The sequence below is a fragment of the Carcharhinus amblyrhynchos genome, chromosome 2 (assembly GCF_965287045.1).
Source record: "Carcharhinus amblyrhynchos chromosome 2, sCarAmb.v2.hapA, whole genome shotgun sequence".
NCBI lineage: Eukaryota > Metazoa > Chordata > Chondrichthyes > Carcharhiniformes > Carcharhinidae > Carcharhinus > Carcharhinus amblyrhynchos.
The window spans coordinates 116,314,444-116,375,391 of record NC_137325.1 but is presented as its reverse complement, the minus strand read 5'-3'; the positions used below and the strand labels follow the sequence as shown (position 1 = coordinate 116,375,391).

At 42.1% G+C, this 60,948-nt stretch overlaps 1 protein-coding gene across 1 annotated transcript; it reads right to left on the bottom strand.

Annotated features, from left to right (window-relative positions):
- Window positions 1-446: 446 nt before the first annotated feature.
- On the bottom strand, window positions 447-37,050 carry rab18a (RAB18A, member RAS oncogene family). The gene is made up of 7 exons (XM_080211652.1): window positions 36,893-37,050; window positions 31,150-31,205; window positions 27,351-27,412; window positions 6,936-7,008; window positions 6,603-6,721; window positions 4,260-4,326; window positions 447-3,568 (listed from the first exon to the last, which is right to left on the bottom strand). Exons 1-7 carry the CDS (start codon window positions 36,958-36,960, stop codon window positions 3,393-3,395), a joined length of 621 nt encoding a protein of 206 aa, XP_080067778.1. The 5' UTR covers window positions 36,961-37,050; the 3' UTR covers window positions 447-3,392.
- Between the last annotated feature and the right edge of the window lie 23,898 nt (window positions 37,051-60,948).

Below are 60,948 nucleotides of genomic sequence, written 5' to 3'. Positions count from 1 at the left end.
AATACCACAAGTTCTTATTTTGTGCAGTAAACATTTGTGGTAACTCAAAGCCTTCTAGAAATCTGTCCACAATACCTACTGTTTTCTCTTGATGCATCCAGCTTGTTACATCTGCAAATTAGTCAAATACTATTTCCCTTTCACAAAACCATGTTTGACTTTGCGTGATTGTATTACAAATGTTCTACAACCTCTAACCTTTAGTCCTATTAGTACTTTTTTTTCCTTTAGTGATTTAGTTTCCCCCTGCTCTTCCAATATTGTTCGGCTTTTTTGTCTTCTAATGTGAAGAGATACATAATATTTCAACCAGCATAATTTCAGAGTAATGCCTGTGTTTTAAAATAAATCAACACAATCCTTGAGAAAACAGTTTGATGCAATTGTTGGTTATTCTATTATGTTCAAACAGAAACAATACTTACAATTAATAAATTTCTTAAAAGTTGAATCAAACATGAAATTTTTATTTTATATACAGTATATATATTCCAATGCAATACCTTGTGCTATAGATGTAAAATAGTTAAAGATAATCCCAAACCATCAGATTCTTAAGCAACACAATACCAAATAAATTTATTTACAGTTAGACATTTCTCCTTCTCAAGCCCCAACCTTTACCTTAGTATCAGGACACGAACAAATAAATTCATTAAACAAATAATGCAACTTCTTCCTCTTAACTAATTGGTAGGTGTCCTACATTGTTGCAGGATATTGCATCATTGCGTCACTTATTCAGCAGTTTCTGCCTCTCTCCTCCTTTCCCTTTCAAGTTAAGGTACCATGTTGGTTAGCCCCAGTATCTCAATCAGGTGAACTACTGTTCATTCATATTGGTATGTAAACAGTGAATGTCAGACAGATGTTCAAACACAGGAGCATCAGTCAAGTCTCACTGTGCATTGAATCAACACACATCTAGTTGAAGTGCCAGATTTGGATCAAGGAAGTGATTTTCCTTTCCTTGAAAATGGGGTGCTGAGATTATGGCACCCATATTGTCACCCTCATCAGCTCTCAACATTAAAGGTTGCATTTGGGACCTTCCAGGACCTTGTAGCTCAAACAACCGTAAGTGATGAGCTATGTGAGCCTGATCATTAAACAGAGGTTTGGCACTTTTTATTTTAAGTAATGTGACAGACCTCTCAAAAAGATAAATAAGTAGAGTAAACGCATATCAGAATAAGAAACATTCAGTAGAACATTCAGCTGCTACATTTGATTCTGTATTTACCGAAATCATATTTATGCTGCAACTTGAAACAAACTTAACAGGTTATATCACAATTACAGTAGGTGTCAAAGTATTCAATCTAATAAAAACAAATTAATTGCAAAACGGTTCATGGCTTGAAACCATTTAGCAGTTATTTAAAAACGCAATGAAACACAAGATTAAGTATACACTATGATCATGTATACTGCATGCTGTAATAAACAATTCTTTTGTTGGACATGCTAGGTATATTAATTCATTAAAATCAAACATCTTTTACAAGTAATGGATTAACTACAAAATTGTCAAGTTGAAGCAACATCGAAATTTGTGAATACTCATACAAAAGTCACATTTTTAAGGTCCAAATCTGTTCCATTCTTGTAGTAAAACTGTTGTTTTGCCCCTTTGCAACCAAAGTCAAGAAATTCAAATATGCACATTTACTGCAGTATGCCATGTTTATTGTTTTGCAATTAAATTAACTCAATTTTATTTCATACTTGATTGCATTTGACAAAACAGGTCACAATAAACCTATTGAAAAAAAAATCAAGAAATATCACTGACACCAGTGCTCAAAATAACATTGAAGTATTTAACATGGTGTATTTTTAAACACAACTTAAAAAGGCACAATTTCAATATTATCTTTTCTTCAGTTGTATTTTGAAATCTAGCTTGATGAAAAACATAAAAATCATAAAATCTCAGTAATGGTGGCTTAAAGAAGATAACTGTTAGTAGTGCTACCTAGTACCTGAAATATCTAAAACTTATTTCCAGATATGGTTTTTCAACCTGCTTAACTCAAAGACTTCAGTCTTTCTTTTACCAATAAATGTTTGGATTATTCCAAGAACCTACAAACAGTTTATATATCATATAGTGAAACCAGACAACACAGGAATTATTTATATTTTATGATAATCCATTTCAAATTTAATTTTTTCATTTCAGCAAATGTATAGTGCAATAAACAAACACTCGAGTTGTATGACACAGGCTTCAATGTATACTTCAGGTTTTTTTTGATTCACCTTTCAATAACTAACAAACACTCTACAGTTACTGACCACCCTTCAATCTGCATTTCTTAATGATTTTGGAATCACCATTTCAAAGAAAGAAAACTATAATTTTTCTGTACAATACTTACAAAGTATCTTCAATAATATACCTTTATAATAATGTGGTCTTAAATGTATAAAACTGAACTGATAGTCATATACATTGAAGTTTAGGGTTAAAAACACAAGTACAGTTCAGCATTTAGTTAACTGACAAAGTTAGACTTGTAAACATTTCCAAGTAGTCTTTCCAAATTTTCCACCCTTTGGTTAACGCAGAAGGGGCTTTATAAGAGTTCTGATCTTCTTCATTATAGCGTGGAGGCTGTAAAAATCATGTAGTTCTATCTTAAGAGTTACAATTTGTGTCTGTGTATTGGAATACATCTGCTTAGCACAACAGGGAAGTGACAACTTTAAAAATTCAGTTGCAGTTAAAAAAACTCAGCAAAATTATACTTGAACATTTTTAGACACTAGTTTATGAATGAAAGCATGTTATTTTAACATCTGATACAAGCTTACTGTTCTCTTGCATTTATAAGATGTTTATTCAGCTAGACTAACAGTAGTGAAAATTCAGTTATATTGAAGCATTTTAACACCAAAGTGTTCCCAACACATACCACATAAACTCCAAAATTCGCAAACCATTTGAAACATTTTTGAGGCTGGGGTTGGGGAAAAACAGTAATAAGAGGTTCGGCATTGAATTGTGAAAAAAATATGAACAAAGCAAAGGAAGAAAATATTTCAGGTCCACAATGGGCAGATTGTTCCTAAACGAATCTCAACCATATGAACATGCACACATGAACCCTGACCCTCACTGATGAAACCTGTTGCAGAGTTTTGATATGTAACTGCTTCAAATTACAAGGAGATTTGACATTACAAGCATAATGTTTTATGAACACTGACCCTGGATTGCAAAGGTTCTGCATGTTTACAACTAATCTGCCCTTGGGAGAGTTATTGGGAATTGTTTTACATGATATGAACAAATTGTGCAAACTGCAATGTCAACTCTTAGAATTTATACAAATAGTTCACCAATTGTTTAAAATTGGCAAGAAATGACTCCAAAGTCTTACAGTTTACGGAACGGAGCAATATCCACCACAAGAGCCTCCACTGTTGGCATCAGATGAGTCAGACAACCTAAGTCTACTATTCTGACTCTCACTTTCCCATAAGCCAGGTGTCTGAATGATCTTTTCAACGAGTTCTTCAAATGCACACTGCACACCATCACGTGTTTTGGCACTTGATTCTGTGAAATAAATGTTTTAATTAAGATTTAGAGCACATTTGCTGCACTTTTGAAGTGTTCAGTAACAAACTTATTTTTAAGTGTGAAGAGAACTACCGGTATAGATGCACACTAATGATAAGTAGCAGGTGAAAATAACTAACCATATTCAACAACTGTTATGTGTCTTGACCAAAATAAATACAGCATCAGAACATAGGAATTAGGAGCAGAAGTAGGCAAATTCAGTCCTTCAAGCATGCTCTGCCGTTCAAACAGTTCATGGCTGATCTCTCCCGGGTCTCAAATCCACCTCCCCACCTGTTCCACATATCCCCTTATCCCTTTTTTTTTTAAATATTAGAAATATATCCGTCTCCTTCTTGAAACCATTCAACTTTTCACACTCCACAGCACAATTAGGCAGCATGTTCTAGTATATACAAAACAATATTGGTGGAAATATATAGCAAAGAAGTCGTCAACTGAATCTTCCTCATCATATATTAACTGGACTGATGTACGTTTAGTGTTTTTGCATTTTTGTTTATTTGCTGCATTATTTTTTCTGATGGAAACAGAACGTTATATAAAGACAATACGTGTATTTTGACAGATTATTGCAATCTTGACTATGGTCAAATTATTATTTTTTTTAAACTTCTTTTTATCATTTAAAAAATAAATTCACAAGTTACTTCCATCAACCTACCTATAAATAACATAGAATGTTTTCTTGCAAACTTCAGTCCTTCATTCCGATCTACTTCACGGTTTTCCTTCAATAAAACAGCTTGGCATTAATAACCAAAATCATCAGCTTCAGAAATATGGGCTTAGGAATTGGGGGGGGGGGGGGGGTGGTTTTATATCTAAATAATGTTGCACTTAAATTTCTATCAGGGTGACATAGCTGCTTGTAAGTTTGTAATTAAAAAAAGACTCAACAAGAATACCAAGCCTAAAGGAGAGTCTAAAACAGAGGGAGGCCTAATATAATTATGCATGTCGTCACAGGTTGGGCCCCCACTTTGAGGACAGCAATTTTTTAAAATGCCGATCTAGGCCATGGCTGAACTATATCTGAGAAAAGCAATCAAAAATACTGACCATCTTTTACACTGATAGCATAGCCCCGAGTGAGACCTTTCAAAGATGCACTGTATAAGGAAAAGATCATCTGATTTTTTAAAAGTTCATTTTTATGGGATTTGCGGATTGCTGGCTGGACCAGCATTTATTGCCCACCCCTAGCTGCCCAAGAAAATGGTGGTGAGCTGTCTTCTTGAACCACTGCAGTCCCTGAGGTGTAGGTACAGCGGCAGTGCTATTACTGAGTGAATTCCAGTATTTTGCCCAGCAACAGTGAAGGAAGGCCTATATATTTCCAAGTCAGGATGGTGAGTGACTTGGAGGGGAACCTTCAGGTGATGGCATTCCTAGGCATTTGCTGCTCTTGTCCTTCTAGATAGTAGCAGCCATGGGTTTGGAAGGTGCTGCCGAGGGAACCTTGGTGAGTTCCTGCAGTGCATCTTGTAGATGGGTACACAGGGCTGCTATTCTTCATTGGTGGTGGAAGGATTAAATGTTTGTGGAAGGAGTAGCAATAAAGCGAGATGCTTTGTCCTGGATGGGGTCAAGCTTCTTGTGTTGGAGAAATACTCAGCTCGCCAAGTTGAGAGCATTCCATCATACTCCTGACTTCTGCCTTGTAGATAGTGGATAGGCTTTGGGGAATCAGGAGGTGAGTTTCTCACGGCAGGATTCCTAGCCTTTGAACAAACAGTAGCACACTTCTATCAATAAGCATTTTTTAAAAAATACTGAAGAAATCTTAGCAGTCAAGTTTTAAATCAATTTGATGTGGGAGCAAAAATTAGAATTGTTTTAGAATACTTAAATCAAAGTGTTTTTTTTTTAAAAATGATGATTCAATTGCACTAACTTTTAACAAAGATGGACACCATTATGTGACATTTAAAAAATGAGCTTCAAAGCAATTCAGGTCTGAACGGAAAACAACGCAAAGTGTAACCAATGACCTTATAAAAATACATGAATGTATCACAAAGGGCTGGTAAGATAGAAAACTCGTAAAATCATGCTAAGAGTCATTACAGCTGGTGCCCTAGCACGTAACGACGTTATCAAGATTGGCAAGAAGTGAATTGCTGACTGTTCCTGTTTATTTCCCTTTTAAAGTATAATGTCTAGTCCTTTAATAGCATTTCCATTTGGATGATTATGTTGGGATATGATTGAAGCTTAGTTAGCTTCATAGTTTTTACATTGTGCCCTGAATGTCAAAGATTTCTATGATGAAGGTTACATTTTAACACACACACTGTACTATGCAGCCATTGAAAACTTGTCATTGGGAAAATTGAGGTTGCCAATAAAGCTCTGCCTGTTTTAATGAGTTTGAATTTTAATCCATTTCACTATTACTGTATACTTGCACTAAGTAAATAATAGCAAGATAATGCCATTCCGGTCTTCAAGAGATCAATTTACTGACAAACTGACCAGTTGTATAAGAAGCTATTATGTAAAATCCAATATAACATCACTGTAAAGCTTTAAAATGCTGTATAAACAGAAACATTAAAAACTCTCAACTGCATCGTCTGGGCGTCGGAAAAATCCCTGTTACGTTCCGACAGCAAATTCCAAGATGCTGAAGTAAAATGTCTTACTTTCTCCTTTTTCTTCTCTACATTGAGTACACTTTATACTGTACATTGCTCCATCTACTGGCTTAGCCTTCAAACATACTGATAAAAGCATGATTTGGATAGACATGCTGAAATAACTAAGAATTAAACTAAAACTCCATTTCAGACCGATTTAAATATAAATACAGCTGTTGCGACTAAAGCGTCTCAAGATATTGAGGGCTGAGAAAAGGCAGTAATGAGAAACAAATCCCAATTCTACCAGTAAAAAGGGCATTTCAACAACATTAACTTACAAGTAATATTTTGGGGAGGCTCAACATTATATGGCATAGATTAAAAACAAAAGATAATTCAGACATCTAAATTGTATCACTTACTTTATCAATTTTGTTTCCAACTAACATTTTCACAATATCATTTCTTGTGCAATATGTCTCCAACTCATTCAGCCAATTTTCTAATTTTACAAAGGTCTCTCTTCTGGTCACATCATATACTGAAAAAGAAGCATTTTCAAATGTATAAATGCAGATAGATTAACTTTGGAAACTATGTAGTATTAAGGTAGATATTAATAGGACTGCAATGTTTATGGTGCCTGATGACTAAAATTACTTTATGGGTAGAAAGATTATATTGCTGAGAAATTGAAAAGCAATACTGCATTGTCGGCATGCAATCAAACTTTAGAAGTTTTACAATCATTTTACCTAGTATAACACCTTGTGCTCCTCGATAGTAACTGGGTGTCAATGTCCTGAACCGTTCCTGGCCCGCAGTATCCTGAAATCAAAGAACAATGACATTTGAGAGGCAGTGAAATGGTAGAGGGAAGAGGGAAGAGGAAAGAGGGAAGTGAGTCACCTTGTCACCTTTCATAGTTAGTTTACTGTATTAGTGTTTGCTGTTCAACATCCTATTTTCTGTTAGGGGAAATGCCTAATCTTCGTCTTTCACCCACAAAACTGAATTTGTATGACAATTGTTGTCACCAATAAATCCGAAAAGAAATCATCAATAAATTTTTGTTTGAGATCACGTATTCTTAAAATCACAGATCCAAATTGAGACAGCAGGCAGATCATAGTTTGTTGAATAAAACACTTCCAATAGATAGAATTTTTAATTACTGGACAATTTATCAAAGACAGAAAATCAAAATAGGTTTTATAATCAGATTGTTACTTGAATGCGTTGACAAGCTTGAACAGCTGCACCCTTGTCATCACCTTCAATATTCAATCTTTCCAACAGACGCATAGTGTGTGACATCTACATGCTGCACTGCAGCAACTCACGATGGCTCTTTTGACAACACCTTCCCAAACCCATAACCTCTACCACTGAGGAGGGTAAAGGCAGCAGATGCATGGGAATAGCACCACCTGCAAGTTCCCCTCCAAGCCACACACCATCCTGACTTGGAACTATAATCACCATTCCTTCACTGTTGCCGGGTCAAAATCCTGGATCTCCTTTCCTGGCAGCACTGTAGCACCTATATCCCACTGCAGCAGTTCAAAAAGGGAGGCTGACCATCACCTTCTCAAGGAAGGTTAGGAATAGGTAATAAATACTAGCTGAACAGTGATACCCACATTGCATGATAAAAAACTATCAAGCCTGTTTCACCCTAGTAAATTTTAAAATCTTCTAGAAAGGGATGCTAATTTTGAATATCACTGCGCCAAACAGATGCATTTAAGAAAAAACAGGAAAGTAGTGATAACGGCACCTTGAAAAACATGTAAAGTTACTACATTAATTTAGCAATATTTAAAGATGGTGTTGAAATGGGAAATTATTCTGCATTCATTCAGTGGCATGGTCTAAAATGGAGAAAAATGACTACCAATATATGTGGAAAATTCTGGCAAATAAGATTAGATTAAGTACTGAAGTGTGCCTGTGCCTCACCAACTGTGAAGAGCACCCCATTTTTCATAGATAAAATGCCGTGTTGTAAAACCCAGTAGATTCCACTTGCTATGACTATGACAGCATGAGGATTTTAGCTTGCCAAATGCCAGAGGAGAAACGAATCCTATTATTTGGCTGTAAGCGCCCCCCTATGGCTAAATATAGCAGTAGCCAAAGTCTTTGGATTTTTTGGATAACCACCAACAGAATTCTTAAAAACTATTCCTGAAGATTAAACGCACCCAAGTAGCCAGTAGCATAATTCTAAACATGCCAGACTGTAGTGCCAGAATGATCTTATAAAATGAGCTGCATTGGTAAGAAGACAGATTTTTTTAAAATGATCTCATGGAATGCTAAGGAGATTAATTGCACAGTGAACGATCCAAAAGTTTGTCTATATCATCTAGAATGAAATGTGAAGTTACACGAGTCCAAGAATTTTGCTTGAAGGACACAGAAGCAATTAAACTAAGAATGGGGGGGACTGGTTTTTCTGAACTTCTTCAATTTGGAGTGCAGAAGAATCCTGATAATGATCCATATGTAACATAACTGGTTCCAGAGCATGAAAAGATTTATAAACAATATGACATTCTTAGTAGCAGGGAAATCATTACAGCTAAGCTAATACATATGCACTTAATTCTAAACAGTCCTCAACTTTCGAGTTGAAATCGGCAACTCCATCCAGATTTTGCAACATTCATAGAAGGAATGAATATTTGTGCAAACATAAAAGGGTGAACCCAATATGGTAACCCCACGGCTGTGAAAGATTACCATTTCTTTATAATATATTTTCAGTTTCCTTGATGGCTTTCATATCAAATCTATCCAAGCACATGATATTATTAATAACAGTTCAAAAGTCAACAGAATCCTGCTATTCAAAAATTTAACGAGTGTTGACTTTGACACAAGTTAACTATTTAAATTGCCTCCCTGGACTACCGAATGTTGTCTCAGATAAACTTGATTTGTTTGAACCAAGAAGTTAATTTGTTTGATTCAAACAGTAGGGAAATTTCTCAATATACAAGAACAGCCCAATTTTAGGTAATGCAAAATTTACTGTCAAGCATGGTTCTGTACTATAGATTAGTTTCAAGGTCTTGAAGAGACGTTTCATGTTTGGTTTCACATACAGCTGAAAGCCCTGCTCGTGTTACTGAGCAGCTCCACGGAAACATCAGCAGACCTTCATCCAGGTCTGTGCTGGATCTTAATCAGGAAGTACCCTCACACTGGGAGTTTACTGCTGGATTTGCACTAAAAGTTTCCATGCTTAGGTAACATTCATTTGGCACAATGAACAGGTATAGATGTTAATCAGTTAGTATTCATTAGATTAAATTACTAATGTCAGCAGGATTCATAGCTTAGTACATTTTTTAAATCATAAAGGGCAAAGAAAAAATTAATTGTGATTCATATTCTCAAACCTCCATCTGAGGTGATTGCAGTAGACAAGCCAAAATAAAAACCTAGCTACTCAATATTGGAAGATTATCTTCTACTCCCATACTTACACTCACCTCCAGTTCACCAAGGCACCTTTTAATGAACTAAATGCTGCTTGCACATTAAACACATTAAAAAAGCATTGCTACGCAAAAGTATTATACTGCACAATTAGACATGGTCTGCTAAGGTGCAAAATATTCCATATTCTGTTTGACAGTTAGCCCTTTCCTGCTGTTAATAAACGGACAGGCAATAAAAAATACTATCGACATGCTAATGGTAAAGAGCTAGTCAAGTTGGACAAGATATCAACAAACCAGCTACAGTGCAGACCGATAGAATGGATGTGAAATAAATACTCTGCCTCAGTTTTGCAGGTGTAATGCATATTACAATTTTAGTTTTAGGGCCAGTGGAATCATTCATAGAAAATGCAATTCCGGCCTTCAGCGTATGTAAGTGCAGTTTGCACATTCTTCCTGCGTCTGCATGGTTTCCGCTGAGTGCTCCAGTTTCCTCCCACAGTAGAAAGACATGCCGGTTGGGTGGATTAGCAATGCTAAATTAGCGAAGCATCTTGAGAAGAATTGTTTGATAGAGCAGACGCAGCACGGTTTCGTTAAGGGGAAGTCGTGTCTGACGAATTTATTGGAGTTCTAGGAGGATGTGTCTAGGGCGGTGGATAGAGGAGAGCAGGTGGATGTGGTGTTTCTTGATTTTCAGAAGGTGTTTGATAAGGTGCCGCACAAGAGGTTATTACAGAAGGTTAGAAGGCATGGAGTTGGGTGTAGGGTGTTAGCGTGGATAGGGGATTGGCTGTCAAATAGGAGGCAGAGAGTGGGGGTCAATGGGTGCTATTTGGATTGGCGGTTGGTGACTAGTGGAGTGCCCCGGGGTCGGTGCTGGGGCCTCAGCTATTTACCATTTATATAGATGATCTGGAGGGGGGAATTGAGTGTATGGTGTCAAAATTTGCTGATGACACCAAGATTGGTGGAGCGGCAAATTGTGCGGAGGGCGTGGAAAGTCTGCAGAAGGATCTGGATAGGCTGGGCGAATGGGCCAGGAACTGGCAAATGGAATTTAATGTTGGCAAGTGTGAAGATGTCCACTTTGGTAGGAATAATGGTAGGAAGGACTATTACTTACATGGCGAAAAACTGCAGCATGCGACGGTGCAGAGGGACCTCGGGGTCCTTGTGCATGAGTCGCAGAAACCCAGCCTGCAGGTGGTCAGGAAGGCGAATGGGATGCTGGCCTTCATAGCGAGGGGGATTGAATATAAAAGTAGGGAGGTCTTGCTGCAACTGTACAGGGCACTGGTGAGGCCGCAGCTGGAGTACTGTGTGCAGTTTTGGTCGCCGCACTTACGCAAGGATATTTTGGCTTTGAAGGGAGTGCAGAGGAGGTTTACTAGGCTGATAATGGAGTTGAGGGGGGTTGAACTATGAGGAGAGGCTGAATAAACTAGGCTTGTACTCGTTAGAGTTTAGAAGGATGAGGGGAGATCTCATTGAGACATATAAGATGATGAATGGGATGGATAGGATAGAGGTGGAGAGGCTCTTCCCACTCAAAGGACAGTAGGACCAGAGGGCACAGCCTCAAGATAAGGGGGGGCGGTTTAGAACGGAGTTGAGGAGGAACTTCTTCACTCAAAGGGTGGTGAATCTCTGGAATTCTCTGCCCGTTGAAGTGGTGGAGGCTGCCTCGCTCAATATTTTTAAGACGCGGGTTGATAGGTTTTTGATAGGCAAGGGGATTAAGGGTTATGGGGAGAGGACGGGAAAGTGGAACTGAGCCACGACAGATCAGCCATGATCTTATTGTTGAATGGCGGGGCTGGCTCAAAGGGCTAGATGGCCTACTCCTGCTCCTATTTCTTATGTTCTTAAATTGCCCTTTAGTGGCCCAAGATATGTAGGTTAGATTGATTAGCCAAGGTTAAGGGGACAGGACAGGGGAGAGGGACCTGGGTAAACCACACCGTCAAATAGTCAGTGCAGATTTGATGGGTCAAATGGCCTCCTTCTGCACTGTAGGGATTCTAAGATTCTATGAAAATTGATTAAAAATTAAACCACCCGAACATGAGGTAGACAAACCATCAGAACCTAATAGTTGAAATCCAAATTGACTGGAACAATCACAAACCTTAATGAATTGATAAATATGAGCTACCAGTTGGCATGGTGTAACTAATCACACACACACACACACACACCCCCCCCCCCCCCCCCGCCAGTTTTATTTGGAGTACTCCAAAGTGAATACCATTTAGGGCTGTAGCCCAACCTGCTTCAAGGAAGCATGCATTCCCAAAAGACATTTAAAGGATCAAAGCAATTTATTTGGCGTTTAGTTATGCTACTGCACAATAGGAATTTGTTCTACTAAGTCTGTGCCAGTAGGTTTTGCTACCTGAACCACTTTGTCTAAACCTATTCTTGTGCTTGCTTCTCATATCATTTACTATTTCCACTTTAGAAAAAAGTGGAAGATGTTGGCATCATCAGCAAGACCAGTATTTATTCCCTCTCCACTCCCCCCTCCCCAAATGCCCATGGGGTGGTGTGAAGTGAGCTTTTTGAGAACCTCCAGTCAATGTGATCATGATACTTCCACAATACCAGTAGATAAGAATTTCCAGCAACAAGAAAGAATGACAATACGTGCTCAAGGTAAACAGTGTGCAACTTGGAATGATGGTGTTACCATGCACCTCTTGCTCTTGGAGGTGATGCTGGCGCTGGATTCAGGAGATGCCACTGATGATGCCTTGGCTACAATGTATCCTGTAGATATATATACTATTCAATTTCTAACCCAATTTTGTAGCTACCGCATTTGGCTGATCCAGCTGAATTTCTGGTTAATTGTGACTCCCCAGAATGTTGAAGGAGAGGGACTTAGCAATTGGTATTGCCACTGCAAATCAAGGCGTGTTTAACATCTCTCTTGGTGGACATGGTCTTTACTTGGCAGCATAAATGTTACATTCCGCTTTTCAATCCTCTTACAATGTATGGGTATGGACTGCTCAGTTACGATGTGGAAATGCCAGCGTTGGACTGGGGTAAAACAGGTGACGAAGGGACAGGCTGTCCCAAAAGCTTGTGGCTTTTACTACAAATAAACCTGTCTGGACTTTAAACTGGTGTTGTGGTATTTCTTTCCGCTCAATTATCTCATGAATTACAAATTAAGCTGAACGGCATTCAAACAACTCCATTTCTGACCCTATGATGAGACGGAAGGTCACTGATGAAGCAGCTGAAGATGGTTAGGCCTAAGACATTGCCTTGAAGAACTCTTACAGCGAGATCTAGGGACTGAAATGATAGGCCTCCAACATCCACCTTCCTGTATGCCAGGTATGATTACAGTGACTTCAGAGTCTTCCCTAGATCCTCACTGACTTCTTTTACGAGGGCTCTTTGACACCATTCTTAGTTAAATGCCTTGATGCCAAAAAACAGATGCACTTGCTTCAGTTCGAATTCAGTTTGCGAACGAAATAAACTTTAGCAAACTATTGATTTTAGAAGCATTTCTACATTCTGATTCAACTTTGGTGTCAGAAAATTTCAACTTCTAATTAGAACCATTTGTGATGTTGTAACTTCTAAGATTTGATTTATTGTTGTCACATGTAGTAGTATACAATGAAAAGTATTGCTTCCTGCATGCTATACAAAGCTACCGTTCATAGAGTATATAGGGGAGAAGGAGAGGGTGCAAAACATAGTGTTACAGTCATTGCTAGAAAGTAGAAAAAGATCAACTTAATATGATAGGTCCAAAGTCTGATGGTAACAGGGAAGAAGCTGTTCTTGTGTCAGTTGGTGCGCGATCTCAGACTTATAGAAACAAAGAAACTAGCAGTAGGCCATTCTACCCTTCAAGCCTGCTCTACCATTCATCGCAATCATGGCTGATCATGAAATTCAATATCCTGAACCCCCCTTCCTTCCACATCCCTTGATCCAGCTATATACAATATAGATATTTTGTACCTTTTTCAGACAGAAGGTGGTGGAAGAGAGTATGTCCAGGGTGCATGGGATCCTTGATTATACTGGCTGCTTTTCCGATGCAGTGGGAAATGTAGATGGAGTCAACGGATGGGAGGTTGGTTTGTGTGATGGACTAGGCTACGTTCACAACCCTTTGTAGTTTCTTGCTGTCTTGGTCAGAGCAGGTGCCATACAAGTCTGAGAAACATCCAGAAAGAATGTTTTATATGGTACATCTGTAAAAATTGGAAAGAGCTGTAGACGACATGCTAAATTTCCTTAGCCTCCTGAGAAAGTAGAGGCATCGGTGCCCTTCTTAAATATAGCATCAGCATTGCGGGACCAGGACAGATTGTTGGTGATCTGGACACCTAGAAAGTTGAAGCTCTTGTCCATTTCATCCTCATTAATGTAGACAGGGGCATGTCCTCTGCAATGTTTCCTGAAGTCCATGACTATTTCCTTCGTTTTACAGGCATTAAGGGAGATTGTCATTGCACCACCCCATCAGTTTCTCTTTCCTGTACTCCGTCTCATCATTCAGATCTGACCCACTACGGTGGTGTCATCGGCAAATTTGAAAATCGAGTTGGAACAGAATTTGGCCACACAGTCATAAGTGTATAAAGAGTATATTGAGGGGCTGAGGATAAAGCCTTGCAAATGTGGTGTGGAGGTTAATCTTGGAGGTGGTGTTGTTGCCTATCCTTACTGATTGCAGTCTGTGGGTTAGGAAATCCTGGATCCAGTTGCAGAGGAAGGAGCCAAACTCTAAGCTACTGAGTTTGGAGATGAGATTTGAGGAAAAGTATTGCTTCCTGCATGCTATACATGGATAAGATTCATGTCAGAGCCATCGGGCGATAGTCATTAGAGTACGCTGCCTGGGGTTTCTTTGGTACAGGGATGATGGTCAAATACCAACAGACTCAAGGAACAGCTTCTCCCCCGATACCATCAGACTTTTGAATGGATCTATCTTGCTTTAAGTTGATCTTTCCCTACACCCTAGCTATGACTGTAACGCCACATTTTGCACTCTCTCATTGCCTTCTCTATGAATAGTATGCTTTGTCTGTAGAGTGCGCAAGAAACAATACTTTTCACTGTATGCTAATACATGTGACAATAATAAATCAAATCAAAAATCAAAATTTCTTTGAAGCAGAACGAGACTTCAAATTGGTGTAAGGAGAGGTTAAAGATGTCTGCGAATATCCCCGCAGGAGAAGTTACCCCTTAACCTCATCAGCTGTATGAAAAACTAAAGAAACTCCCTTCATAGATACAATTCTCCTTCTGCACTTAGTGAATTTACACTGGAAATTACCCACTTTGTGGTGTCCTGCTGACAATTGGACATCGAATACTATATACTATCATGGTCTAACAAGGTCTTATGTAAATTTAATATTTACTTCCTTGATTTTATACTCTTGCGCCATTAAAACAAAACACATGCTTTTTGTTTGAACTTACTTGCATCAGCTACTGTCTGACATCCGAGTGCAGTATTGAGTATGCTGAATTATTTGAATGAGATGTTAAACAGAAGCCCAGTCTGCCCTCTCAGGATATAAAAGATTCCACTGTGCTATCTGAAGGAGGGCAGAGAAGTTCTCCCAGTGTCCTGCTTAATATTTATCCCTTAATTACTATCACTTGAAATAATTCTGATTATTTTGTCACTGTCACACTGCCATTTGGCAGACTTTGTGTACAAGTCAGCTGCTACATTTTCCTAAGTTGCAACAGTGACCAGCTTCAAAAGAAATACTACATGCACTGCTTACTTCCTTGCAAGTATTATTTTTAGAGAAAAGCCAGGAATCACTGCAGCGAACTCTGTTCTTTCACAAAGAGTAGCCAATTCCAAAAGATTTTTTGTACATCCTGTTTTGTATTACTTCCTTACCAACGGTTGCTGAGAGGTTCCAAGCAGATGTGAAAGGTCAAAAACAGGTTAAAAAAGTACCGTAAGTGCATCAATATCTCCCAAAATACTAAGATAGAGCACAAGATCAATTAAACTCTCATTCAATAAACAGACTTAAGCCAGAATGAAGTATTATCCTCAGATACTGAAGCAGTCCATGTCCAAATGCAGCATCAGCAAGATAATATTCAGGCTTAGGCTGACATTTGGTAATTAACATTGGTGCCACACAAATGGCAGGCAATGACCATCACCAACAAGGGAGAATTTAACCATCGCCCCATGACATTCAATGGCGTTACCATCACTGAATCTCCCACTTTTAACATCCTGGAGGTACCACTGACTAGACACTGAACTGGATTAGCCATATAAATACTGTGAACAAGTCAGAAGCTAGGTATCCTGCAACAACTAAGTCATCTTCCAACTCCCCAAACCCTGTACACCATCTACAAGGCACAAGTCAGGAGTGTGATGAAATACTCTACACTTGCCTGGGTAAGTGCAGCTCTAACACAAGCTCAAAACCATCCAGAACAAAGTGCCCATTTGATTGGCACCTCTTTCACAAACATTAACTTCCTGCACCATCAATGCACAGTGGCAACAGTGTGTACCATCCACAAGAGGTACTGCAGGAACTCACCAAGGATCCTTAGGTAGCAGCTTCCAAATCCACGGCCGCTACCATCTAGAAGGGCAAGGGCAGCAGACACATGGGAACACCACCTGGAAAACCCCTTCAAGTCACTCACCATCCTTACTTGGAAACATATCACTATCATTGGATCAAAATCCCCCTCAAAGAACATCCTCCTTAGCAGCACTGCGTGTACCTACACCATGTGGACTGCAACAAGAGATGGGAAATAAATGTTGACCTCGTCAGTGACACCAGTCAGCAGGATTGCCCAGTCCTGATGATGGCATCCCCCACCATGGGTTCCCTGACTGCAAAAAATTGGGAAATCTGTCGACAGCGGTAGGACCAGAAAATTCCACCACTAGTCAAAGAACAAAGAGAACAAAGAACAAAGAACAACACAGCACGGGAAACAGGCCCTTCGGCCCAACGAGCCCGCGCCGCCGTCCCACTGTCTCAGTGACCTATTCATGATTTTAGTCTTCGCCTAATGTGCGAGGATCAGGGAGGTCCAATATAGGGACAATTTAGTACCCAATCAATCAGCCTAAAAGCACATCTTTGGGATGTGGGAGGAAACCGGAGTACCCGGAGGAAACCCACGCAACCACGGGGAGAACGTGCAAACTCCCACAGACACAGGCCCAAATCCATGTGTCCGCACAGCAACAGAGATAGTCTCTGAGCTGTCATGTTGCCCTCGAGATGGTCCAGTTTAAGCACACTAACGACATGAAGCTATAGGCAACTCCCGAAGCAACGTCCAAGAGCAGCCCACTACAACCTGCCGCATGCATGCCCCTTGCTGGACTTAAATGCCTGTGGAGACAAAAAAATTCATTATTAAACAGGCAAAGACTGTAACATCCCTGAGGCAAAAACGGAATCCCAAGCCTACAATGTTTAGTAAGGCCTACTATATCCCCCTATATGTAGCCCGCTCATGTGGCTGTCTAAGTGACTCTTAAACAACCCTAGCGTGCCTGCTTCCACCACCTTACTCGGTAGTGCATTCCACACCCCCACTACCCTTTGCGTGAAAAACTGCCCTCTAATATTTGTCTTATACCTAGCCCCCCTCACCCTAAGCCCGTGACCCCTCGTTCTATCCATTTCTAATAGCGGAAAAAGCTTACCACCATTTACTCTATCTATCCCCTTCATAATCTTATAAACCTCTATTAGATCCCCCCTCAGCCGACGTCTCTCAAGGGAAAACAGCCCAAGTTCGTTCAATCTTTCCTCGTAAGACAGCCCTTCCATACCAGGCAGCATCCTGGTAAATCTCCTCTGCACTCTCTCCAGGATCTCTACATCCTTCCGGTAGTACGGCGACCAGAACTGGACGCAGTACTCCAAGTGAGGCCTAACCAACGTTCTATACAACTGCAACATCAGACTCCTACTCTTATATTCTATACCTCTTCCTATGAAGGCTAACATACCATACGCTTTCCTCATCACATTCTGCACCTGCACCGACACCTTCAGGGACTTGTGCACTTGCACCCCCAGGTCTCTCTGCGTATCTATACTCCGGATAGTTCTACCTTTTATCGTATAACTCCCCTCCACATTATTCCGGCCAAAGTGCATCACCTCGCATTTCTCCGGATTAAATTCCATTTGCCATTTATCTGCCCAATCTACCAGCCTGTCTATGTCCTGTTGCATTGCCAGGCACTGCTCCTCAGTACCCGCCAATCCAACCATCTTAGTGTCATCAGCAAATTTGCTGATCACACCACCTACCCCCTCTTCCAAGTCATTAATATATACCACAAATAGAAGAGGTCCTAGTACCGAGCCCTGCGGCACACCACTGGTGACAGAATGGCAGATGCTAGTCAATGGCAGACTGCCCGGCAAAACATGTCGTGGAGTAGGTGGAGAATCCTGCCCATAATGTTTCATTGAATTTTTAGGGCACATTAAATTTCACACTAAATTTCTACTTTCAGGAGTTTTTTTATGGATTTTATCTCAGACCACACAATTTCTAGGATCCCCTTTTCACCTCGACTGTTTTTAAAAAAAAGATTTCATATGTTGCATTGTGCAGACACAAATAATTTTTAAAAACTGGGTCATTATTTAATACCGCAACTGATACAGATTTTTAGAAGCCATTAGAGTTCAAACACAAATTTATGTATGATAAATTGAATTTCAATATACAGCTGAGCAGTTTTCGGCACTAAACCCAAGTAGCACTGTATTGGTATAAATGATTTCCATTTCTTGCTACTTCAAAATTTTGCACTAGATACATCAACTACCTTTTTTTGCATTCATGGCAAATAGCGTTTACAGATGTGAATTTTTACTGCTGAACACAAATGATTTTGTATGGGCTTGTCTAACTCAATAAAGACATCAGCAAAAGCTCAAGTCAAGAAAAAGTTATAATTTGTGCCAAAAAGATTTAATGAATTATAGAAAATTGCTGTTTCAGTTGATTAAGCTTAGACATTCACATTTAAATACAGAAGTGATTTCAGGGTTCACAACAAACCACACTGAGCATTAAAATTCTTTATAGTTTAGCATGCAAAGTTCAGGACTGAACTACGTTTATCCTGGCTGAAGGGCAAGCTATTGGTGGAACTATATAATAGTCAATATGTTCAGAGAACATTGGGAAGGGGAAAATTGGCAGAAAAAGAGGAAAACCAATCATGCATCCTGCTCACACTTTTAGCCATCGTTACATCCAACAAAATAAAACTTCAGAATGATTTTTTTTGTGCAGACAAAACATTTCTTCAGAGAGGAAAATGAATCAGTATCATCTCAAACCTCAGCAACCTTAACCTTCAACGAACTGAAGAAAAGCTCTTTAATGAAATCTCAATAGTTTTAGGCATATCCGTTCAAGTGTTAAAAACACGGACCCAGAATTCATCACAACAGTAACATTTAGCAACAAGTGCCAAATGTAAAATCATTGTGCTCCCTGATCCTCCAGTGGTGAATTTATGTCATCCCAATTTTTTAGTGAGCTTAAATACAGCAAACAATCTGGAAGAAGTGCAACCCATATCCAATAATGATCCATGGTGCCGGGATCATCCCCACTTCGCAAACAAGTGTTTTTAAAAAAAAAATGTCTCCAAGAAACGTGGCAAGTTGCTGTTGACATTTTACTATTGACAAAAGTGAATTTTCTAAACTCCATACTTGCCAACATTTAATCACAATTCCAAACGCAGAGGGACCTCAGGGTCCTTGTGCATGAGTCGCAAAAACCCAGCCTGCAGGTGCAGCAGGTGGTCAGGAAGGCGAATGGGATGCTGGCCTTCATAGCAAGGGGGATTGAATATAAAAGTAGGAGGTCTTGCTGCAGCTGTATAGGGCATTGGTGAGGCCACAGCTGGAGTACTGTGTGCAGTTTTGGTCGCCGTACTTACGCAAGGATATTTTGGCCTTGGAGGGAGTGCAGAGGAGGTTTACTAGGCTGATACCGGAGTTGAGGGGGTTGAGCTATGAGGAGAGGCTGGATAAACTAGGCTTGTACTCGTTAGAGTTTAGAAGAATGAGGGGAAATCTCATTGAGACATACAAGATGATGAATGGGATGGATAGGATAGAGGTGGAGAGACTCTTCCCGCTCAGAAAGGACAGTAGGACTAGGGGGCACAGCCTCAAGATAAAGGGGGGGGCGGTTTAGAATGGAGTTGAGGAGGAACTTCTTCACTCAAAGGGTGGTGAATCTCTGGAATTCTCTGCCCGTTGAGGTGGTGGAGGCTGCCTCGCTAAATATTTTTAAGACGCGGGTTGATGGGTTTTTGATAAGCGAGGGGATTAAGGGTTATGGGGAGAGGGCGGGAATGTGGAACTGAGCCACGACAGATCAGCCACGATGTTATTGAACGGTGGGGCAGGCTCGAAGGGCTATATGGCCTACTCCTGCTCCTATTTCTTATGTTCTTATGTTCTTACGCACCAAAAATATTTCAAATTTCAACCATGAAGCAATTGTTGGTTTATTTTAAATCTTGCTTAGGTTATTATTTATCAATTTTAAATACATATAAATAGTAAGTTGCACCCCTAATAAGTGTAATTGCTCTGGGAGGGCATTGCCTGAAAAAGGTTTATGCAATCTGCCCAGAAAAATTAAACAATCAATCATGCTGCTAGTATTTATGCTTAAATATCAAACTTTTAGCAATTTTTCCCCCCCGGGATCAGCCCTATACCTGAAAGAGATTTTAATTGCATCCTCAATCTTGCAGTATATAACTTACCAATCAGTATAATGTATCCTTTGCAAAGGATACAAGACCTTTAACACAGCTGGCCAGATGCAAGCTTATTAGAAACGTACAATCTGACAAATTTCATTTTTAAGTCAGCACTTAGTCATGCTTCTGATTCAACCACTCCCTGTCTATCCATTTTTCCCAGTTTGTAGTAATCCAAGATGTGGAACTAGGTCAACTGTATGATCAGAATACTATGCCCTTTACCCTTGCTATAGGTGTTCTGCCAGCGTGCTTAAGTCATGCTTCAACAGCTCCCTGCTGGATGACCAGATTCTTGTTTCAGGTTACAAATCAAATTGCCATGTTCTTGGAGAATAACCACAAGAAAAGGACTTTTGCCAGCCCTTCTATACGAAGTAGCCAAGATAGTTATTAGAGGCAATATTACATCTCCAGAAAAAAATTGAAAGCCTTGGCCTCCCAAAAAAATCTTTGGAGGAAAAGCAGCTGGAGTCATCAAGAGTTTATATTACTGAATTACAGGCTCAGATGAAGTGGATGCTCTCCTGACTATAACAGGGTATCCATTCAGTTCACAATATTAATTACTGTGAGCACATAGACGAGGCAAAATATTTTCTGGCATGTGTTATGTAAAAAAAATCCAAGTTGGGCTACTTTCCCCTGATGCTCAAGGATGATCAAGCTACTACTGAATCCAAGGCAATCTCTCTGGAATTTTAGTAATTCAATTTTGATCTAGGTTAATCTATATCAGGTGTTACAACAGTCATAAATTATTATTTTTAAGTGATTTGAAAGATGCCAATTGATATTTGTTGAATACTGCTTTTTCACTGGACAAAGTCCAACAGACTTAATGCAGGCAGGGAAAGTCCCAGGTCCAAAAATATTCCCCATGGTTTATGATAAGTACTTGCTCCTGAACTGGCTGAGGTATTTGTAAGTAGTGATCCAAAATAGCAGCACTAGTAATACCTGACCTTAGTGGAGCAATAATAAGGGCACCATCAAGTTCATGCAGGTTGGGCAGTCAGGATTTCGTCTTTTATAATAATACGTTAAATACTATTTTCAAGTAACTAATCCTCAAGTTCATTCCTAATGATTAATTTTAATAATGTATTGTTAGGAATTTGAAGGATCTTGTAAAAGACTTATAAACGGACACTAAAGAATAAGCATTGGAAAAACGCTGAAGTATCAGAGACACAACAGTCTGAAAGACAGAAACTAACTTAAGGAAAAAAAAAATCAATTCCCCGTAGTTTAAATGGTTTCTCAAAACAAATCCAGAAGTTGCTATCTGCAAATCTACTCTTCTCCATGGGATCTGTGGTAGAGGCTAACAAACTCTCCCATCTGCCTTGTAATCCTGAACTGATGAGAACTTCAACACTAACTTTGTTGGCCAAGTTCTGAAAGTCCTGGAAAAAGTTAGTATGTTGACTGTGGCATGATTTGATTTTTATAAATGGCAAACTAACTCCATAATTACTGCTGAACAGCCTTCCTCGTCCTGAAAAGCTACTTTTATATTTGTGGAATGTCAAACCATGCTTAAAAATGCCACAGATATTAAAGAAACAATTTTTAAAAATAGAAAGTTTCTATCTTTAAGTCATACATTTATTTTGCTATCTTAAAGTCAAATTGAAAATTGAGCCTTTTAGGTGTTTTTAGTTTCTTGGCTTACTTTAAAGTGAATGCTTAAAGTTTATTTATTTGTGTCACAAGTAGGCTCACATTGACACTGCAATGAAGTTACTGTAAAAATCCCCTAGTCGCTACACTCTAGCATCTAGCGGATTGAGGATTGGTTATCTAACAGGAAGCAGGGTGTTAGAATCAATGGGTGCTTTTCTGGTTGGCAGTTGGTGAGTAGTGGCGTTCTGCAGGGATCGGTGCTGGGGCCTCAACTGTTTACCATTTACATAGATGATCTGGAGGAGGAGGCTGAGTGTAGGGTAACAAAATTTGCTGATGACACGAAGATGAGTGGAAAAGCAAATTGCGTGGAGGGAGCGGAAAGTCTGCAGAGAGATCTGGATAGGCTGAGTGAGTGGGCAAGGACCTGACAGATGGAGTATAACGTTAACAAACGTGAAGTTATCCACTTTGGTAGAAATAATAGTAGGAGGGATTATTATTTAAAGGGTGAAAAGCTGCAGCATGCTACAGTGCAGAAGGACTTGGTGCACAAATCACAAAAACTCAGTCTGCAGGTGATCAAGAAGGCGAATGGAATGTTGGCCTTTATAACGAGGGGGATAGAATATAAAAGCAAGGAGGTCTTGCTGTAACTGTACAGGGCACTGGTGAGGCCGCAACTGGAGTACTGTATGCAGTTTTGGTCCCCTTATTTGCGAAAGGATATACTGGCCTTGGAGGGAGTACAGAGAAGGTTCAGCGGGCTGATACCGGAGATGAGGGGGTTGGCTTATGAGGAGAGATTGAAGAGACTGGGCCTGTACTCGTTAAAGTTTAGAAGGCTGAGGGGGGATCTGAAGGGCCAGACGGCCTACTCCTGCTCCTATTTCTTACGTCCTTACGTCTGTTCAGGTACACAGAGGGAGAATTTTAACATGCACCTAACAAGCAAGCCTTTTGGACTGTGGAAGGAAACTCACGCAGACTCCGCACAGACAGTGACCCAAAGAAGGAATCAAACCTGGGTTCCTGGCACTCAAACAGCAGTGCTAACCACTGTTGCCCAAAAAGCATTGGGAGATATTTTTGCCCGGTAGGCTTGGCTGCCTACCTGCTGACATCAGTACTGCTGCAGAAGACAGCCCCCTGATTTGATGTCAGATTCAAAAAGCCATGGAGACAGCAGAAATGTACATTTCCACAAAAATCACTAGATCCCAATGGTGTTTGCCCCGCAAAAATTCATGTAATCACAGTATTTAAGGTGCACAGTGCAGTAATTTTAATATACAAACTATTTCTGGTTAGTTATTATGGGCTGAATCTCGTGGCAATGACCGGGGTCTTAGCTGCCTGCAGGAGAGTCAATCAGACTACCACATTACCTCTTTTTGCGAAGGTTTGCCACACATCTTGTGCTGACACTTCACAGGCCAGCTGGTTAATGTTTCCCAGGATCAGTGCAGAAGCCCCATGTCACAAGCTGCTGGCAACTCCTCTATATACATCATCCTCACCCATGAAGCCATGGTTGCTGCTTTTTCTGCGTCCGCTCAATGACCCGGATCAAGGAGGGACCTAGGCACATGTTTGTAATTGCATGAAGGAGATGGTAAGTTGGGAATCAATCAAGATCGTGGTTGTGAGGGAGGTGTCAAAGAAAGAGCAGCGGGAGATGCTTCTCCTTCCTGAAGCTGGGTCCCTCAACGAGGCATTGTATCTTTGAGCAAAAGACACCACTAAACACAACAAGGTTTGCTTGTCGTGCTCCCCATCTGGCAAGCACCCCATCTGTGGGATTAATACCAGGGGTGGTGGAATGAGGCTCTTAAGTGGGCATTAACTACCCTCTTAAGGGTCTCAATTGACATCCAGGGCCTTCCTGCAATGGACTTGGTCAGGGTAGAGGCAAAATGGTGGCAGGGGCATCCTAACACCAAACTCACCAGGGCAGAGAACACAAGATTCTGCTCCATGTCTCTGCAGTCCTTACATCACTTAGCAATCAGCATGCTTTTCTCCTGGAGTTACTTGCAGATTCTTACACTGGCCTTGGTCAGTGACCGGCACAACTGGCATTAATTTGAAGTGAAAATATTCAAATATGCTTCCTTTTATTCAAATTACTGGGCAATCATTTTTCTTTCAAGCCTGGACTTGAAAGCCATGGTAAAAGATAGTCGAGTTAAGGCGAAGATAATGGGATGAAATAGGTTTCAAGTTTTATTTATTTAGATTGCACTTGATTGTCTGGTTTTGATACTGACGCGGGTGGGGGGGGCCTAATCAACACATAACCATAGATTTAGGAACACTAACATAATACTAACTTTAGAATGAATGATCTTGGACGATGGGAATGTAAACCACCCTGTTAATCATACAACTCTCGTTTAATATTTCTCATTTAAAACATGTATCGTGAATTTACAAGATAGATGTGTTTTGCATTTTGTGAAACTTCAGTCAGTGGCAAAATACAGCAGACCCTGGTAGAAGAGGAAAGGAACAACAAATTCACTAAAAGCAGTAATGCTATCATTAGTGGTCAGCAACAAGGTGGCTACCAACGCTAGCCTTACGAATCGGGTCATACAACTCAGAGATAATGCAGGTGGCATAGAGACAAAGAATTCCTCAGGGTCAGATGGGAATCATATGGGTTCGATTCAGTGGGAATCATTCTCCCATTTCACTGTCCAGCATCCCATATTGCTGGACAACAGAGGAAGGTAACATCCGTAATTTAATAACAAATGAAATCTCCGTTAGGTCATGATATATATTGTTACTGGCTGGAGTTAACGACAGGATGATTATTGACTGATTTATATCAATGTTTATTGGATAAAGGCCACCAGAAAGGTGGGCAATATGATTTTGGGAATATATAATTGCCTTCACAGGGGTATTGTTCTTCAGCCTAATATCTAGCTGCCTGCATTCTATACCTTAAATGCAGGGCTTCCTCATATCATTCTCCTATTTGATCATTTAGTTAAATAAAGTCACGTCTGCAACAGTAGCACACTGCATTCTGGGTCTCGGTATTTAGCTTAAGTCTGAGCAAATACATAGCCTCGAGAGGAAACCCCTGACGATAGGTATCATTGTAGCAGAGTTGATTTTCTTTTTGTTTAAAGTTCAGAATGGCTCTCAAGAGTATCACAATTGTTTTGACTTCTACACATTAAATTTTGCATGTGACAGAACAGTTACTCAGCTTGACAAACTTCAGGAGGCAGTTTCAGATAAGGTGATGGTAGTGGAGTGAAGGGAGGAGTTTGGGAAATACATCGTCCAAGTGTAGTTCTCCCAACAGGGTAATATGATTGGGCATTTAAAGATTACAAACAGAGTTTCATCCATTGAAACAAAAACAGAAGGAAATGCAGAATATCATAATGACTTAATTCCCTAAATGGGATTGAGGAATTTGAGGGGTACGGAAAGCAAAGGACTGTAGTTCATTTCAGAGAAGCAGAGATGTTATGTTAAATTTGTATAGAACTTTGGCTAGACGACACTTGGAATATTGTAAAAATGATATAAAGACACTGATAAAGACGGAAATAAAATTTGCTAGAACAATACTAAACAAAAATTTTATCTATTGGGAAAGTTTCAACAGGTTGGAAATCTTTTCTCTTGAATAGAGAAGACCAAGGGATGCCTTGATAAAGATTTTTAAACTTTAAGAGGGTTTAATAACATGGATGTGACGATTCCACTGCAGGGAGCTAAAGAATTAGGGTCCATTGATGTAAGATAGTCACCATTAAATCCAATGGGAAGCAAGGAAGAACTTCTTCACCCAGAGAGGCTAGAATGTAGACCTCACTGCCACATGGAATAGTTGAGTCACTTGCCATAACTGTATTTAAGGGATATGAAGTGCAAGAAAAACACCAAAGTCATAATGGACTCAAAACATTAACTTTGTTTCTCTCACCACAGATCCTGACATACCTGCTGAGTTTTTCCAGCATTTTCTATTTCATTTTGGGTTTTCAGTGTCCACATTATTTTGCTTTTCTTATGCTGTAATTAAGGCAAGCTAGATAACCACAAATAATATGGAATAAAAGGATATGTTGATAAGGGTTAGATGTAATAGGGCAAGATGTTGTTGCATAAACACCAACACATTGCCAAACAGCCTGTTTACGTGCTGCAAATACTTTGCAATAACTTCTGACATATAAACTTACAGTACATCAAGTAATTATACCATATTTAGATCTAAGCATTGTCCTGGCTCCATGAAAAAGGTAATTAATCAGTGAAAGACAGTACAGGAATACAATGAAAGTGAGGCATTTACCAGCAAGAGGAACACCTCTATAACTTGTCAACATGAATCCAAAAGGGTAAGTTGCCTCAGATGTACTAAGGTAAAGGAATGCAAGAGTGAAAATGATGGTTCACATGACAAGAGAGAAGAAACCACCTGCAAGCCAATTCAGACTTGATGCCATGGGGCAGCAAGGACCTCAGGCTCCTGCAAAAGCAATTACAGGATTAAATCATAGACCAAAAAACTGGATCTCAATATTAGTAATTTCCAGATCACCAATCACACCAGGCAATAGTTAATACATGAACAGCTAGATTGGAGAAGCAAATGGAAGGTATCTGGAGATACGATAGGAGAGAAGCATTCAGATTATTACTGAATTGAGACCAGTTCTAGGAAAGGAGTCAGCTATACTGACAGGCCAGCTAATACTGAACAGAGTTCAGATCAATTTCCTCATAAGTAGAACTAAAAAGAAAGACAGACTTGTATTTGTACAGCACCTTGCACAATGGTACTATATCAAAGTCCCAAAGTGCCTTATAGTCAATGTGCGTCATTACAGTTGCAATGTAAGGGACGTGACAGTCAATTTTTGCATGGTAAGTCTTTCATACAATGTGACAATGACCAGATAATATTTTCTCACAGCCCTGATTGATCTGGGCATCAGGAATAACTCCCCTTCTCACCTTGAAATAGTGCTATTTCACCTTACATTATTGCAAGTTGGCAGACGGAGGCTCGGATTAAAGATTTGTCCATATAAGAGTACAAAAATAATTAGGACGATTATACAGAAGTCATGTGATTGAAAGAGTTACTAAAGGATCAAGCAGCTTGAATGCAGGGAAAAGAAGTTACCTAGTACATTCTTGCAGTATCCTTCAGAACTTCAGATGCCTATCTGTATTCAAATATAGTGTAATCTAAAAGACATCCCTTGTTCAATTCTTTTACTCACCCATATTGCAAGTTTTGCTTTATTTCCATCAACTGCAATTGTTTTCACTTTGAAATCAACACCTGTAAAAAATCATACATGTATCAATTCCTAATCTACAAACCTTCTGGAAGAATTCTGAAACAGCTGCCCAATTTTGACATCCAACTGATTTCATGATCAATCCCAGTCTTTTGAATTATTTTCTCACCTTTCCAGCCTTAGCATTCGAAGATATGAAACTGAACTGAATAGAAACATGGCACCTTACAGCTCAGGCCACTCAGACCATCATAACTGCCTGAAGGAGCTTCCAATTAGTTCCGATACTTTCCCCATAGCCCTACAAATTTCGTCTGGTTAAGACTTTAGAGGTAGGGTATTAAAAAGAATCTCTTGCAGGTAGAAAGGCTGAGAGCTTTAGGGAGGGAATCCCAGAGGTTACAGCCTCAGCAGTTGAAGGCATGGCGCCAATGTTGGAATGAGATTGGAGATGCAAATGTGAATCCAGAATAACTGTCTTTAACCTACATTTTGCAGGTTGAGAGCAGTTTACAACCAAACGATTGGAAGTAGATTTTACAGATATAAGTAAATGTCCTACCTGCACGCAATGTTATACAAAGAACAACACAGCACAGGAAACAAGCCCTTCAGCCCAACGACCCATCTCATTACCATAAACTCGGGGTGGCGGTTAAACGAGTGCCAAATAGATACGGGAAGTGGGAGCAAAGATTGTGCTTGAAGTTGAGATAGAAACAATTAAACAAGAATGGCAAATCAAAGGACACAAATTATTAAAGCCTTTGGAATTATGAAAATGCAGTTCATCTCATTAGCCGTCTTTGTCATAGCAGACCAAGATGTAGTAGGAAAAAATAAAAAGACAGAGGAAAGCCAAAGTGCAACCAAACGTCTGGTAATGAAGCAGCCACTGTTTTGACAGCTGCTGAAGTGGTGATGGTACTGGTTGCTTTTTCCTTTCCAATAACAGCATTCCCATAAATGCTGTGGCATATCTGAAAAGTAGTGCAGACAAATATTGGACAACATCTGGCTGACATCACTGACTCCAACATCCCTATGCTTTGTTACTAGTTTTCTTGCAATAGTTGGCACAGTTTGAAATATCAGGTCATTCTTTCCCCAAAGAATAGTGGACTTCTGGAGCAGGCTGTGGTAGACCTCAATACACTGAATATCTTCAAGCAAGAGTTGGACCAGTTTCTGGCAGGGGGAGATTAGCTCCTACAAAAGTTAGGTACTGCATAGAATTATCAGGGCCAGAATGATCTGTTGGACCAGTACTCCAGACACGAAGCTTATTTGGAAACATAGTGCTACTTTGCTATGCTCAATACATCAGGGAAGTTAAAAACTGGAAATGGAACACTTCATGGATTCTTTTCAATATTAAAACATTCCTAATTTGGATAAAATAAGGTTTAAAAAAAAATTCTAAAGAACTTCAACCACAAACCAGAAAAGCATCCAAAGTGTACTACCGTATTTTTGTTTGCTTATCATGTCAGTAATCTTTATGGTCTAAATGAAATTTACTGTGTTATTCAAAAATAAACCACAGGTACAATGGAATCACGCATACTGGTAACTGGGATGAGATTGCATACTTTTTTCACTTATGATCCCTGCAGCCAGAGAGAAATTAATTCCTTCAGTCTGGGTCAAAGTTCTAGACGCGAAAGGATAGGTTTGGCACGGCATCAATTGTGCTTGAGGTTTGTTGCTTCATTTACTAGCCTTAGTATGCAGCTGCACTGTTAGTTTCAAGGCAATTCAAAAACTCATTTTCAAAGCAGTAGTGTGATTGCATGCTACAATAACATGCATTCAAGATTGTTTCACATCAGGATTTTGATAGAACGTGGCGGGGGGGGGGGGGGGGGGGGCGGGCAGAAGAGAGAGAGGAGAAAATTGCATGCCAAGTAAAAGTTGGGAGCAGATAAGGGAAAATGAGTGAAGATATAATGATACGGTTTGAAGATGGTAAGAGGTGTAGCAAGACACAAGTCTTTAAAACGGAATTCGAGTGCAGGGTAGGGGAAAAGCAGCCAGACCGTATGATAATACATTAAAGATCATATTTAAAAGAGAAAAATGAAACCTAAAACTTAGAGGCCATTGCTGAGGTTTGTTAAAGCAAGGACGTGGAAGTAATTTTAAGTGATGGCTAGGATCTTAAAAACAACTGGGCCATAACTTCTGGGTTCCCCAGTGTCACATTTGGGAGTACCCCATCGATGCAACAGAGAATCCCTCCAGCACATTCCCACATAAGGGTTTAGAAGAATTGTTCAGAAGTGCTCAATTCCTCTGGTTGTGCTAGGAAGCATCCGGCAGAAGCGATTTAAATTGCTGGCTTTAGATAGTTCTGCCAGTTTTACCCTGATAGCTATTCTGAAAGCTACTCTGAAAGAGTTAGAAGACAAAAAAACTCCCCAACTCCAGAATAACAATTTAAATCCCCAGACCCATCCCCCACCTCCTCTCAGCTGCTAAACAGGGGTAGTGACTAACCTCGCTGCACCTCAGATACTTTGCACTGACACCACCAAGGATACGCTGCACAGCTCCTGCCTCTCCCAGCCTGAGTATGGAACGTTGGGGAAGACAGGAACTGTGCAATTACAATGGAGGCAAGTTTGGTCGAGATTGGCAAACTGAAGCAGATTGGTTCATAACTTCTGCAGATCCAGAGGCTGATAATCTTTTAGAAAAGATGGATTTTCCCAGCAACCAATGAAAAGAACCAAAGGGCAGCATTTCACATTTACTGTAACAAATTAAAATCACTATAGAAGTTAATTAACAGGCAAAGAAAAAGGTTCTTTTGCAACCAAGATGTGATTTACAAAAACTTGTCACCAGATTACTGGCAGATATCAGCAATAAAAAACTGTCCCAAAGTCTTTTCAGGCTCTCTAGCAGGTTCACTTCTCCCTTCTCCCCACCACTTCAGATCAAAACTTCCAGTGCTCTCTAACAATTGCTTCACTCAATCAGACCACCATGCATATGGCTCACCATGGTGAATCTCTATTCCTTAAGTCTTCAAGACCTCTGTCTGTTCAGTTTACTTTCATCTGAACAGAAAACAGACTCACACAAGCATCCTGTTTGGTTGTTAACGCAAAACAGTTTTCTCTGCTCCACAGTAGATGTTTTATCATTCTGTGCCTTAAAATACCACCTGTCCCTTTTCTGAGAGATACTGCTGAAATATGTTAAGATTGTCACCTGATACTTCAGTGTGCTTTTGTTTGAGAGATGTTTCTCCCCATGGTAATCACATCACCTAGACAAGTCTTTAAGCCAAGGCGTTTATCATGGCTTCACCACCTCCCTTTTCAGAATGTTTTTCACCGTATCTTACAAAGGGACATTTTGAAATGTCAAGCTAAATTCTCAAGATAGCTAATTTGGGAAATATTAGTAGGGTTTTTTTGGTTAGTTTAGCAAATAGTTGGAACTTTACTCTGCACTCAACCTGTTTAGTAGCTGGAAATGCTCAAGATTAAACTATATACTAAAAATGGAGAGGTATTCCATTTCTCCAGTGTTGACTGCAGCTAGATTAGTACAAAAAACATTTAAGTTAGAAATAATTTTCTAATAAAATTGCTGTATTCCTAGCAGCAGTAATCTTAATTAGCTTCATTCATGTTTAGTTAATATCCTATTTATAATGTGGGCAAATTCATTAAACACCATCAGCTCTCTCCATAAGCACAATGATTTCAATAGTCTTGTTCACAAAAACAGCCAATTATTGTTAAGCTACGCAGGAGAAACTTACCAATTGTTGCAGCAAGCTCTGGGTCAAAGGTATCATCTGTAAACCGTAGTAGCAAACTGAAAATATAAGAAACGTCAAGTCATGGGACAAAACTCAGATTTTACAAAGGGTTGAAAAGCATATCTATCAAAAGTTAACTCTTTCCCTGCTTTAAGTCAGGAACTCATTTCAGTGGTCAGCATACAGCAATAGTATTAATGAAATTAAGCAATGATTTAATAGGAAGATATTTTCTTAGTTCAATAAAACCAGTAATATCAGGATACTCTAATGACGAGATTAAAAAGTGACTGGAGTCATTCAAGGCAGATATTAGGAGAATTATTTTCGCTCAGACATCTCTGGTCTTTAAAATTCTCTTCCCCAGTAAGCTGTGGAGGCTGGGTCACTCAATATGTTTACGGCAGAATTAGACAGGCTTTGATCCATACGGGAGTCCTTCTTACCTTTAAATTGCATCCCCTAGTTCTAGATTCTGTGAAGAGGAGAAACACCATCTTAGCATCTACCCTGGCAAGCTGCCTCAGAATCTTGCGCGTTTCAAAAAGTTCACCTTTCATTCTTCTAAACTCAAATAAATATAGATCTAATCTTTCCTCAAAAAAAACTTCATCCCAAGAATCAGTCCACCAAACCTTCTCTGAAAAGATTTTTGATTTGATTTGATTTATTGTCAAATGTATCAGTATACAGTGAAAAGTATTATTTCTTGCATGCTATACAAAGCATATTGTACACAGAGAAGGAAACAAGAGAGTGCAGAATGTGTTACAGTCATAGCTAAGGCGTAGAGAAAGATCAATTTAATGCAAGTCCATTCAAAAGTCTGATGGCAGCAGGGAAGAAGCTGTTCTTGAATCGATTAGTACGCAACTTCAGACTTTTGCATCTTTTCCCCAACAGAAGGTAGAAGAGACAATGTCCAGGGTGCGTGGGGTCCTTGATTATACTGGCTGTTTTGCTGAGGCAGCGGATAGTTAGGCAGAGTCAATGGGTGGGAGTCTGGTTTGCACAATGGATTGGGCTACATTCACGTTCTTTTGTAGTTTCTTGAGTTTTGGACAGAGCAGGAACCTGTGGTATCACAGAAAACTGTGATTCAACCAGAAAGAATGCTTTCTAAGGTGCATCTGTAAAAATTGGAGAGTCACACCTGATGGCAAATCTCCTTAGTCTCTCAGAAAGTAAAGGCTTTCTTAACTATAGTGTTGGCATGGGGAGGGGACCAGGACAGGTTGTTTGTGATCTGGACACCTAAAAACTTGATGTTTTCAACCACTTCTACTTTGTCCCCGTTGACGTAGACAGGGACATGTTCTCCACTGCGCTTCCTGAAGTTAATAACAATCTCCTTTATTTTGTTGACAATGAGAGAGATTATTGTCACCGCACCAATTCAACAGATTCTCTATCTCATTCCTGTACTCTGTCTTGTCATTGCTTGAGCTGCAACCCACTATAGTGCTGTCGTCAAACTTGAAAATCAAGGAGGGGAATTTGGCTACAGTCATAGGTTTATAAGGAGTATAGTGGAGGGCTGAGAATACAGCTTTGTAGGGCACCGGTGTTGAGGATGATCCTGGAGGTGGTGTTGTTGCCTATCCTTACTGATTGTGGCCTGTGGGTTAGGAAGTTCAGGATCCAGTCCCAGAGGGAGGAGCCAAGATCCAGGCCAGGTGTCTGGAGATGAGTTTTGTAGGAAAAATGGTGTTAAAGGCTGAGCTGTAGTCAATAAATGGGAGTCTTTGTTATCTAGGTGTTCCAGGGCAGGGAGATGGCATCTGCTGTGGACCTTTTCATAGTGAGGGGGATTGAATATAAAAGTAGGGAGGTCTTGCTGCAGCTGTATAGGGTACTGGTGAGGCCGCAGCTGGAGTACTGTGTGCAGTTTTGGTTGCTGCACTTACGCAAGGATATTTTGGCCTTGGAGGGAGTGCAGACAAGGTTTACTAGGCTGATACCGGAGTTGAGGGGGTTGAGCTATGAGGAGAGGCTGGATAAACTAGGCTTGTACTCGTTAGAGTTTAGAAGAATGAGGAGAGATCTCATTGAGACATATAAGATGATGAATGGGATGGATAGGATAGAGGTGGAGAGGCTCTTCCCACTCAGAAAGGACAGTAGGACTAGGGGGCACAGCCTCAAGATAAAGGGGGGGGGGGGGGCAGTTTAGAACGGACTTGAGGAACTTCTTCACTCAGAGGGTGGTGAATCTCTGGAATTCTCTGCCCGTTGAAGTGATGGAGGCTGCCTCGCTAAATATTTTTAAGACACGGGTTGATAGGTTTTTGATAGGCGAGGGGATTAAGGGTTATGGGGAGAGGGCGGGAACATGGAACTGAGACACGACAGATCAGCCATGATCTTATTGAATGGCGGGGCAGGCTCGAGGGGCTAGATGGCCTACTCCTGCTCCTAGTTCTTATGTTCTTTTCCGGTGGTAGGCGAAACGTGGTGGATCCAGGTAGCCCTGGGGCTGGAATTGATTTGTACCATGACTAATCTTTCAAAACACTTCATAATGATGGATGTTACAGCCATCTAAAGCTACCAAGAGACAACAGTACACACTACTCTAGGTGCAACCTTACCAATGTGCTGTACAGTTGCAGCAGGACTTCCCTACTTTTATACTCCAGCTGCCTAGCAGTTGAGGCCGGCAGTTAATCTGCCTTCCTAATTAATTGCTCTGCCTGCCAACCTTCAGATTCATGCACAGGGATACCTAGATCCCTCTGTACTGTAACATGCTGCAGATGCTATATTTTGCTTTTTATTCTTCCTGTCGAAGTTGACGACTTCACATTCACCCACATATTACTTAATCTGCCAAATTTCTGCCAACTCATTTATCTATTATCTATCAACTCATTATTAATCTACATCCTTTTGCAGATTACTTGCATCCTCCTCACAACTTGCTTTTCTACTTGTACATCAGCAAAGCTGAATACAACACAGTCTGTCCCTTCAATTAAGTCATCAACATAAATCATAAATAGTTGAGGGTCTAGCATGGATCCCTGGAGCATTCCATTAGCTACAGTTTGCCAGCCTGAAAATAATCAGTTTATTCCAACTCTGCTTTGTATTCCCTATGATGTGGCGATGATGGCGCTGGACTGGGGTAAACACAGTAAGAAGTCTGACAACACCAAGTTTAAGTCCAACCAATTTATTTGATCGTAAACTCGCAAGCTTTTGGAGTTTGCCCCTTCATCAGGTGAATGGAGAGTTCTGGCCTCAGACAGCATATAACAGCACAGACAGTTTACAGATTACTGATTATAATGCGAGTCTTTACACCTGACCTGCTATTCAAGTCTTAAAGTGGCCAACAATGTGAGTGGAAGGAGCATTAAGCCCAGGTTAAAGAGATGTGTATCGTCTACAGACAGTACAGTAATTGAGGTTTAGCAAACCCAGGCAAGTCATGGGGGTTACAGATAGTGCAACATGAACCCAAGATCCCTGTTGAGACCGTCCTCATGTGTGCGGAACTTGGCTATCAGTCTCTGCTCAGCGACCAGAACTCTCCATTCGCCTGACGAAGGGGCAAAGCCCAAAAGCTTGCAAGTTTACTATCAAATAAATCAGTTGGACTTAAACCTGGTGTTGTCAGACTTCTTATTGTATTCCCTAGTCAATTTTCTATCCATGTTAATCTTTACCTCCACACGGTATATTACAGAACGCATTTTGGAAATATACTATATCTACTGGCATTGGCTCATCTACCCTGCTTGTTACATCTTCAAAGAACTCTTAAACTTGTCAAAGATGAATCCTCCTTCACAAGACTCTGCCTGACTATCATGATTCTCTATATAACCTGCTACTACCTTCTTAATAAATAATAGCAATTTCCCAAATACAGGTGTTAGGATAATTGTCCTACAGTATCCCGTCTCCCCCTCTTTAACAGTAGTGTTACATTTGTAATTTTTGAGTCTGCTGGGACCTTTTCAGAATCTACAGGATTTTTGGAAGATTACAAGCAATGCAGCTATTATCTCTACAGCCAATGTAGGCCATCAGTTTGGGAGACTCATCAGCTTTTAATCCCATTAGTTTTCCTAATTAGTCATAATTATTTTAGGACCATAAAGAGCAGCAGAATTAGGCCATTCAGCCCATCAAGTCTTCTCTGCTCGATCATGGCTGACATGTTTCTCACTCCCTTTTGCTCCCTGCTTTTCTTCTACTTTGTGATGCTTTTTTTGTCTTCTACTATGACAACAGATACAAAATATTTATTCAAAGTCTCTGCCATTCCATAGTTTCCTATTAATTCCCCTGTCACTCCCCAATAGACCAATACACACTTTAGGTCCCCTTTCCTTTTATATACAATGGGAGGTGTAAAATAAAAACTGCATTTGAAAATTTTATTCTCTTCTTCTATTGTTACTTCACTGAAGTTATCACAAGTCTAAAATAGCAATAGATTCTACATCAATAGTGTATGTGAAATTCAAAATGGTGGATGGTAAATTCTTCAAATCAGTGTAAGCAGCAAACTGTACCAGATTAAATTGAGAGATGTACAAAATTATATCCTGCAAGAGACTACTGGAATAGCTCAAAAGAATTGGCACACAGTAAGTTTTTTTTGCATAAAAGGGAATTATTTTGATGAGTTATTGATCTATGAGACCAAATTGACAGCAACACAGAAAAGTATGCAAAAAACATGAGTAGATTCAGTTGATTATAATTTGGCAGTTATTGTTTGTGCCATTAAAAAAAAGGCCTTATGGTTTAAATGATTCCAATCAAGAATCTAATTGATAGGCAAACAGAGTAGAGCATTCCTACTAACGGCTTTCTTTCTACTGCAAATTTGAAACACCAGATCAATTATTATTGATAATAAGAGATTTGATTTTTGGTGCAGTGGTTTGTGACTGCATAGCAATGGGTCCATGTGTTTGCATTAAGTTACAATTCAATAACCTGAGGTAAAGGTTAAACACATCAAAATTATCACATCTCCATAAACATTCAAAGCCTGGTGCTCCTACCACATGATCAATGCAGGAATTAAAAAAGGTATGTTAAAATTCATATAGTCCACCTGGACAGTTCAAAACAAGGCTATAATAAACTTTACTTTGATCACAAGGTAACCACACCCCCCCTTCGGTGCAATGTCTCCCCACTTCTCCACCCCCACCATTAGTGCCATTAGGTAACCACCACACTCCTCCCCTGTGCAGTATACAATATGGATTCCAGATTAGTGTAGATTAAAAGTGTTAGGCGCTGCATTTTAAGTGGCTAGAATTAGAGATTAGGGTTAAGTGTATATGGAAATATAGAGATTGTTAGTGTTAAGTTAGAGATGGGATAGATGAAGGTAAGTGTTATTAAGGGATTAAATGTACAGGGTTGAGCATATATGAACTGTCAACACTGTTATTTAGATTTAAGATTAGGGAAGATCAGGAGGTTAAATTAGGGTTTGATGTAGAGATTTGGAAATATGAGGGCTATCATCGCCCTGCATTGTGAAGGAAATGAGCTGGTGTCTGCAATGCAGAAACGGTAATATAGTTATTACTATCGTTCAGGGAGAGCCATTTGAAGAGGTGACATATTCAACCCAATGGGGCAGATACAGGAGGCTGCTGTGCTGCGTCAGGGAGGCCAGGGCCTACATCCAGCGAGGCCGCAGGAAGCCAAGTCCAGGACCTGCCTCCCCTTTTCCCCGGGAAGCAGCAGGAACTCGGCGCTGCCTCACCTGGACTTGCCGACGCCGCTCTCGCCAATTATTAAGATCTTCAGGGTAGTCAGGATATCCTCCTCCATAGCGACTCACACTATCCGCCTTCCAAATGAAATTAAAAAAATCACTTCCCCGGCCCCTCAATTTACGACACTCCCTCCCCGACAAACAAAACCTCACAATTTACGATACCACCAGCTCCTTCCCCGCCCACCGGCGGAAGCCACGCCCTTTATGTGACGTCAATGGGCGTTACCGAACAATGACTGACACATGTTCCAACCAATCAGATGGTTCCCGCCTACGACACGAGTCTACATGGATAGGTTACATTGCTGAACATAAGAAATAGGAGCAGGAGTAGGCCATCTGGCCCTTCGAGCCTGCCTCGCCATTCAATAAGATCATGGCTGATCTGTCGTGTCTCAGTTCCACATTCCCGCCCTCTCCCCATAACCCTTAATCCCCTCTCTTATCAAAAACCCATCAACCCGCGTCTTAAAAATATTTAGCGAGGCAGCCTCCACCACTTCAACGGGCAGAGAATTCCAGAGATTCACCACCCTTTGAGTGAAGAAGTTCCTCCTCAACTCCGTTCTAAACCGTCCCTCTCTTTATCTTGAGGCTGTGCCCCCTAGTCCTACTGCCCTTTCTGAGCGGGAAGAGCCTCTCCACCTCTATCCTATCCATCCCATTCATCATCTTATATGTCTCAATGAGATCTCCCCTCATTCTTCTAAACTCTAACGAGTACAAGCCTAGTGTATTCAGCCTCTCCTCATAGCTCAACCCCCTCAACTCCGGTATCAGCCTAGTAAACCTCCTCTGCACTCCCTCCAAGGCCAAAATATCCTTGCGTAAGTGGGGCGACCAAAACTGCACACAATACTCCAGCTACGGCCTCACCAATGCCCTATACAGCTGCAGCACATAGCCTGTTGAATAGACAGACAATTGAAAGCAGAAAAACACAAGGTGTTACATTCTGGTGAATGCCAAGGAGAGAGACTGTGCAAGTTGCAGAGTAGAATTCTAAAAGAGGTGCAAGAAGAAAGCCTGGAGTGTTTGTGTACAAATCTTTGAAAGGAGTAGGATGGATTAACAAAATGCATGGGATCCTGGATTTTATGGAGGTTTATGTTCTTATGTTCTTAGAGCACAAAAATCAGGATGCAATACTAAATCTATGTAAGACAATTGTTTTGTCATAGCTGTTGTGTCTAATTCAGGGCCTACACTTTAGGAATGAGGTGCACATTTTGGGCAGGTTACAGAAGGTCTGTCACAGAAGGGTGCCCTGATCTCACAGTACAATGGGCGAACACCTTCCTTCTCCATGGATATCAGGACACCAGCCCCTCCCTCATTGCTGGCATATTCCCCTCCCTGATACAGGTCACCGACATCAGGGCCCTCCTGATGGATCCCCTTGCCTGATCCCTGACATCCCCTCCCCATCAGGATCCCCTTCATCATAGAATCATAGAACCCTACAGTGCAGAAAAAGGCCCTTCGCCCCATCGAGTCTGCACCAACCATAATCCCATCAGGCCCTACCCCCATATCCCTACATATTTTACTCGCTAATCCCTCTAACCTAAAGCTCCTAGTACACAATTTTAGCATGGCCAATCAACCTAATCCGCACATCTTTGGACTGTGGGAGGAAACTGGAGCACCTGGAGGAAACCCACACAGACATGAGGAAAATGTGCAAACTCCACACAGACAGTGACCCAAGCCAGGAATCGAACCCCTTGCTGGTTACCTGCCTGCTCTAGGCTCGCTCAATAATAGGATATTTTACTCCAGAAAGGAGACAGGACATATTTTGCACTTTTTGTACAATGGAATATCATGTTGCAGCTGTACAAAACTCTGGTGCACTTGGAGTATTGCATACGGTTCTGGTCACCGCGTTATAGGAAGGATGTGGAAGCATTGGACAGGGTGCAGAGGAGATTTACCAGGCTCCTGCCTGGTATGGTGGATAGGTCTTATGAAGAAAGGATGAGGGACTTGAGGCTGTTTTCGTTAGAGAGAAGAAGGTTAAGAGGTGACTTAATAGAAGCGTATAAGATGATCAGAGGATTAGATAGGATAGACAGTGTGAGCCTTTTTCCTTGGATGGAGATGGCTAGCACGAGGGGACATAGCTTTAAATTGAAGAGTAATGGATATAGGACAGATGTCAGAGGTAGGTTTTTTACTCAGAGAGTAGTAAGAGCGTGGAATGCCCTGCCTACAACAGTAGTGAATTCGCCAACATTAAAGGCAGTTAAATGGTCATTGGATAAACATATGGATGATTTTGGAATACTGTAGGTTTGATGGGCTTTAGATTGGTTTCACAGGTTGGCGCAACATTGAGGGCTGAAGGGCCTGTACTGCGCTGTAATGCTCTATGTTCTACTGCTCCCATATCTGTATTTGAATAATATAAAACATTTGTAAGGTTATATTTTGTGTCTGCGAAAGCCTTCATAAACATTTGTATGTGAAGGCCTTAGGTATTTTGTAATGGCACAGTGGTTAGCACAGTGTCAGGGACCTGGGTTCAATTCCTGGGTTGGGTCACTGTGTGGAGTTTGCATGTTCTCCCTGTGTCTGCAAGGTTTGCTCCAGTTCCCTCCCACAGTCCGAAAGAAGTGCTGCTTAAGTGCATTGGCCATGCTAAATTCTCTGTGTACCCGAACAGTTGTTGAAGCATGATGACTAGGGGATTTTCACAGTAACTTGATTGCAGTATTAATAATGTACGCCTACTTGTGACACCAATAAATTCAGTTAATGTTTTTTAATTTTTGAAAAATCACCTGGAAATTTTTATTTCACAACACTTCAGGGAGAGAGTTTTCAATACATGGTTATTGGAATATGGAAATCTTTGCAACAAGGAATTTGAGTGGTATAAAACAAAATTCTATGAATGCTGGAAATCTGAAATAAAAACAGGAAACGCTAGATAAACTTAGCAAGTCCGCCAGCATCTATGGAGAGAAATGGAGTTAGCAGCCAAAACTTTTGGGCCGTTCACGCCTGCTGGAACTTCCGGTCCTGCCCAAGGTGTACCATCACCACAGATTTGCTGCAGCGAAAGGTGCATTAACTGGAAACCCCATTGACAACAGCGAGACCAGAAGATCCTGCCACTGGTCAATGGGCCATCTCTACCATGGTGAAACATGTGGCGGGTTGTGTGGAAAGTCCTGGCCAATGTTTAGGACCTAAATGAGCTACAGAACATGTGAGTGAAATGGCTAGGTAAACACATTAAATCACATACATAGAATGTACTGTCCAGCCTATTCTGGCCAATTGACCCATGTCAGTGATTATACTCCACTTTTTGCTCTCTTCTCACCCCATAGTATATTCTATCCACAGTGCCTATCCTGGTTCAGTGGATAGCACTCACTCAGATCTGAGGTAGAGCTCTGTCACATGAGGAAAAAAGAGAATAGGAGGTTTTGCTGATAGGATGAGGTGAAGGTGGTTGTGAGAAGGTTCATATGGTACACCAATATCAACCTGGATCAAACTCCAGTAGCTGGTGGGTGCCTTCTTTTTGTCAGCAAGTTGGAGACGAGACCTTACTGTGACTCTAGCTAACTAAATTAATAATTAATTGGCTAATTAAATAAATAAACTTAGGCAGCAGTGGAAAGGATGGCAGTGTAAGTAGGAATCTATGGAATGCATTGCAATCCTGAGCAACCACATGTGTGGTGAGTATTTGCAACTGAGCAAATTCAGTTCAGAGTTCTGGAAGTGGAGCCTGTGTTGCAGATTGTGCGAGGCAGCAGGGAGGGGGAGAGATTCCTATGCGTTTTAGGCAGAATCTTGTGTCCTCTCCTATGGCTGGTTTGGTGATGAGGGGTGGGGGCACATTTAATTAGGCAGGAAGGTGCTGAGTGGGCACCCTCTCCGTCCCACTTAAGTTTGGGTGGGAAGGTCTGTGGAGGGCATTCCTTCCCTGCCACCAGATGACGCACTGTAATGGGCAATTAATATAGTGGGAGTAGCGATAACATCTGAGACGGAAAGGTCATGGAGTTGGTTGTGAATAATTGTCAAGAGTAAATGTTGTCCAGAGCACCTGGAAAACTCCCCTGTGAGAAACTGCAATAGGACTGTTCCAACATGCTGTACCAAAGTGTTAATCTAAATTTTGTGCTCCAGTCCCTGAAGTGCAAGTTCAACTAACAATCTTCAGACTCGGGGAGAGACTGTAATCGCCAAGGTACAGACTATGGCCAGACGCTCCGCCACCAGGGAGAATGGAGAATTTGGCGCTTAGCTAAATCTCTGTTCACTGCAGCAGGACTGGAGAATCTGATCTGCAGGTGAGGTCATAAAATCCGGCCCTACGTGACTGTAATGGTAAGAGAAATTCAGAAAATTTGAGCCAAGGTTAGAAATAAGAGAGGCCTCTTAAAGAAATCTATGTGTGAGAGTCTGTACAGAGCGTACAATTATATAAATGTCATGTCTAATGCATGAGACCTAGCCGCTGTACTACTAATAATGTCTACTCCACTGCTATGACAGACTAAAAGAAAATGCCGGAAAATCTCAGCAGGTGTGGCAGCATTTGTAAGGAAAGAAAAGAGCTGACATTTCGAGTCCAGATGACCCTTTGTCAAAGCTAAATGGCATAGAAAGTGGGAGATATTAATATTGTTAAATATATTGTTTTGGATAAATATATGGATGATAGTCTAATAGAGTAGGTTAGATGGGCTTTAGTTTGAACATAAGAACATAAGAAATAGGAGCAGGAGTAGGCCATATAGCCCTTCGAGCCTGCCCCGCCATTCAATAAGATCATGGCTGATCTGTCGTGGCTCAGTTCCACATTCCCGCCCTCTCCCCATAACCCTCAATCCCCTCTCTTATTAAAAACCCATCAATCCGCGTCTTAAAAATATTTAGCGAGGTAGCCTCCACCACTTCAACGGGCAGAGAATTCCAGAGATTCACCACCCTTTGAGTGAAGAAGTTCTTCCTCAACTCCGTTCTAAACCGCTCCCCCTTTATCTTGAGGCTGTGCCCCCTAGTCCTACTGTCCTTTCTGAGCGGGAAGAGTCTCTCCACCTCTATCCTATCCATCCCATTCATCATCTTATATATCTCAATGAGATCTCCCCTCATTCTTCTAAACTCTAACGAGTTGGAGAAACTGGGACTATTCTCCTTGGAAAGACGGAGATTGAGGGGTGACATGATAGAGGTATATAAGATACTGAAGGGAATAGATAGAGTCAATAGTGAGAGACTGCTCCCTAGACTGGGTACAAATATGAGAGGTCATGATTTAAGGGTGAGGAGGGAGAGGTATAATTTGGAAGTGAGAGGAAGGTTCTTTACGCAGAGAGTTGTGGGGGTATGGAACGCGCTACCGAGTAGGGTGGTGGAGGCAGGAACGTTGGACTCGTTTAAGGTTCAGTTAGATAGACACATGAGTGAAACGAGGATGGAGGGTTATGGTAGGGGCTATTAAATAAGGTTAGAACCTTGGGAGATACCGGAAAAGCAGACTTGTAAGATTAACGTTTTTGTCTTTTTATTCCGCATGTGGAGGTCCACCTCGTGTCAAACGAGGGGCATGCACACGATGGGTCGTGCGTGGGCTGCTCTTGGATGTTCCGGAGTGGCCTAGTACTTCGTGTCGGTGTGTGTGCTTGATCCTGGACCGGTAGACGGGCGCCGCAACAGCTCGGTGACTAGCACTGCTAGCTGTGCAGATACATGGATTTGGGCCTGTGTCTGTGGGAGTTTGTGCATTCTCCCTGTGGTTGCGTGGGTTTCCTCCGGGCGCTCCGGTTTCCTCCCACACCCCAAAGATGTGCTCTTAGGCTGATTGGTTTTACCAAATTGACACTATTCTCCCCTGAATCTGGCTAAGTTAGGGGTTCCATTCGTAGACACGCAGGGTAGAATAGGTGTAGGGTGATGCGGCGGCGCGGGCTCGTTGGGCCGAAGGGCCTGTTTCCCGTGCTGGGTTGTTCTTTGTTCTTTGTTCTTTGTAACAAGTACAAGCCTAGTTTATTCAGCCTCTCCTCATAGCTCAACCCCCTCAACTCCGGCATCAGCCGGAGTTTCACAGGTTGGCACAACATCGAGGGCCGAAGGGCCTGTACTGCGCTGTAATGTTCTATGTTCTATACTGTAGGTGAGGAAATGAAAGATGAGTCATAGCCACAAAAACAAGGGGAAAGGCTGATAATATACAGAGAATAGAAGGTGTGAATGGCCAAACAGTAGAGAAGCTGAAATCAGAAGGTAAGCTGTGACAGATAAAAATGTGTGGGGGGAGTGGAGATGGGTGGGAAAGAAGTAAAATTGAGAGAAGGGGAAAAGGGAAGCAAATGGGGAGAAAAGGTAAGAAAAAGGGAATAAAAAGGGGGAAAGAGTGGAGGAGGGGTAAAGAAAAATAAAGAAAGAAATAAAAGGTGGAGAACAGTTCAAAATGTAGTGAAAACAATGGTGTCGAAGTAGGGTAGAGCTAATTATCTGAAGTTGTCGAATTTGATGTTGAGACCGGAAGGCTGTGAAGTGCCTAGCTGGAAGGTAAGGTGCTGTTCCTCCAGTTTGTCTTCAGCTTCACTGGAACATTGCAGCAAGCCAAGGACAGACATGTGGGCGTGGGAGCAGGATTGTGCGTTAAAGTGGCAAGCAACTGGAAGGTCAGGGTCCTGATTGCACACAGACCGAAGGCATTCAGCAAAGCAATCACTCAGCCTACATTTGATCTCTCCAATATAGAGGAGACCACATTGGGAGCAGCAAATACAATACACCAAATTGAAAGAGGTGCCAGTGAAACACTGTTTAACCTGGAATGAGTGTTTTGGATCTTGGATGGTAAGCATACAAGAGGTAAAGGGGAAGGTGTTGCACCTTCTGTGATGGTGTGGAGACCTCAGTTGGATTGGAGTGGGCACAGTAAGAAGTTTTACAACAGTAGGTTAAAGTCCAACAGGTTTATTTGCACGAGCTTTCAGAGCGCTGCTCCGGGTGTGTTCTTTGGTCGGATCTATGGGTAACTGTCTGTAGTATTCCTGGTTGTTCAGTTGTTGGTACACTTCACTGCAGTAATCCATTCTGTTCAGTATGACGATGGCCCTAGGGAACACTCAGCAGTCAAAGGCATTCAGCCTCCAATCTTCGGGTAAGCGTTCTCCAAGGTGGGCTTCAAGACACACGACAACACAGAATCGCCAAGCAGAAACTGATAGCCAAGTTCCGCACACATGAGGACAGCCTCAACCGGGATCTTGGGTTCTTACTTTGGAGTGGAGAGTTGGGTTTACAAACAGAGCATAAATGGACACAGACTCAATTGCAAGATGATGGTTGGAATGCAAGTCTTAACAGGTAATCAAGTCTTTACAGCTTCAGACAATGCGAGTGGAGAGAATGATTGTGACAGGCTAAAGAGGTGTGAATTGTCTCAAGCCAGGACAGTTAGTAGGATTTTGTAAACCCAGGCCAAAAGATTTCGGAGGTGGGGGGGGTGGTGGTTACATGAAGCATGACATGAACCCAAGATCTCGGTTGAGGCCATCCTCCTGAGTGCGGAACTTGGCTATCAGTTCCTGCTTGGCGATTCTGCATTGTTGTGTGTCTTGAAGGCTACCTTGGAGAACATTTACCCGAAGATTGGAGGCTGAATATCCTTTTCAGCTGAAGTGTTCCCCGGGGCTACCGTCACATTTATCAGATAGGATTATTGTAGAGAAGTGTACTGACAACTGAACAACCAGGAACATTACAAACAGTTACCTGCAGATCTGACAAAAGAACACACCCACCAAGTCAACAAACTGATCAAGACTTCTGATCTGGATCTTCAAAGCAACCTCCATGCTCTCATCCCGTGTATTCCCCGTGTTGGAAATCTCTACTGCCTCCCAAAGATACACAAGACCAACACATCCGGCCATCCCATCATATAAGGCAATGGGATCCTGTGTGAGAATCTCTCTGGCTACATTGAGGGCATCCTGAAACCCATTGCACAAAGAACCCCCAGCTTTTGTCGCAACACTACAGACGTCTTACAGAAACTCAGCACCCATGGAGCAGTTGAACCAAGGACACTCCTGATCACAATGGACATCTCGGCACTCTACACCAGCATCCCCAATGACGACGGCAATGCTGCAACTGCCTCAGTACTCAACACTGACAACCGCTAATCTCCAGATGCAATTCTACAACTCATCCACTTCATCTTGGACCACAATGAGTTCACCTTCAGCAATCAGTTCTTTATCCAGACACAAGGAACAACCATGGGGACAAAATTCATAATTCTCATTATGCCAACATCTTCATGCACAAGTTTCAACAAGACCTCTTCACCGCACAGGACCTTCAACCAACACTATACACTAGATACATCAATGACATTTTTTTCTTTGAACTCATGGTGAAAAATCACTGCATGATGACATCAACACGTTCCATCCCACCATCAGACTCACCATGGACTAGTCTTCAGAATTGGCTGCATTTTTGGACACACGGATCTCCATCAAGGATGATCGCCTCAGCACCTCACTGTACCACAAGCCCATGGATAACCTCATGATGCTCCACTTCTCCAGCTTCCATCCTAAACACGTTAAAGATGCGATCCCCTATGGACAAGCTCTGCACGTACACAGGATCTGCTCAGATGAGGACGGACGCAACAGACATCTAAAGACACTGAAAGATGCCCTCATAAAAACAAGATATGACGCTCGACTCATCGATCGACAGTTCCGACGTGCCAAAGCGAAAAACCGCACCAACCTCCCCAGAAGACAAACACGGGACATGGCCGACAGAGTACCTTTCCTAGTCCAGTGCTTCCCCCCAGCAGAGAAGCTATGACATCTTCTTTGGAGCCTTCAACATATCATCGATGAAGAAGAACATCTCGCCAAGGCCATCCCCACACTCCCACTACTTGCCTTTAAACAACTGCATAACTTCAAACAGATTATTATTTGCAGCAAACTACCCAGCCTTCAGGAGAACAGCAACCACGACACTACACAACCCTGCCACAGCAACCTCTGCAAGACATGCCGGATCGACATGGATGCCATCATCACATGTGAGAACACCATCCACCAAGTACACGGTACATACTGTTATGACTCGACTAACGTTGTCTACCTGATATGCTGCAGGAAAAGATGTACTGAGGCATGGTACATCAGCGAGACCACACAGAAACTACAACAACAAATGAAGAAACACCGCTCGACAATTATCAGGCAGAAATGTTCCCTTCCTGTTGGGTAAAATTTCAGCAGTCACGGGCATTCAGCCTCTGATCTTCGGGTAAGCATTCTCCAAGGTGGCCTTCTCAACAATGACACACAACAATGCAGAATCGCTGAGCAGAAACTGATAGCCAGGTTTCGCACACATGAGGACAGTCTGAACTGGGATCTTGGGTTCATGTCACACCGTCTATAACCCGCAAGATTTGCCTGGGCTTGCAAAATCTCACTAACTGTCCTGGCTTGAGACAATTCACACTTCTTCAACCTGTCATTGTCTCTCTCTCTCCACTCGCATTGTCTGAAGCTATGAAGACTTGATTACCTGTTAAGACTCACATTCCAACCATTATCTTGCAATTGAATCTGTGTCTATAGATGCCCTGTTTATGAACCCAACCCTCCACTCACCTGATGAAGGGGCAGCGCTCTGAAAGCTTGTGCTACCAAATAAGCCTGTTGGACTTTAACATTGGTGTTGTGAGACTTCTTACTGCGCCTTCTGCAATTACAAGGGAAGGTGCCATGGGTCAGGTGTTGGATATAATGGAGGAGTGGACTAGGTTATCTCGGAGGGAACAGACTCTGCAGAATGCAGGCAGAGTGAGTGAAGGGAAGATGTGTTTAGTGGTGGCACAATGACAGACTGCAGTTTTTCTTGCAATAAAGTCCAAACAATCATGTGTGTAGAATCCACCAGAGGGCAGAAGTGCCACAGCATAATAATTAAAGACCTAGAAATATAATATCATACTTTTATCTCTCGATACCTCGCTATCAAATTATGCAAACATTATGCCATTCGATGCTGGTGAATACTTTTATGGCTGTGTCCACCATCAATTAGTTTTTCCTTAGAAGTATAAGTTGGGTTATTAAAGTGCAAGGTACAACAAGAGCTTTCTTAAAGATGAGATGGATTGTATGAGGATGCTAACTGGCAGGTTTGATGGTGTGCAGGAGTGAAGAATCCGAAGGGAGTGGAAAAGTCGGAAACCTATCAACATGAAAACAGTTTGAAATTCTCCCAACGGTGGAGTAATGTCAGGATGGTTCTGGTGCCAGGAACACAATTTGCATTCATTTGCATCTCATGAATGCTCATTAAAGCATCTGCTCACTGAGCTGTTGTCAAGATTTCCAATCTTGCATCACATCAGTGAGAAACCACTCGTTGTCAAACCTATTTGAAAAAGAGTGGACAAATTTTGAGGTGAGTGCGACATACATACCCCACCAGCCGTGGCACTGCACCACTCCTGTTGTGCTGAATGCCACTCTGTTGGGGCAGACTGGTTCTTACCTTCAGCTCCAAGCTGTGCTGCGGGGCTCATAGACTCTTCACTCCAACACACCAAAGTTCGACCAGGGGTGGAGTGTGAAGTTTTAGAGGGTTTGCTGATGAAGACAAGGGGAACAATGTGGAATGAGTGCTGTGCAATAAGGTGGTGGAGGGTGAGAGTGCACAAAGGCAGGCAGAGGAAGTGGATGAGGATGATGGACAGTGGAAGACAGAGGGAAGACAAGAGGAAGGAAGCTAAACCCAAACAAGGCTACATGCAATGTTTACAAACAAGGGGGTCAAAGGGAAGCCACATCATTTACTGGAAGGGGTTGCATGCAGATCCTAGATGGGCTGGGTAGAGGTCCACATGGGGCTGGGCATCTTGCAGATGATGGGCCTGGGTTGGGAGTGTCCACAATGACTGGATCTAGAATGTCTCTCGGGATTGTTGCTGTGGGATAAGTGCTACTCATACTAACAGAGGTTGATGGCTCCACTGTGTTGCTCTCAGACTCATGCCAAGGAGAGGTACAATGCTGCTCACAACTCCACACGTTTCCTCATTGAGCAGACCAGAGAAATTTTGAAGATGTAATTCAGATGGCTGGAAAGCCCAGGTAACTCTCTGCAATATGCATTGGAGAGGGTCTACTACATGATCAAAGTTTACAGTGCCCTTTACAATCTGCTGATGCAAAGGGATGAGCCCTCTCCAGAAGGACTAAAGGATGGAGTGTCAGCAACATGACATTTGGGATGGTGGTGATATGAAAGTATCCATGAGAAAATATGTGACCCTGCTAATGGATATATGAAATCTGTGGAGAGAGTCACTGTTTAAGTACATGGTGTATGATGGGAGCCTGATAGTGAAGGGAGCTGAGAGAGAACTTAGCCTGGTGGAGCAGGTTAGATCATTCATCCCCTTCCTGCACTGAGTAATGCTTCTGACTCAGTGGGCAGTCACAGTGAGGTCCTGGGCAATATCCTCTCAGGCTGGAGAGGTGATGTTGGTGTGCCTCCTGGAGTTTCCCTTGGGTAGATGACATGTCTTGTGCCTAGACTCCTGGAATCAAGACCTCGACATTATGATGGTTGAGTCAGGGTACAGAATTCTTGAGGCTGTTAGCCTTTTGCCTCTGGGTTCTGGGGGCACCCTGTGCAATCTGGTGGGCTGGAGTAAGCGATGTGAGTGTGCTGGATTGGCCTTCACATATAGTTCCCAGACTTTCAAACTCGCTAGTTTATGGCATCCAATGAATCAGCTCCCATTCCACCAGGTGACTTAGAGATGCCCACTCATGCATAAGTAATGAGGCTACAGGTGCAGAATTGAGCTTGGATTCACACCATTCGGGCTAACAGGATTGTCGTCACCAGAACTGCCCGTCACCACACTAGAAATAAATTTGAAGAATCCCATCCTTTGCCATCACCTGTAACATCCTCAAAGCCTGAATGAAAAACAAAGGTGAATTGTGATCTTTACCACGTATAAATTACAGAATGCTCTTTCAGCAATGTAAGTTTGGGAAAATACAGAAAGTATATTATCAACATTTTATACCTAACATGTAAAATAACGATGAGGTCCATCAGAGGATACAGCAGAATATAGATCGGTTGGAGATTTGGGCGGAGAGATAGCAGATGGGGTTTAATCCAGACAAATATGAGGTAATGCATTTTGGAAGGTCTAATATAGATAGGAAATATACAGTAAATGGCAGAACCCTTAAGAATATGGATAGGCAGGAGGATCTGGGTGTACAGGTATACAGGTCACTGAAAGTGGCAATGCAAGTGGAGAGGGTAGTCAAGAAGGCAGACAGCACGCTTGCCTTCACTGGCTGGGGCATTGAGTTTACAAATTGGCAAGTCATGTTGGAGCTTTATAGAACCTTAGTTAGGCTGCAGTTGGAATATCATGCTCAATTCTGGTCGCCACACTATCGGAAGGATGTGAAAGTTCTGGAGAGGAAAGATTTACCAGGATGTTGCCTGGTTTGGAGGGCATTGGCTACGAGGAGAGGCTGGAGAAACTTGGTTTGTTCTCACTGGAAGGATGGAGGTTGAGGGGCAACCTGATAGAAGCCTACAAGATTATGAGGGGCATGGACAGAGTGGATAGCTAGAAGCTTTTTCTCAGGGTGGAAGAATCAATTACTAGGGAGCATAGGTTTAAGGTGTGACGAGCAAGGTTTAAAGTAGATGTATGAGGCAAGTTTTTGTCGCAGAGGGTGGTGGGTACCTGGAACATGCTGCCAGGGAAGGTAGTGGAAGCAGAAACGATAATGACTTTTAAAGGGTGTCTTGACAAATACATGCATAAGATGGGAATAGAGGGATACGGTCCCCGGAAAGGTAGTGGATTTTAGTTCAGTTGGGCAGCATGGTTGGTGCAGGCTTGGCGGGCCAAAGGGTCTGTTCCTGTGCTGTAATTTTCTTTGTTCTTTGTTTTCTGTTCTACGTGAAGCTTGACAAGTATAATATTTATGTTCATGGTGAAGGAAAGTGTTAAATTAAAAGCGGAGGCGTTTAGAATAGCTAAGAGTAGTGGGCGAGAAGAGGATTGGGAGAGGTTTAAATGTCAACAAAGATTGACAAAGAAGTTGATAAAGAAGGGTAGGAGAAACTATGAAGCTGGGCTTGCGCTTAATATAAAAAAGGATAGCAAGAGTTTTTATAAATATATAAAAAGGAAGAGGCTGGCTAGGGTGAACGTTGGTCCCTTAGAGGATGAGAAGGGGGACTTAGTGGTAGGGGATGGGGATATGGCTGAGGTCTTGAATAACTTTTTTGTTTCTGTCTTCATGGAGGAGGACGTGAATAATTTGCCGGGTGTTAGAGATGGAAAGGTGGTAGGACTGGAGGGTCTTAATGACATTACTGTTACTAGAGAGGTGGTGCTTGACAGACTGGAGGGGCTGATTGTGGACAAGTCACCAGGACCGGATGGAATGCATCCGAGGGTTCTGAAAGAAATGGCGGAGGTGATAGTGGATGCCTTGGTGGTTATTTTCCAGACGTCGCTGGATTCTGGGGAAGTGCCGGAAGATTGGAAAACGGGTAATGTTACGCCGTTGTTTAAGAAGGGTGCCAGGCAAAAGGCAGGGAATTATAGGCCGGTTAGTTTAACGTCTGTTGTAGGTAAAATGTTAGAATCCGTCATCAAGGAGGAAATAGCGAGGCATCTTGAGGGGAACTGCTTGATAGAGCAGACGCAGCACGGTTTTGTTAAAGGGAAGTCGTGTCTGACAAATTTACTGGAGTTCTATGAGAATGTGTCTAGGGCGGTGGATAGAGGAGAGCCGGTGGATGTGGTCTTTCTGGATTTTCAGAAGGCGTTTGACAAGGTACCTCACAAGAGGTTATTGCAGAAGGTCAGGGGACATGGAGTTGGGGGTAGGGTGTTAGCGTGGATAGAGGATTGGTTGTCAAATAGGAGGCAGAGAGTGGGGGTCAATGGGTGCTATTCGGATTAGCGGATGGTGACTAGTGGAGTGCCCCAGGGGTCGGTGCTGGGGCCTCAGCTATTTACCATTTATATAGATGATCTGGAGGAGGGAACCAAGTGTATGGTGTCAAAATTTGCTGATGACACCAAGATTGATGGAACGGTAAATTGTGCGGAGGGTGTGGAGAGTCTACAGAAGGATCTAGATAGGTTGGGCGAATGGGCCAGGAACTGGCAAATGGAATTTAATGTTGGCAAGTGCGAGGTGGCCCACTTTGGTAGGAATAATGGTAGGAAGGTTTATTACTTATGTGGAGAAAAACTGCAGCAGGCGACGGTGCAGAGGGACCTCGGGGTCCTTGTGCATGAGCCGCAAAAACCCAGCTTGCAGGTGCAGCAGGTGGTCAGGAAGGCGAATGGGATGCTGGCCTTCATAGCGAGGGGGATTGAATATAAAAGTAGGGAGGTCTTGCTGCGGCTGTGTAGGGCATTGGTGAGGCCGCAGCTGGAGTACTGTGTGCAGTTTTGGGCGCTGTACTTACGCAAGGATATTTTGGCCTTGGAGGGAGTGCAGAGGAGGTTTACTAGGCTGATGCCGGAGTTGAGGGGGTTGAGCTATGAGGAGAGGCTGAATAAACTAGGCTTGTATTCGTTAGAGTTTAGAAGAATGAGGGGAGATCTCATTGAGACGTATAAGATGATGCATGGGATGGATAGGATAGAGGTGGAGAGACTCTTCCCGCTCAGAAAGGACAGTAGGACTAGGGGGCACAGCCTCAGGATAAAGGGGGGGCGGTTTAGAACGGAGTTGAGGAGGAACTTCTTCACTCAAAGGGTGGTGAATCTCTGGAATTCTCTGCCCGTTGAAGTGGTGGAGGCTGCCTCGCTAAATATTTTTAAGACGCGGGTTGATGGGTTTTTGATAAGAGAGGGGATTAAGGGTTATGGGGAGAAAGCAGGAAAGTGGAACTGAGCCACGACAGATCAGCCATGATCTTATTGAATGGTGGGGCAGGCTCGAAGGGCTAGATGGCCTACTCCTGCTCCTATTTCTTATGTTCTTATGTTCTATGGCAGATTGAAACATTTTCTCCAATAAAATTCAAACACATTTATTGAAGCCACCAGGGGGCAGAAGTGCAGCAGCCAATGACTTCAGGATCTTTAAAGGCGTTAATATAACAAAATGTGGGGGGGAAAGAAATCAAAGGGGCAAATTGGATCAAAACAAATTCCAGTAAATCTGAATGAAATTAGCTGAAGTAATTTTTTATTGCTAATATTGCAAAACTGAAGAGAACATGTTAGAAGTTCAAAATAAATTGCATTTAAGGTAAACAATGATGCATAATTGTATAATTACCTCATGGACAGATCTTTTATGGGTGTCACCATCTCTAGATTGCTTTACTTAAATTTAAATCAAATTAAAGAGCTGTGGTTTGAAGTTCCACAGCCCATCTCCGATAAACACACAGTGCAACTCGAATAGCATGGTGGGCTGAAGGCTGGAAAAATAGGCACACCAAGTGCTCCATCAGGCATTTTAAATGTCGGAACCTAAGTCAGGGTCATTACAGATGTGCAGGACCACCTGTCACAACATTTCGCGAAAGTTAACTTTTTCTGTGTGTTTAATTTTTTCACTCATACAAAGAAGACCGCCTGAGCTTGTGTGCTATTGGTTGAGGACCTAACTGTTCCCCATAAAGCCTAACAATGAAGGCCAGAGTTGAAATCAGCCTGGCGTCTGAGATGTGCTCATGAGGTGTATCTGCCTACTGGGCCTTACGTTAATTGATTGCCCTCCTTCAACCTCACATATTTTAGCAGGGTCAGCGTGAGAGGACATCTGAGAAGTGCTATCTAATACTTTGGTACAATGATAAACTAGGCACATAGAGTCGTAGAGTCATATTCTACTCTCATCTACCTTGTTGGTTAGCCCTTCAAAAAACATAATCAGATTTGTGAGACATGATTTTCCACTCACAACCCATACTGACTGTCCCTAATCAGCCCTTGTCTCTCTAAATGCTTGTAGATCTTGTCTCTCAGAATACCTTCTAACAATTTAGCCACTACAGATGTTAGGCTCATCAGCCTGTTGTTCCCAGGCCTTTCCCTGCAGCCTTTCTTAAACAAAGGCACAACATTTGCCACCCTCCAATCTTCAGGCACCTCACCTATGACTATCGATGATTCAAATATCTTTGCTAGGTGATCCACAATTTCCTTCCTAGCCTCCCACAACATCCTGGGATATAGTCCATTAGGACCCAGGGATTTATCTACCTTGATGCGTTTTAAGACTTCCATCACCTCCTTCTCTGTAATATATACACCCCTTAAGACATCACTATTTATTTCTCCAAATTCCCTAACATCCATGCTTTTCTCAGCAGTAAATACTGATGAGAAATATTCATTTAGGAATTCTCACCAATCTCTTATGGATCTGCATATAGATGACCTTATTGATCCTTAAGAGGCCCTACTCTCTCCCTAGTTACTCTTTTTCCCTTTATATATTTGTAGAATCTCTTTGGATTCTCCTTTGTCTTATCTGCCAAATCCATCTTGTGTCTCCCTTTTTGCCCTCTGATTTCTCTCTTAACTCCTACCTCTATACTCCTACCTCTATACCCAGCTGCCTATGCATGTCATGTGAGTCATCCAGCGTTCCCTTCTTCTACCTGCCTTCCCTTCACTCTAAAAGGAATATGCTTACCTTTTGCTTAGTCTTTTGAAAGCCTCCCACTTACTGGGAGTGTAAGCTGTCCCTTTGCCTACCAATAGAATCCCCCAATGAACTTTTGAAAGTTCATGCCTGATACCATCAAAATTGGCCTTGCCCCAAATTAGAATTTTAACTTTTGGGCCAGATGTATCATTCTCCATATCTATCTTAAAACTAATGGAATTATGATCACTGATCCCGAAGTGATCCCTTACTAACATTCTGTCACTTCAGGCATGGTAGATTGTTACATAAGATTAAACCTGATGGGATCCAGGGTGAGATATCCAAATGGATACAAAATTGGCTGAATGACAGAAGACAGAGAGTGTTTGTAGAGCGTTGTCTTTGAAACTGGAGGCCTGTGACCAGCGGTATGCTTCAGGGATCAGTGCTGGGTTCACTGTTATTTGTCATTTATATTAATGATTTGAATGAGAATTTAGGTGGCATAGTTAGTAAGTTTGAAGATGACACCAAGCTTGGTGTCAATTGGGCCAGTGGGCTGATGTATGGCAGATGGAGTTTAATTTAGATAAATGCGAGATGATGCATTTTGGTAGATCAAACCAGGGCAAGACTTAGTCAGTTAATGGTAGGGCACTGGGGAGAGTTACAGAACAAAGAGATTTAGGGGTACAGGTTCATAGTTCCTTGAAAACGCAGTCACAGGTGGACAGAGTGGTGAAGAAGGCATTCAGCATGCTTGGTTTCATTGGTCAAAACAGTGAATACAGGAATTAGGACATCTTGTTGAAGTTGTACAAGACATTGGTAAGGCCACACTTGGAATACTGTGTACAGTTCTGGTCACCCTATTATAGAAAGAGTGCAGAAAAGATTTACTAGGATACTGCCGGGACTTGATGGTTTGAGTTATAAGGAGAGGCTGGATAGACTGGGACTTTTTCTCTGGAGCATAGGAGGCTGAGGGGTGATCTTATAGAGGTCTACAAAATAATGAGGGGCAAAAATAAGGGAATCTAAAACTAGAGGGCATAGGTTTAAGATGAGAGGGGAGGGATGCAAAAGTGTCCAGAGGGGCAATTTCTTCACATGGAGGACAGTCTGGAACAAGCTGCTAGAGGTAGTAGTAGAAACGGGTACAATCTTGTCTTTTAAAAAATGCTTAGAAGGTTACATGGGTAAGGTGGGTATAGCGGGATATGGGCCAAATGCAGGCAATTGGGATTAGCTTAGTTGTTAAAAAAAAGGGGCTATATGGACAAGTTGGGCCAAAGGGCCTGTTTCCACGCTGTAAACCTCAATGACTCTATGATCTCCCCTCCCTTATTTCCCAAGAGGAGATCAAGTTTCTCCCCCTCTCTAGTTGGGCCATCAACTGAATGAGAAATTCCACCTGAATACACTCAACACTCTCCATCGAAGCTCCTAACACCATGACTGTTCCATTCAATTTTGGAAAGTTGAAATCCATTACTATTACCACCCTATTTTTATTGAAGCTATGGGTTGATAGGTTTTTGATAAGAGAGGGGATTAAGGGTTATGGGGAGAAAGCGGGAATGTGGAACTGAGCCACGACAGATCAGCCATGATCTTTGAATGGCAGGGCAGGCTCGAAGGGCTAGATGGCCTACTCCTGCTCCTATTTCTTATGTTCTTATGTTCTTACGTAATCGCTTTACATATTTCATGATCATTATCGAATAAGATAAAATTCTGAAGAAAATTACGAAACAAAATTTAAATGACGGTTATAGCCGTAAAACAAAGATTGATTTGCCTAGCTATCAGACCCTTCATAGCTAAAGCATTAAACAGCAAATGAAGGAAGTGTTTTCTAATGGAGAGTTGTTAATGTTGTCATGGATGAAGCACAACATCTAATTTGCATACAGCAACTCCCAAAAGCAGCATTTAAATAATGCCTGGATACTCTGTATTAAGTCTGACAGCACCAGGTTTTAGTCCAACCAATTTATTTGATAGTAAACGCACAAGCTTTCAAGGTTTCCCTCTTCGTCAGGTGAATGGAGAGTTCTGGCCTTGGACAGAGCATATAAAGCACAGACAGTTTAGAGATTACTGATTAGAATGCGAATCTTTACACCTAACCTGCTGTTCAAGTCCTAAAGTGGCTGACAATGTGTGTGGAAGGAGCACTGACCACAGGTTAAAGAGATGTGTATTGTCTCCAGACAGCACAGTGAGTGAGGTTTTGCAAACCCAGGCAAGTCACGGGGGTTACAGATAGTGTGACATGAACTCAAGATCCCTGTTGAGACCGTCCTCATGTGTGCGGAACTTGGCTATCAGTCTCTGCTCAGCAACTCTGCGCTGTCGTGTGTCGTGAAGGCCGCCTTGGAGAACGCTTACCCGAAGGTCAGAGGCTGAATGCCCATGACCACTGAAGTGTTCGCCAACAGGAAGGGAACAGTCTTGCCTGGTGATTGTCGAGTGATGTTCATTCATCCGTTGTCGTAGCGTCTGCATGGTCTCCCCAGTGTACCATGCTTCGGGACATCCTTTCTTGCAACGTATCAGGTAGACAATGTTGGCCAAGTCGCAAGAGTATTTACCATGTACCTGGTGGATGGTATTCTCACGTGTGATGATGGTATCCGTGTCGATGATCCGGCATGTCTTGCAGAGGTTGCTGTGGCAGGGTTGTGTGGTATTGTGGTCACTGTTCTCCTGAAGACTGGGTAGTTTGCTGCGAACAATGGTCTGTTTGAGGTTGTGTGGTTGTCTGAAGGCAAGAAGTGGGGGTGTGGGGATGGCCCTGGCGAGATGTTCGTCTTCATCAATGATATGTTGAAGACTCCAGAGAAGATGTCGTAGCTTCTCCGCTCCAGGGAAGTACTGGACGACGAAGGGTACTCTGTCCACTGTGTCCCGTGTTTGTCTTCTGAGGAGATCGGTGCGGTTTTTCGCTGTGGCGCATCGGAACTGTCGATCTATGAGTCAAGCGCCATATCCTGTTCTTAAGAGGGCATCTTTCAGCGTCTGGAGGTGTCTGTCACGATCCTCCTCATCTGAGCAAATCCTGTGCATACGGAGGGCTTGTCCATAGGGGATGGCTTCTTTAACATGTTTAGGGTGGAAGCTGGAGAAGTGGAGCATTGTGAGATTGCCTGTGGGCTTGCGGTACAGTGAGGTGCTGAGGTGACCGTCCTTAATGGAGATGCATGTGTCCAAGAATGCAACTGATTCTGGGAATAGTCCATGGTGAGTCTGATGGTGGGGTGGAATTTGTTGATATCATCATATAGTTGTTTCAGTGATTGTTCTCCATGAGGCCAAAGGAAGAAAATATCATCGATGTATCTAGTGTACAGCATCGGTTGAAGATTCTGTGCAGTGAAGAAGTCTTGTTCGAACCTGTGCATGAAGATGTTGGCATATTGAGGTGCAAATTTGGCCCCCATGGCTGTTCTGTGTGTCTGGATGAAAAACTGTTTGTTGAAGGTGAAGACATTGTGGTCCAGGATAAAGCGGATGAGTTGTAAAATTGCATCTGGAAACTGGCAGTTGTCAGCACTGAGTACTGAGGCAGTTGCAGCAATGCCATCATCGTGGGGGATGTTGGTGTAGAGCGCCGAGACATCCATTGTGACGAGGAGTGTCCCTGGTTCAACTGCTCCATGTGTGCTGAGTTTCTGTAGGAAGTCTGTAGTGTCGCGACAAAAGCTGGGGGTTCTTTGTACAATGGGTTTCAGGATGCTCTCAACATAGCCGGAGAGGTTCTCACACAGAGTTCCATTGCCCGATACGATGGGACGGCCGGGTGTGTTTGCCTTGTGTATCTTCGGGAGGCAGTAGAGATCTCCAACGCGGGGAGTACGTGGAATGAGAGCATGGAGGGTGCTCTGAAGGTCCGGATCAAAGGTCTTGATCAGATTGTTGAGTTGACGAGTGTGTTCTTTGGTTGGATCTGTGGGTAACTGTCTGTAGCGTTCCTCATTGTTTAGTTGTCGGTACACTTCTTTACAGTAATCCGTTCTGTTCAGTATGACAATGGCCCCTCCTTTGTCTGCTGGTTTGATGACAATGTTGCGGTTGGTCTTGAGAGCGTGGATGGTGTTGCGTTGTGCTTGGATGATGTTCGGGGCTGTCTTGTGAGTGCAGCTGATGAATCTGGTGTTACCACACCACACGTGAGAATACCATCCACCAGGTACACGGTAAATACTCTTGCAACTCGGCCAACATTGTCTACCTGATATGCTGCAAGAAAGGATGTCCCGAAGCATGGTACATTTGGGAGACCATGCAGACGCTACGACAACGGATGAATGAATATCACTCGACAATCACCAGGCAAGACTGTTCCCTTCCTGTTGGCAAACACTTCAGTAGTCACGGGCATTCGGCCTCTGACCTTCGGGTAAGCGTTCTCCAAGGTGGCCTTCATGACACACGACAGCGCAGAGTCGCTGAGCAGAGACTGATAGCCACGTTCCACACACATGAGGACGGTCTCAACAGGGATCTTGGGTTCATGTCGCACTATCTGTAACCCCCGTGACTTGCCTGGGTTTGCAAAACCTCACTCACTGTGCTGTCTGGAGACAATACACATCTCTTTAACCTGTGATCAGTGCTCCTTCCACTCACATTGTCGGCCACTTTAGGACTTGAACAGCAGGTTAGGTGTAAAGATGCGCATTCTAATCAGTAATCTCTAAACTGTCTGTGCTTTATATGCTCTGTCCGAGGCCAGAACTCTCCATTCACCCGACGAAGAGGGAAACCTCGAAAGCTTGTGCGTTTACTATCAAATAAATCAGTTGGACTAAAACATGGTGTTGTCAGACTTTTTACTGTGTTTACCCCAGTCCAACGCCGGCACATCCACATCATAATCTGTATTAGTCATGTTTGGGGATAAAGGTTGATCAGGATACCAGGAGAAGCTCCTCAGCTCTTTTTCAAAATAACTTATTTGATATCTTTTATGGCCACCAGAGAGGGTTGAAGGGGGCCTCAAGGTTAATATATTGTCCAGAAGATGGCATCGCCACCAGTTGTTGTGTTCCTTGAGTGCTGCACTGGAGTGTTAGCCTAGTTTTTGTACTGTTTTGGGAAATAAAATAAATTTATTAACATGCCCGGAGTCTCAGCCCGTCTGCCCCAAGGTGACTGTGGTGGGGAAGAAACTATTGTCCAACTCTTTGTGGAACGTGCCTTTGCAAAGAAGGTCTGGAGAGAGATGAGGTGGTTTTTCTCAAGGTTCATCCCAAGCAGTTCCGTGAGGCAGGACTCTGTGCTCTGTTGCTGAAGGATCATTTATTTCCGTGAAAGATGCTGTTTGGTCTGCCTGAAACTCATTGGTCTCCCAGCACGAGGGGTTGTCCCGACCGAGGGGTGCAGACTGGCACATTCCAAAGCCCAGCACTAAGTGTTTACGGACACACTAACACCTGGGGCAGCTGCCACAGAGGCGCAATGGAGAAACTCGCTGTCTAAGATCTTCCAACAACAGTGAACTGAGGGGAGCAGATCCCTCTCAGGCTGAATGAGTTAGTGAACGCATACAGTAACTATTACATGTGCATCAATTGTACTGAAGCATCCTGGAGTGTAGCTTGTTTAAATACCTTCGCACCATATGTAATGACCATTTAAAAATGCCTGTAATGTTTCTTTGACTCTATTGAAGCATTTGAGAATGTTACTTGATGTACGTAAAGAAACTGACTATTATCGCACTTAGTGTGATGAGCATTTTGGAATGTTTCTGACATTCTTGCTTGATATTTTAGGAATAACATATATTTTTGCAACAAGAATATATTAAAATATTGAAAAAAAGCATTTTGGCCTGTTGGATAAGATCAAGTAGTCGAAAGGCTGAAGAGCTTTTTAATATCAAGCTTGAGATTAAGTGTAGCACCTGTTCTTGTCAGCTTGGATCATTGGGCTGGAAATTTACCAGCATGCCAATTCTGGAATCGGTGCGAGCAAGGCTCACAGAACGGAATTCTCCATTGGCCTCGGGCAGAGTTTTACGAACCTCACCCGAATGAGATTATAAAATATCAGCCTGTGTCTCTCTTGTGGGGACCATGAATAGATTCAATTTGAATTTGAATTTGAATTCTTTTTGGAGAAAGCAAGGAGATGGGTTGAGTGATTGCCCTGTCCACTCTGTTCAATGGCTTTGTATCTCTGAGAAAGGAATATATTTTGAAAAATGTATTAAGAGGAGTTTAGCACCAACATCCCTGACTCAGAGTAAAGAAGCCATGCTAGTTAAGCACTTACACAGCAGTCCAATGGTCAGGATTCAGCAGATGAACTTTGCATACCCTAAGGGCCAATACTATCAGCATTATTAGATGCCCTCAAGAACCTATTTCCAGTAAGGCCTTGGGAACCAACCCTGTTTACTATTACAGGATGTTTCTGTCGTCTGTTGCGATTCTGATCTTTTTATGATCAGAACTCCCAGCCACCTGACGAAGGGACAGGCTGTCCTGAAAGCTTGCAGCTTTTGCTACAAATAAACCTGTTTGGACTTTAAACTGGTGTTGTGGGATTTCTTACAGGAGTTAAGACAAAAGTAGTTTCTGGATGGGATAATGAGATGACTAATGGTATCTAGACAGGAAGAAGTATGAGCTATGCTTGGGTGATGTACCCGCAACTGGAGACATCTATTTAATATAAACCTGTATATAGACAAGATTGGAATTTAAACAATATTCTGTGCATGTGACCAGAAATGCATAAATAAAGCAAACATTTTTGATCCTTGTGAGTGCCGTAGTAAGGGTCTCTAAGATAGTTCCCTCCCTGTATGATTGAATAAATGATCGTGACCTGTACCTGAGTCTCCTGTGATTAGTTCACAGAAATCCATCACAGGATGTACCCGTATCTGAATTCTGAAATGGATAATTATAGATTGGATTATTAGTGGACAAAAAATGTTTTTGTTTATTCGTTCAAGAGATATGGATGTTGATGGCTGGGGCAGCATTTACTGCCCATCCTTAATTGCCCTCGAAACAAGTGGTTTGCTAGGCCATTTCAGCGAGCATTTAAGAGGCAATCACATTGCTGTGGATCTGGACTCACATATAGGCCAGATCAGGTAAGGACGGAAGATTTCCTCCGCCAAAGGACATTAATGAACCAGGTGGGTTTTTTTCAACAATTAATCATGGTCATCATTAGATTTTTAATTGCAGAATTTTTTTTTGAACTCAAATTTTACTATCTGCCGTGGTGGGATTCGAACCTGAGTCCCCAGAGCATTACGCTGGCTCTTTGGATTGCTAGTCCATTGACAATATCACTGCAAACCACTGCCTCCCATCAATGAAGATGGAAGTA

Excerpts from the sequence above, each read along its gene's own strand:
- rab18a (XM_080211652.1), bottom strand. The coding sequence starts at position 36,960 with ATGGAGGAGGATATCCTGACTACCCTGAAGATCTTAATAATTGGCGAG. Across the intron at positions 31,206-36,892 it reads AGCGGCGTCGGCAAGTCCAG|TTTGCTACTACGGTTTACAG; the intron begins GTGAGGCAGCGC and ends TTATATTTTCAG. Across the intron at positions 7,009-27,350 it reads AAGCAAAACTTGCAATATGG|GATACTGCGGGCCAGGAACG; the intron begins GTGAGTAAAAGA and ends CTTTGATTTCAG.